The following is a 72,089-nucleotide window of genomic DNA, read 5'->3' as shown; positions in this document are numbered from 1 at the left end:
AGAGAAGGAGGGGTCGGGTTTCTGATCATTCAACAAGATGGCAGAGAATTCTGTTGTTTTCAATGTTGATCTATCACTCTTGTGCCTAGTGATTGCAATGTGGCAGTAGTTAGAAATTAACATTTTTCAAACTGAGAATTTTTTAGGCCTTTGATCCAGTGTCAGCCCCTTCAAGAGAAAAAGGGCTCCAGTTTCTCCGTTTTTCCTACCGGTATTTATGTTGTTTGTTCCCTTACAGTTTGGAGGAGAGGCAACGTGCTGAAAAGAAAACTAGAGAGGCCAAAGGGCATAAATTCACACCAAGATGGTTTGATTTAACCGAAGAAGTGACATCGACTCCTTGGGGTGATTTGGAGATCTACCAATACAATGATAAATTCACTGAACATCGGGCTGCTGTTGACAACTCGGACAACATTGATGATGTTGATATTAAATCAACTGAATTCAATCCATGGCAGTATGGTAACTTGTCCACAGAATGAGTAGTTTCAATTTTTTGTTTTTGGACGTGCAGTTAGTTCATGCAACCTTTTTTTTAGTTGATACGTAGAAGAAATTTGTTTGCTGGTTGTTGGCTTGTGGAGATTGTATCTGCAGCTCATTATTATGCCTTATTGATCATTTTTTTGGGGGTATAATTGATCTTAGTATTTCAAATGTGATATATATGTTTTGCATGGGTGGTTGTATATATCAGTTGTTGTTGAACAAGTGAAACATTTTAGCACGTTTTATTTAATCAGAAAATTTTGTCAAGAGTAACATGCAAAAAATGTTGTAGGATTCTAAATATTTTACGTGTAATACATTTGCCCTACCATTCCTTCCATGGTTAGTTTCAAGAGTGCTATATGCACACGCCTCTGGAAAGAATACATTAATGTTATAGAAAGCATATCCCAATCGAAGATCATGCTTGCCGTGTACTGTATGAAACCTTGGTATGCATTATAAACATACGCAAGAACCAGTTCGTTATTATCTCTAACTTAGTTTGCTATTTTACGTGGAAAAAGAAAAAGTTGAGAATGGGAGATAGATGTTTTGTTATTTCAATTCAACCCCTATTATCGAATGACCACAACTTAAAACGAGGGAAGCAAAATGAGAGTCATCCTGTAACTTTTCAAAACCCTTCGTTATTAATTTTTGGGTTTAGTACGTGTTATTTAAAAGAATACAAGTTGTATTATTTTAGTGATTTACACAAAGTATGACATATTTTATGTAAATCTGAAAAGTTGCTTTTTTTTCACTTTACATGTCAGAGATGTGATTGGGAAGAGAGAAAAAAAAAAAATTCAGATTTACACAAAATATGACCGGTCATACTTTGTGTAAATCACCTAAAAGGACACAAGCTTGTAATGATACTTCTTTTTCCCTTAATTTTTATAAGCATTTTGAAGTTTCTTTAATTCAAAAGAGTTTGTGAACATCTAAACAAAAGGGGGGACTTACTAATTTTTCCTTCTCTTCCCACCACCGCTTCTTCATTTTCTGTTTCTAAATCACAAACATATCCTAGAAGTGTTGAATTTGGCAACTTGATTGCTTTTCATTTCTTTTTAATGGCTGTCAGAGTATCAATTAAGTGTTGAATTTGGCAACTTGATTGCTTTTCATTTCTTTTTAATGGCTGTCAGAGTATCAATTAGCTGGTTACGTATTCTATTACTGCCGCAAGTGGTAGATTAATTTCATTGGTAACATGGACAGCCTTTAAGAATGAGTAGTCATGTTAATGGGAAACATATCATTTGCCCTGGTCTTTATAGGCTCGTTTGGTTAACAAGATATGATATGATATGATATGATATGGGGCTGATAAGCCTATATCATGTCTTGTGTTTGATGAGCACCTGATTAGCAATCTGATAAAATTATGTAGAAGGAGAAAAGAGAAAGAAAAAACAAAATATAATGCAATAAATACAAATATATTGGGTAGCTTAGGGATATATTGGGTAGCGTGGGGATATATTGGGTATCCAATATTGGTATCCTATCCTATTGAATCCTAACTCAGCTCATCTAATAGGATAAGAAATCATGTATTGGATAGGATAAAATGAGACAATAGGATAAGCTAATCATATCCTATTGATCCACCAAACAAGAGATAAAAATAGGATATGATAAGTTATCCTATCATATCTTCTTTATCAGGTGCTCCAAACAGGCCCTAAATACTTTATGTTAGAGAGAGCCAGTCACCTTTACTTTTCATATGTTTATTTAAGGCATATACCAACCAGTCATATGCACATTTCTCTATCACATTGATGAATGATGATGGATCCACGTAATCAAAATAGGGGTTTACATTTGTCATTTAACATGACACAACAAACTTTCCTATACACACAACATTTTGTGAGGCCCACACTTTTTGAAAAAAAAAAAATTATGGCACGCAAATAAAAAATCTATAAGACATTACACAATCATTTTTCCTACAACATAACTCTTATAAAACCCATCAAAATATTAAAGAAAAGAATCCAAATCGGATGGCTATAAATAAATAAATAAATAAAACTCCACGCAGTTTCCAGGTAAGTCAAGTGCCTTTTCTTGTTCTTCTTCTTCTAATCCTTTCATTTTTTCAAGCACCCAACTAATGTTGTTAAAATCGAGATTTTAAGTAAAATCGGAAGGGGACTAAAAAATCGTAAAACGTAAAATCGTAATGCAAAAAAATCGTAAAAAATCATAAAAACGTTTGGAATATTGGTAATATCGTTTTGATGAAAAAAAATCGTAAAATCGTAGTGATAAATCGAGATTTTAACAACTATGCACCCAACCGCTACCGTATATACACAATCACGTAGGGTGAAGAATCTTTACCTTCATCAATCATTGAATATTGTCTTAGCAAAATATATATATATATATATATATATAGATAAAGTCATTTCTGCAGCCGCTTTACGTACAACAACGACAGATGTATGGTTATGATTTCTCACATTTAATGCTTTCATCTTTTGTATGGTTATGATTCTCTGTATTTAATGCTTTCACATATATATATACACATATATATTATAGGGTCAGGATCATTTTACACCAGTGTAAGTTACACTCTCAATCTTGTCCGTTGATCCCACTTATATCTAAGGGCTCAAATTTTTTAGTAACGTGACCCATTGGATACAAGTGGATCAATAGTCAAGATTGAGTGTAAGACTTGTAACTCTTATACCGGTGTAAGAATATCCTGCGCCATATATATATATTCATATGTATGGTGAAATTATTTCTACAACCGCTTTACGTATAACAGTGACAGGTGTATAGTTATGATTCCCCACATTTAATGCTTTCATCCTTTGTATGGTTATGATTCCCTGCATTTAATGTTTCCAAGTATATATATGGCAAGTATTTGATTGCTCCACGTACAGTAGCTACAGAAATGTAAATCCTTATATATATATATATATATATATATATATATATGTATATATATATATATAGGGTTAGGATTATTTTACACCAATGTAGGTTACACTCTTAATCTTGTCCGCTGATCCACTTATATCTAATGATTCAAATTTTTTAGTAATGTGAGCCATTGGATACAAGTGGATCAATGATCAAGATTTAATGTAAGACTTCTAACTCTTACACCGATGTAAGAATATCCTGCCCCATATATATATACATATGTATGGTGAAATTATTTCTACAACCGCTTTACGTATAACAGTGACAGGTGTATAGTTATGATTCCCAACATTTAATGCTTTTCTCTTTTGTATGGTTGTAAACTTATAATTCCCCACATTTAATGCTTTCACGTATAACACAATCTAAAAATGCTTATATATATATGGCAAAGAAGAATAAATATATATATATATATATATATATATATATATATATATATATATGGCAAGTATTTGATTGTTGTACGTACAACAGCTGCAGAAATGTGAACCCCATATATATATAGAGGAAAGTACTTCTTATGTGACTGCAGAAGAGAAAAAGTGCAGCAACACAGGATACGCGTCCGAATCCTGTTTTTTTTTTTTAATAGAATCCGCACGTGTATCCTAGGATCCGCACGTGTATCCTAGTGTTAAAAATTTGCTGCAACTTTTCTCATCAGCAGTCACATGAGAAGCGACGGACCCATATATATATATGGGGCAGGATCCTTTGATACCGATGTCAAACTTTAAAATTTGACACCAAATCCTAACTGTTGATTTCTGTCAATCAACGATTATCATTTATTGGGAATTACACTTATTAATTACGGAAATCAACGGTTAAGTCTTACACCAAATCTTAATCATTGATTTTCGTGCATCTAACGGTTAAGATTTATTGGGTCACACTCATTAATTAATTGTTAAATTTCAACCGTTAGATACATGAAAATCAATGATTAAAATTTGGTGTAAGACTTATTATTTTTACACCGGTGTAAGCTGATTTTATCTTTTATATATATTTATATATATATTTATATTTATTCTTCCCTCCCACATGAACTATTAAGAGCGTAAATTTGTTAGCTAAATGAATTTATTAATATCTCTGATTTAAACGGGTTTTTTTTTTCCCTCATGAAATTGTAGGGTTGGTAAACTTGGTCGTACGGAACAGAACTTGCTAACTCCCCTCCTTGAGGGCTTGTAGGGATTGTTGGAACTGAGACCTGAAGGTTGGCGTTTACGTCAAGTAAACTCTATTCAAGTTACGTGACCTTCAATCTCCCTCCAACTTCATTCACACTTTATGCCTTCCAATTCTGAATTCCATTTGCGCCTTCATATATTACTGTGATATAACTATATTTTCACCCTATGTTTCTTGTTTGGATGGAGAACAAGAAAATAGAGAGGAAAGAAAACTTTTAAATTTGAAATTTCTCTTGTTTGGTTTAAGAAAAAAAATTAAGAGAAGAAGTTTGAAGGAAAAAAAGAAAAAAACTAAAGAAATCAAATTTTCTCTTCAACTCAGATTTAAATTTTTTTTCTCCTCCCTCATTTTTTTTCATCCAAATAAAAGGTTGTTATTATTTTGTAAACATAGATAATTAAAGCTAAATTTTATAAAAATTTAGAACAGCCTTGGATCATGTGTGTTGTATGCAGCTGCTCTGTAAGTATATATACGTTGGTTTCTTTTCTTTTTTTTCATCTGATTTTACTCGAGCTTAATTTCAAGTCACGTATCACAATTTATATGATGGCGGTGCTTGCACTCACACCAGTGTGTATTTAACTATATTGTTGTCCTTTTAAAATATGATCATTTTAATTAAAATTAATATTTTTGTTTATCGAAAAAATTAGTTATTTTTTAAGGGAAGGTTATAGTTATTACATCTTTTTTTTACTACTTCTTACTACTGAATATTAATCGTTGATTTTCGTTAATCAAACAGTTATAATTTATTAGGTCATGTTTATTAATTAATTATTAATTTCCAATAAATTATAATCGTTAGATTGACGAAAATCAACGGTTAAGATTTAGTAGTAAGAAAAATAGGTAGTAAGTATAACCTCTGCGTTACTACCTATTTTTCTTACTACTTGTTACTACCAAATCTTAACCGTTGATTTTCGTCAATCTAGCGGTTGTAATTTATGAGGTCATATTTATTAATTAATAATTAATTTACAATAAATTATAACCGTTAGATTGGCAAAAATCAATGGTTAAGATTTGATACTAAGAGGTAAGAGATAGTAAGAAAAATAGGTTACTACTTGTTAGAATATTTTCTATTTTGTACAACAACATTTATTTATTTTTACAAAATTAAATTGGCATTGTTATTCATTCATTTTTTACAACTTACTCTATTAGTGGAGAAAAAAATTAATTTATTGTAATTTAAATAAATAATTATAAATATATAGTTGTTTCGAAACTATGTATGAATTTATTGCAGTTATTCACACCTAATTCAGGCGTGACTCATTCGGTGATGATACGTGGCATACAAAAATTAACAGTTTAACCATAAAACTTCAGAAGACAATAATTTTGGCATCAGGTACCCAAATCAGGTGTTTTTTTTTATTTCACGTAAAATTTTGAGATCTACGCAATGACACCTCATTTGGCATAATTTATCTCTCACAAACTCAAAAGCTTTCGAGTTCTTTCCGAACCAACACTATAAGATGCAGCATTGATAAGAGAAAACCACTGTCATGATTAGAAACATTCCTAGCAAACATCTCTATAATTATGGTACATTGTTGCAAATTCAAACTATATTTATGAGAGACGAAACTCCAACTTAAATAACATCTTTCACACTCACAAATATAAAATATACCAAATGCTCTCATCTCGAAAAAAAAAATGATTCGGGCAATTGAGACCAAAGTTATAGTCTTTCGAAGTTTTATGATAAAATATCTCAAATTTCGGAAGTTTTTTACCAAAATTCCCTTCAATAATATCTCATTGCATAGATTTTGAAAAGTTATGTGAAATAAATAAAAAATCTAATTTGGATACTCGAGTCAAAAATTATGATCTTCCAAAATTTTACATTCAAACTATTGACTTTTTATGCCATGTGTCAGCATCAGAAGTGAGGGTCATGCCTAAAAGAGGCGTAAATGATCACGTCTTTTCTAAAAGTGAATGCCTCATGGACCACATCTAAATTAGACGTGAATGGTCTTACCCAATTTAGACGTGAGTAAGTAGAATAATTTCGAAATAGCTATATGTTATATTCATAATTATTTATTTAAATTACAATAAAATAATTTTTTTACCGTCGTTAGTTTTCATTTCAGTAAAAGTTCGAACTGGACAGGAACAGGGTATAGCAGCCCCCAAAACCCTAACCGGTAATTATTGGTACTGGGAAGTGGGAAACTAAAACACAGTGTGTGTTGTGTTGTGTTGTGTTGTGTTGCAGGAACTGAAACTGAAGCGTCTTTGCATTAATAATCTGATTCTGAGCTTCGGATATCTTCCCATTTTTACAATTTCGCTATTGCTCTGAGTTCAGGCGGAGCGACACCGTTCAACACTCCTCTTCTCAGCACAGGTTAGCTTTTCCCTTTTCTTCATTTTCTTCTTCCCTCTGTATCTCTCGTTGTGATTTTCTTCTCTGCACTCTTTCTCCCCCTTCCCCTTTTCTCAAGTGATGAATGCAACAACAAATTTTCATTTTTTTATTCAAATTTTATTTTCTGTTTTCTGTTTTCTGTTTCATTCTTAATGACCTTTCTTCCTTTATAGATTTGTTTCTGAATCAGTCATTTGTGTTGGGATTTGATCTCTCTTTTCGTTTAAGCACTTCATTTTATGTGTAGTTAGCATTTTTATTTTATTTTTTTTTAATTTTAGGATTTTGTAGGAATGAATATCATTGAATCAAGATGGCCCATGTTTTCTATGAGTGGAAATGGTTGATTTTTGGGGGTTGCAGCTGTTAATGGTCTTTAGTCGTTTAAAGGAAGGGTTTTTCAGTAACCATTCGGTGTTGGGGTTGAGCTAGTAAATAACGAGTCCCATGTTTTGCGAATTATTTTCCAAATTAGAATTGCGACGTGGATATGGCACATTATAGGCATGTTTGTTATTTACACCTTCGTAAGAATTTTCATCCTTCTTGGTGTATGGAATTTACTTTGTTATTTCATTTGTCTTATGACTTCACATTGTATTTTTATGGACCACTTGATGATGCTATAACAAATTGTTTTAAAAAATATGGGACGGTTCGGTTGAATGAGTATGGTGTTGGTTCATTTATCTCGTCATGCCAGATTCTGATTTGTATTAAGTTCTAATTTTCTATAGCTTGAAGTTTTGACTTCGGATTCATGCTTGCTGCATTGAAATTAGTTTATCTTTTAAACGTGTGTTGTATATGTTTTGGGCTCATTATACAGAAAGCATGACTACATAAATGGTAGAAAATATTAAAAAACCAGTTATAGTACTAGTGCATGTTAGAGGTGCGAAAGTTTTTGGTAGTAGTCAGTAATATCAAACTATCATGAGGTCTATAGCATTGGGGTATATGTCAAACAATAATGAGTGAGAAATTAATGTCTATTGAGCCTTTAATCCTACATGTAAAGCATATTTCAAATTCAAACTACAGAAGAAACTAGTATATGTTATATCCATCAATATCATCACATCAGGTACCTCAATTTTATTTAAGCTTTGCCCTTTGCCTCTGGGTACGAGATAAGCCATAGTGGCTTAACTGTTTTATTGTTATAAGGCAAAGCTGAGCTGACCAGTTCATAGGTCAAGGTTTCTCAGCTTGCTAAGACTGAGACATTAGTCCTAGCCATTCTTACTTTGTATGGTTTTATGATATTGTCTGAGGATAAGACAATAAGTTACAAAACACGATTCCACAGCCTATAATGGAGGTCGTATCTTTGTCACTTTTGGTTGGCCTCATTCCTGCAACTTGGTAAGAAACAATATCATTCAATACTTGCTGTGCCACTTTATTATGCAGCGTGACATCAACTCGCAGATTGGAAATTCTGTAATTCTTTTGGTTTTAGAGGTAGTCAGTTCTCTGTTTTGATTATTGGCTACTACCACTATTCATTTTCTCATGGAAAGGTCAATGAGAGTATTTGAGCCTATGATTCAAATAGATTTCCCATCCTTATGCATTTTGCATATTTGCTAGGGAATATTAGTTACTAAGCTTACAAAGAAACTACCCCAATACTTTATTGCAAAATTTTGTGTTTATACTTTCTTTTGCTAGAATTATAGTGTTTTTACTGATTTACTTTATATTTTGTTCAACTTCCGATTGTGGACAGTACTTGCAGGTTTTATATATATATATACAGCATCTAGCAGGTTGTTAAAAATATGGCCAAGCATCATCCTGATTTGATTATGTGCCGGAAGCAGCCAGGAATTGCCATTGGACGACTTTGTGAGAAATGTGATGGCAAATGCGTGATATGTGACTCTTATGTGCGTCCTTGTACACTTGTCCGGGTTTGCGATGAATGCAACTATGGATCGTTTCAGGGTCGATGTGTCATATGTGGAGGAGTAGGAATATCAGATGCTTACTACTGCAAGGAATGCACACAGCAGGAGAAAGATAGGGATGGTTGCCCCAAAATAGTTAATTTAGGGAGTGCCAAAACTGACCTGTTCTATGAACGCAAGAAGTATGGTTTTAAGAAACGATGATGAGGGTGAATTACTGAAATATTTGTATTTCTCTAAAACATTTTCGCTTCATGTGTTTTCCTGAGATATCAGAACCATAGGATTTCAGACCTTATGCAGGTAAACTTTTATCCGATGCAATTGTTGATGATACAAGTATATGACTAGTTGAATACTGATCATAGGATTAGCCAGTGTGGAAATATCAACTTGAACTACGATGAGACCATTGTTGTTTGTTTATTTAGACACTACTTATTAAGCTACCCCCTTCTCATTTTTATTTTATTTTTTTAATTTCCTGTTATCTTTAGATTGAGGTTAACTGTGTTTTGTACTCGTATTTATTACATTTATTGCTTGCTTTGGATTATTAGAATAAATGGCCTGATGAAATGTTAATATTAAAAGCAGACATTCAAATACAGAGGTAGGATATGCTTTTAATTGCTATTTGTTGAAGCTGAGGTGATGATAGGGGAGATAATTTCGTTGTCTACAGCTTGAATGCTTTACATGATTTTTCTAAAGGTTAAAATGAATCCCAATTCATGATTTCTCAGTTTAGGGTCTGTTTATTTTTAGATTTTTTTTAGGAATTGATTGTAAAAGAATTAATTTTTTTTTTAAAACAGTTAATTTCTTAGAGGCACTTCTTTCAGCAATTCTTTTCTGCCGCAGAATTAGTAACTCCTCCTTTCTCTTTCTACTTTCTTCTTCCTATTGATGAAAGTGGACAATAAAGGTGAACAGATAAAAAATTAGTAAAAGAATGGGGGTACTCCAATAACCTGTGAAATTGCAACAAAGAGATATAGAATATATTAAGAAAAGTAAAAGTTCCATATGAATTTGGCGCAACTGAAAGTGTTGCTTCTTCGGAGCCATATAATCAAAGAACTTTCCATTAGTATTTTGCACAACTGATAGTGTTGTTTTTTCTGAGCCATATAACCAAAGAATTGCCAAAACACATGAAAAGATTAGCAGGAAACTACTACCTTAGGAAAATAGACAGACAGCAGTTTCAATTCAATCATATCTCAAAACCATTAAAAACTCACAGAACTGTTAGAATTAGTAAAATCACTTGCAGTTTGATTTATCAATATGTAGGGCATAAGTGAACTAACTTAAGGTGATAAATTCCAGAAAAATTTAGACTTAACACATTCTATCATACCTTAAAACCAAACTACCAAATTCAAGGATCATGTAGGGATAGATAATGTTTATGATATAATTAAATTTGAGCACCTCAATCTTATGCCCTAGATGCAACTTACATGTGGAAAAGTACTTGCACATCTTTAGGGACTGTTCTTGGACCAGAGAGATTTGGTGTCAGTTTGTCCACGACAGAGATCGTTTAGATTTCATTCAGGGGAATTTTATGGAATGGTTTTCAGCCAATATTAAAAAAATAATTTTTGGAGCCTATCATTTTGTGTTGAATTGTGTAATTTAAATTTCAAGTTACTATTATGAGTTGTTAGGCTGTTACAATTTATTAAGTTACTGATATGAGTTGTTAGGCTGTTACAATTTATTTGAATAGGAGATTTGATTAGATCAGATTTGTTGTATAGAATTAAGATGAGATCAGTTTGTTATTATTTGAAAGTTGTTGAACCACTTTTGTATATATAACAACCTCACATTGAGCCCTTCTCTTATGACCCGGTTTCTGCGTTTGGAGACTGCATCCGAAATTTGGGAGGCATGCAAACGAACGTATTATGACGCATCCGACGAGACATGCCTTTTCGAGTTAAATCAGAGATCTTTCTCCACCAAACAGCATGGACGTCCCTTAGCTACGTATTACAATGAGCTCCTTGCAATTTTTCAGGAGATCGATCATCACACGGAATCTCAGGCCTCTACAGTTGACGGGGTTGTTCATCTCCACTCTGCCATGACCCGTCTAAGGGTCCACATATTTCTCAGTGGATTGGACTCGGAGTTTGACCATCTTCGCGGTGAGATCCTCCGAAAGGAGCCCAAACTCGATCTTGAGGGCTCTTATGCGTTTGTTCGTCGCGAAATCACCCAACGGCAGACCATGCAAGCCTCTCGTCCTTCATCAGACAACGCAACATTGCTCACTCTTCCTTCTTCTGGATCTTCGAAACCGCGTAAGCCTCCACAGTCTGCAAAATCCCCTCAGTATTCTTGTACACATTGTGGGGCGACTGGTCACTCCAAACGAAGGTGTTTTGAAATAATTGGATACCCGGAATGGTGAGATTTCAACAAACAGCCTTGCTGCAAGATTCCTGTTGCTGCAATTGCTTCGGTCAAATCTAATATCACTGCCCTTCAACTGCCTTGGTTGCTCATCAGGGTAATTTTGGTAAGCCTTATGCATTCTCTACATTGTCCAGAAATCATACATGGGCAATTGATAGAGGTGCATTGGATCATATGATTAGAGATTCGTCTGAGTTACATAATTGTGGACCATGTACTCAAACCTTTATCTCCACAGCAAATGGTGATACCTCTCCGATTACTGGCCAGGGTTCTCTTTCTTTATCTCCTAAAATTTTCTTGGATTCAGTTTTGGTAGTTCCTTCTCTAGAATTTAATCTCTTCTCTGTTTCACGAATTACCACTTCTTTGAACTGTTGTGTTTCTTTTTGGCCTGACTTCTGCATTTTTCAGGACATCTCAACACAGAAGGAGATTGGTTATGGAGTTAGACGTGGGAAGTTGTACTTCTTGGATCTACATCAGAGTTTGTCTTCTCTTTCGGTTCAGTCTCTCCATACTACTATTGATAATAAAGCCTCTGCATCTGTTTGGTTATGGCATCATAGATTAGGGCATCCTTCCTTTATCTATTTAGAAAAATTATTTCCTATGTTATTTTCCTTTGTGAATAAGAATGATTTTAAATGTACCACTTGTGAATTGGCCAAGAGCCATCGAGTTTCTTATTCACCCAGTATCAATAAAAGTCATATTCCATTTCAAGTTATTCATTCAGACGTTTGGGGACCCTCAAGGGAACCCTTCCTATCTCAAGCACTTTACTTTGTGACTTTTATTGACGAATGTACTAGGATGACTTGGGTGAGTTTATTAAAAACAAAAATGAGGTCTTTCTTGCCTTTAAACGTTTTCACTCTCAAATCCAAACTCAATATCAGTCTCGAATTCAGATTTTACAAACGGATAATGGCACTGAATACACAAACCATATTTTTAAATCCTTTTTGACTGATAATGGTATTAAACATCAAACATCCTGCACCTATACACCACAACAGAATGGATTGGCTGAGAGGAAAAATAGGCACTTGTTAGAGGTTGTTAGAGCTTCTCTATTGGGCATGAATGTTCCCAAACGTTTTTGGGGAGAGGCAGTACTTTCAGCTGCCTATTTGACTAATAGAACCCCCTCCAGTGTTCTGAATTTTCAAACTCCTCAACAAAAAATTGAATCTCATTTTTCTATTCCCCATACTCCAAATCTGGAACCTCGAATATTTGGTTGTTGTGCCTATGTACATACTCCCAGAGTCCTGCAACATAAACTAGATCCGCGTGCTACTAAATGTATTTTCGTAGGTTACTCTGAATCTCAAAAAGGGCATCGTTGTTTTGATCCTGTCCTTCAGAAGCTACATATCACATTGGATATTTCCTTTCATGAACAGGAACCTTTCTTTTCAGGGGGAGCTCTCGGTTCTTTTCCTCGGGGGGAGAAATCTTCTGATCAATTTGGAGGAGAAGTACTTCTCAAAATTGTCCCTCATTCTATCTCTAATTCTTCTGATGATGGAGCTAATTCTCATACGGTTTCTGATAACATAGCCTCTGAAGACAGAACAATGGATGCACAAGCTGAAGACCCACAAATAACTCCAATAATTGAATCTTCTTCCAGAGATGATCCTGAACGACAGCAACCTGTTTCTAATACTGAGGTAATTTCTGAATCAAACACACCTCCTTCTTTGCACATGCAAAATGAAAACCCAAACAGGTATTCTCTAAGATTAACCAAAGGAATTCCTAGAAAACTATATGAACCAGATCTGCAGGCTAAAGCTAAGTACCCCATAAACAATTATGTATCAACTCATAGATTATCTAACTCATATGCTTTATCTGTAAATCAGTTATCTACTGTATGCATTCCTAACAATGTGCAGGAAGCGCTTGGAGACCAAAAGTGGAAAAATGCAATGAATGTGAAATGGAAGCTTTAGAAAAAAATTCAACTTGGGAGCTTGTTCATCTACCTGAAGGAAAAAGAACTATTGGATGCAAGTGGGTATATACCGTAAAACTGAGGGCCGATGGGAGCATAGACAAGTATAAGGCGCGACTAGTAGCTAAAGGATTCACCCAAAAATATGGTAGTGACTACCAAGACACCTTCGCACCTGTAGCCAAGTTGAATACTATCAGAATCCTCATTTCTCTTGCGGCAAATAGAGATTGGCCACTCAAACAGTTTGACGTCAAGAATGCATTTCTAAATGGGGATCTTAAGGAAGAAGTGTATATGGATATACCACCTGGAATCAGCATAGAACCCAATAATGAAACAAAGGTATGCAGACTGAAAAAGGCATTGTATGGCCTTAAACAATCTCCTAGAGCATGGTTTGGGAGATTTTCAACAGCCATGAAGATTTTTGGTTACAACCAAAGCAATGCTGACCACACTTTATTTATCAAGCGGAAAAAGGAAAGGATTACTGCTCTAATAGTATATGTAGATGACATGGTGCTCACCGGAGACGACTTAGAAGAAATGGAGAAATTAGAAACATACTTGAGCACTGAGTTTGAAATGAAAAGCTTAGGAGAACTCAAATACTTTCGGGGAATTGAAATTTCAAGATCAAAACAAGGAATATCCCTTTGTCAAAGAAAATACATTCTTGACCTGTTAACAGAGACAGGGATGCTGAATTGTAAACCAACAGGAACTCCTATGGAAATGAATCACATGCTAGACATTTATCCTGACCAAATAGCTACTGATATTGGAAGGTACCAAAGGTTAGTAGGGAGACTAATCTATCTATCTCACACTCGGCTAGACATTGCCTATGCGGTAAGTGTAGTAAGAAGATTTATGCATTCTCCTAGTGTTGATCATATGGATGCAGTGTTTCGGATCCTGAGGTATTTAAAGGGGACAGTTGGCAGAGGTTTGCTGTTTGCAAAAACCAACACAACCTCTATTGAAGGCTATTGTGACTCGGATTGGGCAGGGGATAAAACAACTAGGCAGTCAACCTCAGGATATTTTACATTTGTGGAAGGGAATTTAGTCACTTGGAAGAGTAAGAAACAAAAGGTGGTTGCTAGATCAAGTGCAGAAGCCGAGTATAGAGGAATGGCACAAGTAGTATGTGAGTTGCTCTGGATAAAAAGGGTCCTGCAATATTTGGGTCTATTTCAAAATCAAACTATGAGTCTATATTGTGACAACAAGGCTGCCATAGAGATTGCACATAATCCTATCCAACATGACAGAACAAAACATGTTGAAGTTGACAGGCATTTTATAAAGGAGAAACTGGACGAAGGTACAATCCATTTTCCATTCATTAATTCTCAGAATCAACTTGCAGATGTGCTGACAAAGGCTGGATCTATAAGAGTGTTTCAAGAAACAATAGACAAGTTGGGCATGATTGACATCTTTGCACCAACTTGAGGGGGAGTGTTGAATTGTGTAATTTAAATTTCAAGTTACTGTTATGAGTTGTTAGGCTGTTACAATTTATTAAGTTACTGTTATGAGTTGTTAGGCTGTTACAATTTATTTGAATAGGAGATTTGATTAGATCAGATTTGTTGTATAGAATTAAGATTAGATCAGTTTGTTATTATTTGAAAGTTGTTGAACCATTTTTGTATATATAAGAACCTCACATTGAGGGAAAAGCCATCGATGACAGTAATGGCATTCATCTGTATTTACTGGTGTTCATTTTTTAACATTTTGACTATAAACTGTTCTTTGGAGTGGTGTGCTGGTTTATTTGGAAGGAGAGGAATAATGTGGTGTTTAATGGTCAATCGGATAACCCCCTATAAAGTCAGTTTTGCTGCCTTTTAATTTGCTCTCAATGCTCAACAAGCAGCAAGCACTCTTGTCCAGTCAGGTGTAGTGGCGAGACCTAGAAGTGAAGCTTTCATCAAGTGAACCTTTCCGGAAGTTGGATGGGTGAAGGTTAACTCTAATGGTTCTTGAAGTGGAAATGGTAGAAGATCTGGCTGTAGTGGTGTCATTAGGTAGGGTTGGCAAATCGGGCCAACCCGGCTCGACCCGGCCCAACCCGCATTCAACCCGTAAAAATCGGGTCGGGTTAGGGTTGGCTCGAAAAAATAAACGAGCCAGAAAACCCAACTCAACCCAACCCGAGTCGGGTTAGGGTTGGCTCGAAAATCAACTCGCGGGTTGGCTCGAAAAAAAGCTCGTGGGTTGGCTTAAAAAAAAGCTCGCGGGTTAGCTCGAAATGATGCCAGTGGGTTGGCTCGCGAGTTGGCTCAAACAAATTGATTTTTGTGGAACTTTGTTCTCCAACTCTGCATAAAATTATCAACACTGCCAAAACTATTGATTGCCTAATGGATAATGGTGTAAAGACAGTAAGAAAATTAAACAACATGGTTCAATAGCTGAAAAAACAACATGCTACCAATAGCTGACAATATGGTTCAAATCAAACAAGTATCAATATGGTTCAAAAAAACTAGGTTCATATGGCCTTTTATTAAACATGTTAACACTACGAAAATTAACATAACAGTGGTATTCAATTTCATGAGTGAGTCTATTCATATTTATCGGTTTAGAAATTAAATAATGGACAAAAAGTTATACAAATAATAGAACTTAAATGAATGATTTTGTCAATTCATCGTGCGACCAAATGCTAATGGGAGAATCAAAGACAGAACAACATGATGATTTCCTGCTCATGTGCATTTAGAACTTGTCGTCGTCCATTTCTTATGAACAAATTTCATGCCTCTAAAATAGGTCAGATGCGCATTAACCATGAAATCATATAAAAAAAAGAATAAATATTCACTTATATATCATCAACAACAGTTAGGACCTCCGCTGAGCAATTTCATTAAAGGATAATTGAAATTCATGATGAATCAGGATTTCCTTCATCTTATTAAGGAACCATAATAATTTTAAATGTGAAAAGCTTAATCTAGCATATCACAAACAAGTTCAAGAAGGGAAATGGGATATTTATTATCAGTTCTAATCAAGGATATATCACAAGAAAAATTAAAAAAATTAAAAGAATCACATCCACTATTTACACTGACTTAGTACCAGTTCATTTGCACCTTCCATCAAACAGTGAGAATACATCAACTTATAACCATTTTGATATTATGCTAACAAAGGATTTAACCATTTGTTTGGAGATATTCAGCGTTTATAAAAATGACAGCTGACAATATGGTTCAAATCAAACAAGTATCAAAATTTAATATACTTTAAATTTTCATCCCCTCTATCAAAACAGAGAATCTCGGTCTTTTTAAGAGGGGCAGAGCCGGAGATGCTGTCAGTTTCAAGAACAATGTTCAAGAATATGTCAATGCCATAACTAACTAACTAACTAAGATCTTGATAATAATAATAATAATAATAATAATAATAATAATAATAATAAAGAATTGGTGGAAGAACCTGAACAAAGAAATTGAAGGAGGAGGTTTCATGTTGCAGAAAGGGAGAGCAGAGGGAAGAGAGTGAGAGGAGCCTTGTGGTGTTGAGAGGGAAGCCAAGGATGTTAGGTTCTCTCACAAGGTAGCAAAAGCAAAGCGAATCCACGCCGCCAGTGAACGCTTCGCAGCACTTGCCGGAAACACTTTCTGTCAGGTTGTTTGCCGGAAACACTTCCTTTGCAACACACGCCGCCAGTGATGGACTGATGGTGATGGTCGCAGGTTCTTCGAACAGCTCGCAGGGTTCGACCGTTCGGTGAATCAGTTGGGCAAAGGGGGCAGATTATGAGATAGCTAATTTAACTCGTTAGGGTTGGAAAAAAAAGAACGAGAAAGTGACGACACGAACGATATTATTAATTAAATTTAAATTAATAAAAAAAAAGCCAACCCGCGAGCTGACCCGTTTAACCCGCGAGTTGGCTCGTTTGAGTTAGGGTTGGATCGGGTCGGGTTGAATCGAGTTGGCAGCTCATTTAAGCCAGCCCAACCCGACTCATTTAGGTCGGGTTGCGAGCCAACCCGACGGGTTGGCTCTTTTTTGCCAACCTTATTATTAGGTATAATCTTGGGGGCTGGTTGGTTGGTTTTAACAAAAACACCGATTTTAGCAACTCTTTTATGGCCGAACTCTGGGGTATCTTGTTGGGATTGGAGTTAGTGTGGGGTAAAGACTTCAGACGTGTCTGGTTCGAGTCTGATTGTAGTGCTGCCATTGAAGTGATTACTTAACCAAATAGTGGTAGCTCAGTTGACGCATGAGAGCTAAGAAGGTGGAGGTGAGAGCATGTGTTCGAATTTTTTCAGTATCATTTTGGGAAGGAGTTTAAAGCTTTAATCCTGGACCCGCCTCGAATTGGATTAGTTACGAAGTAAAGAACTGATTGGAATATTTTCAAAAAAAGAAAAAAAAATGATTACTAAAAAGGCTACGATGATCATCATCCTTTTGCTAATCTTGCAGACTGCTGCTTGATAATGATAGAATGGGGTCCTTAGACTCGAGAATGCTCAATAGTTCGGTTGTTTTGTTGCTTTTAACTTTCCATCTTGTCTTAAAAAAAAAAAAAAAAAAAAACTCGATCGATTGGGTCGTGAAAGTTTTTTCTCTCGGTCAGCATTTCTTCTCCTCAGAAAGGCTCTCTACGAAATATATGACTTAATATTTTTTTAATTAATATTACTTATGCTTTTTGAGTGTTAGATCATTTCTTATTAAGCATAGGCTGTCTGTAAGTAATTTTTTATAGGCTTAAATCCCCTTCAATTGTTTAGTAAGAGCTCTAATTTGTTTATTATTTAAGTCAACTTCATGACTAGGAGAGTTGTTTGCAACGCTACGGCTAAGATTTAATTAATTATATAATATTTTAAATTTAATCCAAAAACGTGTTACGAAGATTCATGATGTTAACAATGCTCACAATGGTGAATTCTTTGCTAAAAGAAAATGTTTTCACTTTGCTCGGTAGTTAAGGGTGCGGAACATGGACATAGTAAAGCGATAAGAGTAGGGGTATAAATGAATTAGTAGGTCGCCTAGTTTGTATTAAATTAGTTTTGGCTTATTATAAATTGTCAAATATAATAGGTTTAAACTTTTAAAAAAATCTATTTAAAAAATAGGTCATAAACTTTTTTTATATATATCGGGCTTATAAACTTAAAGTTCGACCTATATCATATTACATATTTTAAATAAAATAAATAAAATTATTATTTTAGTGATTTTAAATAATAAAATATTATTATTTTAAGGAAAAAATGTTTATCATTTTAAATGACATAAAGTTATGTCATTCTAAGAGAGAGATAGACACAAGAAAATATTTTTTTATTTAAAATTTAAATTAAAAAATCACTCACTTTTTCTCCCATGATTTTCATTTCTTGTGTCTATCTCTCTCTTAAAATGAGATAACTTATTATGTCATTTAAAATGACAAACACCAAACTCTTATTTTAATTGTTTTTTAATTATGAAATGTTTATTAGGCTTAAACAGGCTATCAGGCCTATGCCAAGATTTTTTTTTTAAAATATAAGTCAGACCAGACTTGAATTTGGACCTACATAAGCTAACAAGTTAGGTTAGACTTAGGGTATGTTTGGTACACAGTATATGATAAGGCATGATAGTATAAGACATGATAGTATGAGATCTGATTGTATAAGACCTGATTAAATTTTAATATTATCCAGCGTTTGGTATGATATTGTATGAGATAATATAATTCAATATTTGGTAATGCATTGTATAATACTAGATAGGATAAAAATAAATATTTTTGACAAAAATACCTTTTAATAATGAATTTATATAATTCTTCCAAGTATACCAGATGATATTAATTTTTATAGAAATCTATTTATTAGTGTGCCCAAAAAATATATTAACTTTTACAAAAACAAAAATCTCCAAAATTTTAAAAAATTATATATTAAAAAATTATTTTATTTTAATATACTAATATTAAAATAATATATTAATTCTTGAGAATTGCATTAGTTAATACATCAATCTCTTATCAGGCCTAATCTACCCTCCCAGGCCTGATTAAGTTATACATCATTTTGATGTATAAAGGGATCCTACTGTCTATACTTATACTATACGATGGTCACACCAATGGGGACACACATTGTTGCCATTGTCTGCACTGGCACAAAAGTTTGAGAATTCTTTTTTTTTTTTTCAAAGGGGTGGGTGATTTAGGTCAAGTAAAAAAAATTTTAGGAAGATTGAAAAGAAAAAAGTAAACATAGGCCCAACTTAAAATCGGGATTTTACCTAAAATCGGAAGGAGGATAAAAAATCGTAAAACGTAAAATCCTAACGTAAAAAAAATCATAAAAAATCTTAAAATCATAAAAACGTTTGGAATTTTGATGAAATCGTTTTGATTAAAAAAATTTGTAAAATCACGAATTTTTTAACTAACATGGGCCCAACCCAAACAACCCTATGATTAAAAGCTTAAAGCTTAAACCCTACCCTGTTGCTTTGTCTCTTCTTCTTTTTTTGAAACATAAACCTTATTAGCTCCAAACTTTAATAGACATCAATGATTCCTGAAATTTAATCTTCATCAAGTGGAGGAGAATCGCACGGGATTTTTCATGTTTTTTTGTGAAGCGCAAAAGTGGTCAACTTTGGATCAAATAGACATTGATAGAGGTGAGTTTTTGATCAATTAATCTCTACAATTATACTATATTTTACAAATGTCTTTCTGTGGTGTTTATTTATTTTTTAATTATCATTATCGATTATTTCTTTAAAACTTTGGTTGTTTTGAAATTTTCTTTAAAAGTAATCTTTCGGGACGTTGCCCCTGAACCCCTGCCCTAAGTGTGCAGATATAAAAAAAAAAAAATTCTGGGTCACACCAAATAATTAAAAATATCATAACATATAGTATAAGCTTATACTATCAGGTCTTATATATCACATCAAATAGGCTCAAGATTTTAGGCCAAAATTTAGCCTAATTACACCCCCTCGATAATAGTGATTAAGGGTTAGTAGATTTTTCTTAAAACGGTAATTATTCGGAAACCTAATCTGACTGCGTTTTGGTTCTCTTGTATCAAATGTCCTGCGTATGGTGGCTAATTATTGAGCCCAACATGCTCAGGTGTTGTTCTCTTACTCTTAGCTGTTGTGTTGAGTATCCACCAAACTTCATTTTGTATTTGTAGAACGCTGATTTGAGTCTTGAATATAGTTCGTTTTGTGTTTGTTCTTTATCACGGGGTTGAAAAAATGTTCTTTCACAGTTCCTTAAATATATAAAAAATAATAATATTGCTCATATAATTGTAAATACATTATTTATATTTATAAAATTTTTATTATTTAATTATAATTAATTTAACTTTGACAAATTCACATTTTAATTTTATCACCTCTGTCAAATGTGTGGTGATATAATTTATAGAAAAGTGTATTAAGCACAGAAAGGTTATATTTACTAATATTTTAGTCTTATTATTTTTATTATTTGATTAGTTATCATTGAATCAAAGATAATTAATTTTTTCAATCATTAATTTCAAATTGATCCAACGATAACTAATCAAGTAATAAAAATAATAAATATAAAATAATAATAAGTATAGCTGCTCTCAAATAAAATAAAAGAGGATGAAAGTAACACAAAGTTTAAAAAATACAAAGTATCTTAGACTTACTTTCTAGGATTCCCACCCATCCTCCCCACTAAAATAAAAAGCGTATTATTGTGGGTGATGTAGTGAAGTGACAAAAAAATGCCCCTAATTACAAATCAATGTCCTCCGAACTCTAATTAATTAGAGCAAAGTAAAAACTTATAAAAAATTAAAAAAAGGGAATAATATTATGAATATGCGAGTGAGTGAGCGAGCGTCTTTCACGATCGTGCGGACCAGAAGGAGCCACAGGATCCAAAGGGTAAACACGTGTCGACATCAGTGGCAATTGCGTGGAACCGGTCTTTACGTGCTACCATTAACCTACTATTTCCGGTGCCATTCCCTGCAAAACCCGATAGCTCCGGTGACACATGATGGATCAATGCTATAATATAAAAGCCTTGGGGTTTAAGCCACGCGTTCGTGGTTTTCACAGGGTTTTACTTTTAGCGATCCATAATTCAGAATGAGAGAACAACACAACACGATCACACACACAAACCAAACGAATTTGAAAATGGGTACCCACTAAAATCGAGTTTTCCTGCTAAAATGAGAGAAAATAATTTTGGGTTGGAATCTTTTCCACTTTGAATTCTCTGATAATTCGCCGATCTCACATTTGCCTGAAAATTCCATAAATTTGCTCAAATTTCCATTCTTTGTGAGTTAAAGATTTGATCTTTGAACGACAACCTGTGCCAACCAAGAGGTGATCATGTTGAACTTTGATGGGTTTTGTTTCACTAAAATACGCAAATTTTCCTCTCTCTCTCTCGGTTTTTAACTGACGGGTTTATCCTTGGGGTTTGGGATGACGTTGGTTCCGGAAGAAGTTGGAATTTTGACGTATGATGTTATTTGAGGACTGTTTTGTGGTTCTGACACATGAATTTTCAGTTCCCGACCAGAGTTTGCTCTCATATTTCACAATTCATGAGTTGTTTTGTTTCATTTATCCCTTTCTGCTTCTAAGTTTCGGACCTCCTTTGGTTTGATTGATCTTCATCTTCTTTAATTCGAGGTTGTGATGATTTGATCTCTGATTTCTCGGCTGCACGTGATGACTTATGCTTTGCTTTTGGTTGGTGAATTGGTTATTTTCTGAGATCGATCTTCTTCCGAGATTTTAGATCGCTTTTTATGATCTTGGTCTGAATTTTGTTTAGTTCTCTTCTCGTGGACGTGTCTGGAATCTGGCCTTGTTTTGGAATCCCTTTATGTTTTTGTTTAAACTTCTTTATGTCCCATAATTTTTTTTTTCTCCTTTTTCTTTTTTATTTCACGTTTGGAGTTTTCAGAAACTGTTCTTTATGGAATTTATTATTGCAAATTATATCTTACTCCCAGCTGAATTATGTTGCTCTTCATCTGAATCTGTTTTCATTGTTTACTCCTCTGTGCAAAGGTTTTATTTTTTTTAGTATTATGCACTTATTTTCCCGTTTGGTGAGAGGATTACATACATATACACATTTTCAATCAATGGCCTTTATCATTGAGGTGCTTGGATCCAGTGGAAGTAACTGAATTGGCTTCCTAATAGTACTAGTTGGGATTGTTTGAACGTCCAATTTGGTTTCATGAGACTGAGGGCCTTGGAATCTGAGCTAGGCTTGAACCTAAAGTTGGAGTTTTGTTGCTTAAACTGTGAAAGATTGTTTTCGTAAATGTAAAAATGCACTTGATTTTCTTCATAAATGTTGATATTTCCCGGCTTCCATTGGTTTGATATATTATACTAGTTCACTATAATGCATCTGAGCCATCACTAATGGGCGTTTACTGTCAGGCTTTCAAATTGAGACTGGTGGAGTCAAGCAACTCGCAGTTCATGTTTATCTGACAATGGGTATTGAATTGCTGATGTTTTGCGTTTGATCGATCCTTTTTTGGCATGGTTCCTGAGATATGGTGGTACAGAAGAGGCTAGACTATGGATTTAATGGCTATCAGGTGCCAACCAAGCGTCGAGCTACCCGATCAGCTAGGGTAAATAAGTTCTGCTTCTCATCTGTGGCTGATTACTACTATCTATTTACTTACTGATTATGAAAACAATCCATGTAATTTTGTTTTTTTGATGCTTCATAGAGGAGGGCTACATTTCAAAGAAGGGTGGAAGAAAGTCAAATGTATGCTTTTGACTTATTGGCCACCGTAGCTGACAATTTGTTGCAAGCGAAACAGAATCCAACCATGTCTACTGATAGATCATCAGAAAAGGATTGGCATGGATTTGTGAAAGAAGAGTGTCAGGATGCTAACAAACCATTCAAAGCTGAGCTTTCTGATGATGTAAGTTGTGACAGAAAATGTCAGCATGGATTTATCAAAGAAGGGAGCCCGGATGCAAATAAGCCTTTCAAACCTGAGCTTTCTGATGAAGGAGTTTGTGACAGAAAATGTTTTCCTAATCTTTCTTCACAAGTATACAATCAAAATTGCTGTTTGAAGGAACTCTCACATCCTGAAATTGATGGCCATTCATGCATTGCTTCTATAGTAACAAGTTCTAGTTGCTCGGAGAAGTTTAATGCTGAGATATTGGTGGGTGGAAAAAATCATAATGAAATGGAAAATTTTACTAGCAAAGTTGAATTAGGTTCCTCTGGGTGTCCAGAGAGTAGTGGTAGCAAGTTAGATGGTGATGTAAGTAAAGTAAAGGATGAGCTGCATAAGTTTGAGAAGGTGCCAATTGGTACTGGAACTGGGATGTGCTGTTTTGAGGATCCCTTGGATGAAAAACGTCCTACACTGATTAGTTCAGGTGGCAATGCCAAGTTGTCTGGGTATGATGACAGCATGCCTTGTAGCTCATTGTCCAAAGGTTGCGACAATGTACCAATAGTTAGTAGAGATGATGACGAAAACTTTTCTGGGTGTGCTCACCCTAGTACCAAAATAAAGCCCTTTAGGCCAATGACATGTATAGGTGATCAAAGAATAAGGAAAAAAGTGGCTTCTAAATATCGGAAAGTTGCTCTAGATTCAAAGCATGATACACTTTCTAACAGTGGTGAGTTCATGCTTATTGTATGAAATTGCTGGCTTTCTTGTTTCTTCACCCATCATGCTTCTTTGCTTGTTTACTAATCTGTTTTTCAATTGAAAACGTGTTAGTTTTGGATGGAAATTTGAAGCCAGTTTACAGCAGTAGGAAGAACTATTATAAACACCAAAGGTCTCAAATGAATATTCCTTTCAAAAAGAGGAAGCTTTTTCACTGTAGCTCTGTTTCAAATTCTGACGGATTTATCAGAAGTGGTGGGAATTATTATTCACCTGGGAACGACATAAATCAAGGTGTTTCTTGTTCATATTCTAGGATGTGCGAAGGTTTTACTCTAAATGTCTTCCTCCTATTCAATTGATTTTATTTGGCCACTGGATTAAATGGTCTCGGGAATCTTTTGCTAAATAAATTATAAATCTTTGATGCAGATCCTGGAATGTCATCCTTGGAAGCACATCAACATCCTTCATTACGATCTAGAGATTCTCATGGTATGGGAAGATTGAGGGAGTGATTCTTTATGTACACTTTGACTTGACTGATGTCTTCAAAGGGGTTCTTACATGAAGATGTCTTTATTTTTAATCAGTGAAGCTTAGGATCAAATCATTTAGAGTGCCAGAGCTTTTTATTGAGATTCCAGAAACTGCAACCATTGGGTCCTTGAAGGTATAGTAAAATTCTATTCTTCCATATACATAATCATCCTCCACTGTATTTAGATTAGATGTTAATGATGGATGGATCTGTTTCTGTGTCTAGTATTCTTGACATGCTTCTTCTATCATGTGGTATGGTCATTATTCCATGTTCCATTCAAATTGGGCTGCAACTCTTACAAAATTTTGGTCTGCAGAGGACAGCAATGGAGGCAGTGACTGCTGTACTGGGAGGTGGATTGCGTGTTGGTGTGATTCTCCATGGAAAGAAGGTTAGAGATGACAGTAAAACTCTACTTCAGACTGGAATTTCTCATGATAACCAGCTTGATGCTTTGGGCTTTACCCTGGAGCCTAATTCTTCACAAAACCTACAACCCGCATGTGCTACAGATTCTCTCAATGTTCCTATTGCGGACATGCCTCAGCCTTTAATACGGTAATGCATAACTTCCAATTGAATGCATTAATGTTTTCCATTACTTGAACTAGAATTCACTCCCTCTGCATTTTTCCTTCGAGATGTTTTCATGGAAATGTTACTTCCACATAATATTTCCCTCACATATGTCACATAACATCGATCAACAAAGTTCCTTTTGCTTTCTCTTTCTCTCCTTTTTCTTCATCAAAATCTATGGCCCACCTCACATTACGTGAATTATGTGTAACTAACACAATATACTGCATTAAATGTGTTTTTCTACTTTCTAGTATCATTTTATCTTGTTTTTCTATAATTGTTATTCCAGTTTTAATCTTAAAAAATGATAATTGATATTCAGGTGTTCTTCCAGTCCTGCGGTAGTTCATCAAAGGATTCAGGACTTTTCTGACAAGTTACCTGAGCATCGAGTAATTAATTTAGGTAACCTTGTTGAAAGTGATCATGATTCAGCAACTTCTCCTATCAACACATCAGTTGAAAAAAAACTGACAGATTCCAGAGAACTGATTACTATTCCTGAATTGGGTATGGAGGCACTAGCTATGTTACCTGTGCACCAGAAGTCAAAGCGAACTGAGATCGTGCAGCGCCGAATTCGTAGGCCTTTTTCTGTTGCAGAAGTGGAAGCACTGGTTCAAGCAGTTGAGAAACTCGGAACTGGAAGGTAAGTTTTACATTACTAAGTGAATAACAGTAGTATTTAGTACGTTGTGTGCATAACTCAACTACTTAGCAAGTGTGATTTTGTATTTCCTTTTGACAATCCCTTTATATAGATATTTTTATCTTTTTTGGAAAAAATCAGGTGGCGTGATGTTAAACTTCGTGCTTTTGATAATGCAAAGCATCGGACATACGTTGATTTGAAGGTAAAAAAAAAAAAAAAGAACTTTTGTGATCCTTGTGCATAGCAACGTTCTTATTTCTTATTGGATCTTATTCTTGCTCAAATGGATTGTGGAATAGAACGTGGCTGCCACACTTGAGGTTGTTGGGTGGCACGCTTTCTTCTTCCCCATCTATTTAAAAACAATATAGTAGTTGTGTTGAGGCAAGTAATTGCCTTTATATTTTGGTAAGCTATTTATTGCTTCATTAGTGGTTTCTTGCTTTGGTTGGTACCCTAAGGGTTCCTTCTAATATTAATCAGACACGACTTTTGCTATGCATGTTCATATGCCTAATGCTCTTTGTAGCTAATTTGAATTTTCATTTATCATATTGTCTCTCCTTTTTTTAAAAGAAAAATATTGTAAGATAGTGATGGGATCCTAAAGCAAAGTACAAGGTCATTTTCATTAGTATCTATTTTGGTTTCCTTATTTATCACGGATAAAAGTGTTGGCATGTGATTTGGGTGTGGGATAGTGCAGGATAAATGGAAAACCTTGGTGCACACGGCAAGAATATCCCCTCAGCAAAGAAGGGGAGAGCCTGTTCCTCAAGAACTTTTGGACAGGGTCCTAACTGCCCACGCATATTGGTCCCAGCAACAGACTAAGCAACAGATCAAGCAGCACCCAGAAACTTGTCTTCTCCTTTCATAATGGGGTTGACAGCACCATGTGGCTTTGTATATGGGGTTGGTGTTCAGGTTTCTTACCATTACCGTTACTTAGTAAAGTATCATTTTTTCTTTCCTTTCTCTATCAATAAAATATCTGTTTATCTCCTATCATGTAAAAAGACGATAAAAAGGAAGAAAGTGAAGCTCCCTGCCCGGCAAGGCTACTTCTTGTAAATGGTTGATGCAATAAAGAGTTTGCTAATAGAATTTCTTTTATGCCATGGTTCATTTTTTCTGCTGTCATGATTTTTTTTTGTAATACATACAAAAAAGTGGAACTCATTCGTTTAAGAAAAAAAAAAAGAGCCCAAGATCCATCGGTATATCCTGATTTTTTTATGTGTTGTCGTATAAGTTTTTTTACAGCAACAACGGTGCTATATATATATATATATATATATATATATATATATATATATATATATATATATGAGGTAGGATCTTTGACACCAGTGTCAAATTTGAAATTTGATACCTCATCTGATAGTCGTTAGATCAAAAAAATCAACGACTCTGATTTGTAAGCATTTGACACCATTGATTTTTTTTTATCTAACGACTATCAGATGAGGTGTCAAATTTCAAATTTAACACTGGTGTCAAAGGATCCTACCTATATATATATATATATATATATATATATATATATATAGAGAGAGAGAGAGAGAGAGATTCTTTGATACCAAATTTTATTTGTTGATTTTCATCAATCAACAGTTATCATTTATTGGAAATTAATATTAATTAACAAGTTTGATTTTTAATAAATGATAATCGTTGACGGAAATCAAAGGTAAGAATTTGGTATCAAATTTTAAAATTTGACATCGGTGTCAAAGAATCTTAGAATCCTATCCCTATATATATATATATATATATATATATATATATATATATATATATATATAGGGGCAGGATCATCTTACACCGGTGTAAGAATAATAAATCTTACACCAAATCTTAATAATTGATTTTATACATATAACGGTTAAAATTTATTAGGTCTCACTCATTAATTAATTTTTAATTCCCAATAAATCTCAACTATTGGATGCGCGAAAATCAACGGTTAAGATTTGGTGTAAGATTTATTATTCTTACACCGGTGTAAGTTGATCTTATCCCATATATATATATATATATATATATATATATATATATATATGGGTTTATCGTTTCTCAAGTTACTTGAAATAACTTTATCTCTGGCAATTAAATCAATAGTGATAAAGGAAGAGAGAGAAAAAGGTAATAATAATTATTTAAAGATGAATCAATTAATACAAGAAAATAAATAAACAAAACAATGTAATTTCGGGATAGCTTGAGATAAATTTATCTTAAGTAGCCGGAAAAATGTTTTTCTATATATATAGGAGTTTACATTTCTGCCGCTGCTGTACGTGCAACAATCAAATATTTATCATATATATATATATATATATATATATATATATATATATATATATTTAAAAGAATTAAATGCAGGAAATCATAACCATACAAAGGATGAAAGCATTAAATGTGAAGAATCATAATCATACATCTGTCGTTGTTGTACGTAAAACGACTGCAGAAATAATTTTACTATATTACTATATATATATATATATATATATATATATATATATATATATATATATATATATATTTACATAGATTGTTAGGCCCAAAGAAGACAACATGATTGTTCACTCCACAGCCAATGCTCGGTGTATAATTGAAGGGGCACGTGTTGAATAAGGAGAAGTGTATCTGCAAATTCCATTATATGTCAATCGGAGGAGCTAGAGCTATATTTATTGGCTAATCGCCGTATATATTTAATGATAATAATCAAATAAGTAATGATATGCATACCTTTAAAAATTATAATCATTCTTCACATAATTAATTTTACTTTTAAATTGAAATAGGACCATGCTATTACCTTTTTTATGTAAATTAAATAATTTATTAACTCTAGACTCAATAATGGAATCTTAGTTGCATGATCCAAAACCGTCATTACTGTCGGCTCTCCTTTAAAATATGTTTAATCAGAGTTTGGAATTGTCTATGAGCAGTGGAAACACGAAGAAGACAACGAATAAATACAATAAAAATCAAACTAACTGTATCAATTAAGTTTTTTTTTAATTCCGTTTCAGCGGCCAGTATCTTATCCACCTGTCTTTATCTTCTTGACAAAAAACTTTATTGCGTTTTTATTTAGAGAAATTGTTTTGTTATGTTACATAAGATAATAAAAATTTTCTACACTCACAGAGATGAGAGAGAATATAAGAGAGAAAAAATATATAAATGGGTCTCATTTCTTTATATGTGAGTGTAAAAAAGTACTTTTTATCTTATGTAGCATAAAAAAGCAATTTCCCATCCAATTCATTGTTTGAAAAATAAGTTTTTTTAAAGGTATGGATAAAGATAGATGGTCTCGTGGCCTGGGATGCTTTGTTTGTCAATTTCTTCCTTTATAATTATAATAATAAATTTTACTTGGAATAATTTTAGGAAGTGGATTATGGCTCGGGGCCTCACCGTTGCTAATAATGTAATATAAAAAAAGAAATAAATAAATGTTCCTTCAAAATATTTCGTTTGGGTTACATTTTAAAAATTTAATTTTGAATCATCTTAATTTGTAAACTTAAATTTATTCGGAAGTAACCATGTTAAAACCTATTAAAATTAAAGCAATTTCAATATAATAAATGTAATTTGAATAGTTATAATATAATCAAAATCTCTTTGAAATGTATGATAAGAAAAAAAAATTCCTTCATTCATATTGATTTCTTATTTTATGATTTTATTATTTTTGTGGTATACCTTAATAATTAACATAAATTATATTTTAATAATTTTATATTTTTGGAAAGATATTATTAATTTAGAAAAGATGTATAATATTAATGATGCATGAATTAAACATCAATAAAAACTTGTGCCGTATAAAAAGATAAAGAATTTCTATGCTCTACGCCATAACCAAGTTTAGGGTAAGAACCAAAAATGAATTTGAAAAAGTGGAGTGAAATGTAAAACCAAATAAGTTAGTGCTTGTTTGGATTGGCATTTGGGTGAATGAAATAGGGAGTTTACCCCTTCAAATCATATTTAAGTCATGAAACTTGATTCTGGCCTGTAATACCCTATATTTTCTTTTAATAAAATAATAATAATAATAAATATTTTTTGGATAATAATGATATTTAGTATTTTTGTAATTAATAATATTGGTATTTAATATCTTTAATTAATGAGTTAATAATAGTTAAAATAATAAGAGGTAAGATAATAATAGTAATATTATTTGATTTATGTGATAATATATATATATATATATATATATATATATATATATATATATATATATATATATATATTAGATGATAAATTATGATTAATTGATTGATGATTTATGTATTTATGTTTGATTAGTAATGATTGATTAGTAAATTGTTTAGATATGATGAGTCAACAAACATAAATTGTTTAGATATGATGAGTCAACAAACATATATTGTTTAGATATGATGAGTCAATAAACATAAATTGTTTAGATATAATGAGTCAACAAACATATATTGTTTAGATATGATGAGTCAGCATTGAGTCAGTAATGTATAAGCCCTAAACTTCAACTATAAATAGAGACCTAGCTTAACCAAACCAATTCACTCTCCTCTACTACTCTCTCTCTTCTCACTCCAAAAAGCTTATTTTAATTATTTTCAATCTTTATATTTTTTTTTATCAACCGGTTCTCTACCCCAAATTACTCTTTTCTTCTAGAAGTTAGCGCGGAGACCAGGTAATCCTAATCTCTAGGTGGTTGTAGATTCGTTGTGTATGAAATTTTTATTGTGTGTAATCCTAATCTTTAGGTAGTTATATGTTTGATATGTGTAATCCTAATCCTTAGGTTATAATTTTGTTTGAAGTTTATTAATAGTAATCCTTATCCCTAGAGAGTCATAGATTATATTGATATGAATTTCGGTATATGTAATCCTATTCGTAGGTTATTTCTTTTATATAAAACTTGGATGTAATCTGAATCCTTAGGTGTTTAGGTTATCTCTATTATATGAAATTTGGGCATAATCCTTATATGTAATCCGTAGATGTTCTTAATAGTTTGGTATGAACATTTCTATATATATAGGTATTTGTTTTTTTTTAAATTTAAATTACTACATATGATAATTAGAATATTTTTGGAAATTTTTTATTATTTCAGAAATTATGATTATGTGCAATATATGATATAAACTTTTAATTCATGTGCAATATATGGATCTTATTGAATAATTATGAAAATTATGGAATTATACTACTCTTTAAGAAAAACTTTCCAAATATGTGTTTTAATGATTGAATTTAAATATTTATATTATTAATAACTATGATAATTGATGTGATGGGATTATTTGAATGACGATGATTGGATTTAGATTTTTCTATGATGAATGTTGAAGATTTGAATTATTATATCCTTGAATAAATTGGAAAGTTATGATAATGATCAGATTTGGATTTTACTGTGATGACTGTTGAAGATTTGAATTATCATATCCTTGAATAAATTGGAAAGTTATGATAATGATCAGATTTGGATTTTACTGTGATGACTGTTGAAGATTTGAATTATCATATCCTTGAATAAATTGGAAAGTTATTATGATGATCAGATTTGGATTTTACTATGATAGATGCTGAAGATTTGAATTATTATATAAATTCGAGAATTTATGATAATAGTTGTTTGAATTATGATACTTTGGAAAATTATAATGCCGTTGAGTAACTCATTTAGAGATGATAATACTTAAAGAATAAATAATTATGATTGAATCTTTCCTGATTGTGTGTGTTTGTAATAAATTAATGGTGGGAAGATAGCTTTGGGATGGTACCTCCCAAGGTGATGAACACAACTTTTGGGCTTTATGCCTCCGATGTGAAACTGATGTGAAAAAGATTATATCCGTTCTTTCCAAAGTGGTGTCTGGCAGGGTTTCCCGGGATACTAGTAGCAACTTTGGGAAGAGGTGTGCACACTAGGAAGATGTGAATTGATTATGGCCAATATGATTTGTTTGTGACTGGCAGGGTTTCCCGGGTCACAGGGTAGACTGGCAGGGTTTCCCGGGTCTACCATGGTTCTCTTCCCACTAAATATAACGAACTTAAACATTATTAATAATGAAATTTGTTATTTGATTTGATTATGAAGAATGTCATTGAGTTGTGAATATTATCATATTATGACTAATGTTGTGCTAAATATATTAGTTGATAATTACCAAATACATTAAATGAACTTAATAAAGATAAATATTATATAATGGAATTTTGATTATTATATTGATATTTGATTTGATTAATGTGGAATTGATTTGAACACTATTTGACATTTGATTTAATTTGTTATTACTCATATTAATTGTATTTTGATTAGGATTACCAGCTTTGCTGACTTTTGTGTTTGTTTGACTGCAATGATCCTGCGGCTGCGGGGGAGCAGATTTTCAGTGAAGCATGTTGCAAAGGATGGGGCTAGCTGTGGACAGTGAGGATCACGACTCGAGTATTTCAAGCTAGTTTCTAAGTTTAGAAATTTATGAGATTTAAATAAATGCATAAGACATATTTCCTTTATTTAAACTTTAGTCTTTGGTTTTATTTTAATGTAATAAATTTAGCCTTGCACCTGTTCATTGTACAGGTGCGGCGGTAACATTCCCCAAATTAGATTTTGATTAGCTTCCGCAATATTTCTATTATTATAATTGTGAAAAAAAAAAAAATGAATTTTGACAATTTATTTATTATAAGATTGTTTCATAAATTGTTAGAAATTTGGGGTGTTACAAAATGGTATCAGAGCCCCTGGTTGCGGCTGGGGTTTGCTTTTGATATTGACTCGAGGGATCAAAGATCCCTGAGTTAAATAAAAAAAAAAAATTAGGAAATAAAATAATAGGACATAATGTAAATAAATAAATCGAGAGATGGGTAGTGAAGGGTTATTTTTCTTGTCCTTTAAATATGATTTATTTCTTTGAAATTTCGATGATTATATGTTTGGAATTATTTTGTGATTTAAAATTATTATTGATAATATTCTTTAACATTTTTTTTTATATACGCTATCTTTTGTAACTCGTTCTTATTTTAATAAAAGTAATTAGCTTTCTTTTAGAGTTGTTCTTGAAATAATTAAAGTTTTTCTAGCAAATGAAAGATAATATATGTAATAAAAATTTCTATTTGTTTAAACAAGATATTCAGTTTCGAAACTTTTTTTCTAGCTTTTTTTGGAGTTACCCAACCCTAATTATCTCTTTTTGAGACGAGTTGGCTCCCTCCGGTATCCCCACGAGCTTCGACTCTTTGAGCCGGCTATGGGACTAATCCGGAGTGCGGGGGAACAGTGATGACTAAAGGTTCAGCCCCCTCCCCAAGAATGCATTCAGCGGGAATCGAACACGTATCCAACCCCACTAACTCAGCGCCAAACTTTTTTTCTAGCTTGGTTAAAGTTAACAAGTCATTAATTTGCAGTGCTTTAAATTTATTGTATTCTATGTTGTCTTGTTTGCCGGGTTATGCATGACTCTTTGATGTTTGCTTACATTTTTTTTAAAGGGGTTTCAAAAAAAAATTAATTAATTAAGTTTCGAGGACAAAACTTCTTTTAAGGAAGGTAGAATGTAATACCCCCATATTTTTATTAACTTTAACCTTATGCCTTTAAGTTAATTTGAGGAGCTCAAACTTCTAAGTTTCGAGGACGAAACTTCTTTTAAGAAGGGTAGAATGTAATACCCTATATTTTCTTTTAATAAAATAATAATAATAATAAATATTTTTTGGATAATAATGATATTTAGTATTTTTGTAATTAATAATATTGGTATTTAATATCTTTAATTAATGAGTTAATAATAGTTAAAATAATAAGAGGTAAGATAATAATAGTAATATTATTTGATTTATGTGATAATATATATATATATATATATATATATATATATATATATATATATATATATTGATTATGATTAATTGATTGATGATTTATGTATTTATGTTTGATTAGTAATGATTGATTAGTAAATTGTTTAGATATGATGAGTCAACAAACATAAATTGTTTAGATATGATGTTTAGTCAACAAACATATATTGTTTAGATATGATGAGTCAATAAACATAAATTGTTTAGATATAATGAGTCAACAAACATATATTGTTTAGATATGATGAGTCAGCATTGAGTCAGTAATGTATAAGCCCTAAACTTCAACTATAAATAGAGACCTAGCTTAACCAAACCAATTCACTCTCCTCTACTACTCTCTCTCTTCAAAAAGCTTATTTTAATTATTTTCAATCTTTATATTTTTTTTATCAACCGGTTCTCTACCCCAAATTACTCTTTTCTTCTAGAAGTTAGCGCGGAGACCAGGTAATCCTAATCTCTAGGTGGTTGTAGATTCGTTGTGTATGAAATTTTTATTGTGTGTAATCCTAATCTTTAGGTAGTTATATGTTTGATATGTGTAATCCTAATCCTTAGGTTATAATTTTGTTTGAAGTTTATTAATAGTAATCCTTATCCCTAGAGAGTCATAGATTATATTGATATGAATTTCGGTATATGTAATCCTATTCGTAGGTTATTTCTTTTATATAAAACTTGGATGTAATCTGAATCCTTAGGTGTTTAGGTTATCTCTATTATATGAAATTTGGGCATAATCCTTATATGTAATCCGTAGATGTTCTTAATAGTTTGGTATGAACATTTCTATATATATAGGTATTTGTTTTTTTTTAAATTTAAATTACTACATATGATAATTAGAATATTTTTGGAAATTTTTTATTATTTCAGAAATTATGATTATGTGCAATATATGATATAAACTTTTAATTCATGTGCAATATATGGATCTTATTGAATAATTATGAAAATTATGGAATTATACTACTCTTTAAGAAAAACTTTCCAAATATGTGTTTTAATGATTGAATTTAAATATTTATATTATTAATAACTATGATAATTGATGTGATGGGATTATTTGAATGACGATGATTGGATTTAGATTTTTCTATGATGAATGTTGAAGATTTGAATTATTATATCCTTGAATAAATTGGAAAGTTATGATGATGATCAGATTTGGATTTTACTGTGATGACTGTTGAAGATTTGAATTATCATATCCTTGAATAAATTGGAAAGTTATGATAATGATCAGATTTGGATTTTACTGTGATGACTGTTGAAGATTTGAATTATCATATCCTTGAATAAATTGGAAAGTTATGATAATGATCAGATTTGGATTTTACTGTGATGACTGTTGAAGATTTGAATTATCATATCCTTGAATAAATTGGAAAGTTATTATGATGATCAGATTTGATTTTACTATGATAGATGTTGAAGATTTGAATTATTATATAAATTCGAGAATTTATGATAATAGTTGTTTGAATTATGATACTTTGGAAAATTATAATGCCGTTGAGTAACTCATTTAGAGATGATAATACTTAAAGAATAAATAATTATGATTGAATCTTTCCTGATTGTGTGTGTTTGTAATAAATTAATGGTGGGAAGATAGCTTTGGGATGGTACCTCCCAAGGTGATGAACACAACTTTTGGGCTTTATGCCTCCGATGTGAAACTGATGTGAAAAAGATTATATCCGTTCTTTCCAAAGTGGTGTCTGGCAGGGTTTCCCGGGATACTAGTAGCAACTTTGGGAAGATGTGTGCACACTAGGAAGATGTGAATTGATTATGGCCAATTTTGATTATACGTGGCTGGTAACAGTGGTTTTTTCCCGGGTCACGGGGTAGACTGGCAGGGTTTCCCGGGTCTACCATGGTTCTCTTCCCACTAAATATAATGAACTTAAACATTATTAATAATGAAATTTGTTATTTGATTTGATTATGAAGAATGTCATTGAGTTGTGAATATTATCATATTATGACTAATGTTGTGCTAAATATATTAGTTGATAATTACCAAATACATTAAATGAACTTAATAAAGATAAATATTATATAATGGAATTTTGATTATTATATTGATATTTGATTTGATTAATGTGGAATTGATTTGAACACTATTTGACATTTGATTTAATTTGTTATTACTCATATTAATTGTATTTTGATTAGGATTACCAGCTTTGCTGACTTTTGTGTTTGTTTGACTGCAATGATCCTGCGGCTGCGGGGGAGCAGATTTTCAGTGAAGCATGTTGCAAAGGATGGGGCTAGCTGTGGACAGTGAGGATCACGACTCGAGTATTTCAAGCTAGTTTCTAAGTTTAGAAATTTATGAGATTTAAATAAATGCATAAGACATATTTCCTTTATTTAAACTTTAGTCTTTGGTTTTATTTTAATGTAATAAATTTAGCCTTGCACCTGTTCATTGTACAGGTGCGGCGGTAACATTCCCCAAATTAGATTTTGATTAGCTTCCGCAATATTTCTATTATTATAATTGTGAAAAAAAAAATGAATTTTGACAATTTATTTATTATAAGATTGTTTCATAAATTGTTAGAAATTTGGGGTGTTACAAAAATCATATTGGGTCGTTGTTTTGTGTTGAAAATTGCTAAAAAATCACCTATTTTTGAGCCTTGACAAAGCTCCCGTGGTGGAACCCGGTTTCGAGCTGGTCGACCTGCTAAAGGAAGAAGAAGACACTGCAATAAAGAAATCTCAAAAAATCAAGGGGTTATGTTGAGATTATGAGATGAGAATCTTATTTATATTTCTCACTAAAAAGTCTCACGAAATTCACACTAATCGAAAATTCATTAAAATTGTCAGATTTTTATTTTTGAATATCATAAGATTATTTTTTCCTTTGTTTAAAATCTGGATTGAATACTAACGGATTTGTACGAATTATAAAATATTTTTTTGAAATCCTAATTGAATACCAATTAATATTTTTGTCCAAAAACAATCCATTAAAAATCATTTGAAATCCCAATCCAATACACCCTATAAATATAAAAATAAATGACATAAGACAAATTGTAATTAAATAATATATTTATTAATATGTGTGTGGATAAAATTATTTGTTCTCAAATATTATCACGTGTTTGCCAAAAAATAATAAGGAAAATTTCATTTTCACCCCTTATGATTTAATAGTATATCATTTAATCCCTTGTGATTTCAAACTTATCATTCATAGTCATTGTGATTAAATAAATTTATTATTTAACTCGTGTGATTTCAAACATTCACTTACTCCCATCGTGGTAACAAAAATAAATCAATTAAACCCTAATGATCTTATGAATATAAAATTCTTCATTTTTTCTAAATTTTGTTAGTAGAATATAATTGTGATATTATCAAATAAACTTTAATAATATTAATTAATAATGATTTAAATTGAAAAAATATTTTAAATTATTTTAAAAATCATCTTAAATTTTTTTAATTATGTAAAAGAATATATTTAAAATTAAGAATATTATTCAAGATAAATTAAAGATGTATTAGTTAAATAAATTATTTATTTAAATTTTTTAAAATATGATAATAATATTAAATAAAATAAAATAATATTTAACTTAAATTTATTTTTTTGATAACAATATAAGTCCACGAGATTTAAATTTGTATATTTAATGAATTTAAATCAAATAAAATATTTATTTTTATCATGAATCAAACATGTATATGTTACGTTTAAATAAATATTATATATATATATATATATACGTGTGTGCGCGCACGTGCATACATACATGTGTATGTAAAAGACAGTAAGAGATTTAAATAATACGTGATATTTTGAATCCGCGATAGGTCAAATGAATTTTTGTAATCACAACTGACAAATTTAAAAACACAGGAAGGTCAAGTGATAAATCATGTAACAACATCGGATGAAAATAAAGTTATCCCAAAATAATAATAATAGAAAAAATAAAATAGTGTGGTGTTAAGAAGAAAAAAGAAGAAGAAATGAATGAATTTGTTATAAAACATGGTTAAACTAGAAATTTGTTATGATAGTTCAATTAACATATGAAAATTGAGTAAACGAGAGCATGAGTTTAATTCTCAGTAGTATCTTCTTGCAAGAATTAATCTTGAACCCGCTTCAAATTTCTAATTAGTTTATACGAAGCTTATGAAATTATCTGAGATAATAAAAAAAAAAGTTTCAAACACTAATCCCTTATTTTTTATTGAGAAATGGTTATGGCGGGTTCATAGCTAGAAAGAATGTCGCATAAAATTGACCAGCCATCATTTAATGTTTATTTTTAAAATATTGAATAAGAATAAAATTGTAAAATTTAAAATGACACACTTTCTCTCGTTCTCTCTCGACTAATCCCTAGCTCTTGACGGAGACTCCTCCTCTATCGACTCAGACACTCTGCCGCCTCGTTATCGCCGGCGATTTTCTCAGCTCCGGTGCTGAACTTGGCCGACCATCAGTTTCAACCAGAATCATAGGCTCGTTTCTCATTCTTTATCGTTCTTTCCGTCTGTCTTAAATTTCTTGATATTCTTGTTCCCTGCACCGCATGATCTACTTTTGATTGCCGTCTGCATTTTGGTAGCGAGTCAGAAAAGGACGTTGTCCATTGTTCTTCTCACAATTGATACATCAATTATTCGAATTCCACATTCACGCTTCTTGAATTCTTTAGCTTTATTATTTCATGGTATGAAAATAATTGAGCTTTAATAGCGAATAGAAACTCACGATTTGTTTGCTTTTTTATTTTTATTTTTATTTTTCTTATTTGTTGCATGTTTTCCTTGTCATGCAACTTTTTCGCAATCCATTTTACTCGCACTGGATTGCTGAACTTACTGCTGTCGAATATAATGTCCGTTTAGTCAAGATCACTGCATAATTTGTTAATTTTCGCGGTTGATGAATAGAGCATAAAGATCGAGGATTCCTAATTATTCTGGGTGGAACAAGTTGGGCATTCGCTCATGTCTTATTATGTCACTATTGTTATTGTTACTTTATTAGCAAATGAAGAGACAAAGTAAATCTTGGGAGGGTAAGATATCGTACTGTAATTAAAAAATTAAAAGAAAATAGCAAGCCAAAGAAGCTAAAAGATGTACCAAAGGCAATCTAAACTATTATACATCATTCATGAGATTTTCCCCAAAAATGACCACGACCATAGAACCAAAGATAAGCCATTAATGTGATCGTATCACATTACAAATTAAGGGGCCGAGATACACTCTTGAAAATATAGGCATTTCTTTCCAACCAAATACGCCAGAAAACTGCGGAAACTGCATGTCATGACAAATCTCGGCATCCATTTCGGTGCTGAAAGTCAAAACCTTAAAAATGCATTATGGGACACTGCTTTAAATTAAAAGGAAATCGCTATATTAATTATAGGCTTGGCACAGGTGACATGACCTGAAAAGCCCGCAGTACAACCTGAAGCTATGGACATACATAAATATGTATTGTAAAATATGTAGTCAGTTATAAAGTGTACTAAGTGTCAGTAACAATGAGGATTTGGCTGTGTTGACATTAGGATTTGGGCATTAGGTGGCCACTCCATATCATCTTCATTGATCATAGTATATTTTCTCTTTGTTTTGCTTGTGGATGTAGGCCCATATTGCTATAGGATTAACCATATCAAGTTCTGTGTCTATTTTTCTTCTCCCTAGTTGGCTACAACAGAGACACTCAGGCCTGTTTGGAGCACCTGATAAAGAAGATAAGATAGGATATGATAACTTATCATATCCTACTTTTATCTCTTGTTTGGTGGGTCAATAGGATATGATTAGCTTATCCTATTGTCTCATTTTATCCTATCCAATATATGATTTCTTATCCTGTGGGGGGAGCTGGGTTAGGATTCAACAGGATAGGATATCAATATTGAATACCCAATATATTCCCACGCTACCCAATATATTTGTATTTATTGCATTATATATATATTTTTTTCTTCTTTCTCCTTCTACATAATCTTATCAGATTGCTAATCAGGTGCTCATCAAACACAGTATATGATATAGGCTTATCAGCCCCATATCATATCCTACCCTTATCAGCCTCATATTATATCCTATCCTTATCATATCCTGTCCACCAAACGGGCCCTCAATGTTTACCAATATCCATACATATGTTGTTCTGTAAGGAAGTTACTGATGTACATTACAAAATGCCAAGAAGAAGTGAGCAGCAGTTCCTAATCTAGCTTTGCACATAATATACGCATTAGAAGAAAGAGCTGTGTGAATCATGCATATTTCCAACATGTCTCTTGTATTATTCCTATTAATTATCAATGCCAAGTTGGAGTCTCTATTTATTAGGAGAATAGTGAATAAGTGATTGGCATTTCCACGACTTATTGTCTTAAGCATGTGTGGGAGTCATTGCAAAGTATCTGGCTTGAAGCTACTAAGTAATTTAAATGTCTTGATAAAACATATTTAATGGTAACTTTTACGTTGATACAGATTAGTGAAACGTATAAAGGAACATTGATGCTCTTTCAACATCAACATTTTCTTTATCCCAAACTAGTTGGGGCCGGTGGTTGATGAATTCAAGGTTGACATGCTGTATTAGTTGCAAAAAACAATTATGAATGTATTTGTTGGATAGCATATTTACTGTTTGGTACTGTAGATTATAGGCAAAGGGAGCAATAAATTATTTGGAATGATTTGTTATGGCCCAGCAGTCATCTAGGCTTCAGCGCTTGCTTACTCTCTTGGACAGTATCCTCCATATTTTCCTTATCTTTACATTTACTTAAATTATTTAATTTTTCTTGAATTTTCTTTAACCAAACCTTTAAAGCTGGGTCAACTCAAACGACAAGGTTGACTGCTGCTCGTCAGATAGGGGACATTGCAAAATCACACCCACAAGACTTGACCAATCTTCTTAAGAAGGTATTGATTTTTCTAATGTTCTATTTTCCCTGCTTTTGTTATAATATGTTCAGTTTATATTGTATTTTTGCACTCTCTTCATTGTATGTTAATTATGCTAAATAGTGTGGTGTGAAAAACAAAATTGGTCACGAACTCTTTCTCTCTCTTTGTTTATAAACTTTTTGTTGGTGGATGGTTTTATAGTTAAGATAAAAACCAAATGTGTTGAGATAAAAACCATTTCCCAGCCTGCTCCTAGTAGTTCAAGTTTTTGGAATAGTTGGTTCTTGACATGGTAATATAGCCTCTTCAATAAAGTAATCAAGAACACTTGCTTGCTGCCCTTATTCTTTTTATACTGTTCTTGAAACAAGGGTATTTTGTAGTTGAGCCGCATCTAATAGTTTAAGCTTTTGGTATAATTTGTTTTTGACAAAATGCTTTGAAAGTTTATACAACATAAACATAAAAGTAATAATTGTTTTATTTTTCTTCTTTTTGTGTGTTGATAATGTGTGTCATTTGTCAAATTGATTTTAACACCCCGTTGTCATGTGATACTTAGGTTTCTCAATATCTGCGCAGCAAAAATTGGGACACAAGAGTTGCTGCTGCTCATGCAATTGGGTCTATTGCTGAGAATGTTAAGCACATAAGTTTGAATGAACTTATTGCTTCTGTTGTATCAAAAATTTCTGAGGATGGGATATCTTGTAGTGTTGAGGATCTATGTGCATGGCTTTCTTTACAATCGAAAATTACAGGAAGCTCATTTAGAAGGTAACACTATCAATCATCTATGATTGTTTGACATTTTTTTTTTGGCATAAAAAAAGACATTTCTATTAGAGAGAAAAGAAGTAAGGTACAGTTAGGGTTACTTTATGATATCCTGTAAAACAGAAAAAAGAAGAAGAGAGATCCAGGAACATGAAAAAATCGGGAGTGCTGCACCAGGTTCCTAACCCTTTGCATATAAAAATTTGAAATCTCTTGAAAAAGCAGTCGGCAGAACACCAAGAGAAACAAAAACAAAATCATATGTCACAGCAAGTTCAAGGGCGAAGACACCTTTAAAAGATGCCAGCATTACACTCCAACCAGATGTACCAAAGAATTGCATAAACTGAAGACTGCCACAAAGTTTTAGCCCTTGTTTTTACCCAAACCTTTATACTGAACCATGAAAAACCGCTCCAAAGTAAAATGCATCCAGCGTTCACCATGAGCTGAAAAATTATTGCTTCATATTGTTTGAGAATAGTTTTACCCCCATTTTATTACATTGAACCTATCTTTTGATAGATATTTACTTAATCGTTTTCCCCCTTGATAGCTTTGATATGAACAAGGTGCTTGAATTCGGAGCTTTATTAGCATCAGGAGGACAGGTATAATAATCTCGTTATAAACACCTTATATTTTGTTTTTGGGTCAAAATACACTATACACACACATTACCACTTGTTGATGATATGTTGAGATAGTAATATTGCATTTGCTCAAAAAAAAAAAAAAACCATATTAATTGTTTTCCATGATCTGTGGTGAAGAGTCATCCTTGTTTAAAAGGGGATGAGGTGCTGTCTGGGAAGTGAACAACTAAACTTTTTTGACAAAATATGTATGATTCTTAGGAAATTACGAAGTCGCAAAGAAGCTAAATAACATCTTTATTCTAAATATCATATTGAAAGATTGGATGAACAAAGGGACAAAAAAAAAATCAAATTACACTTTGAAGAAATATGAACAGTTTAGGAGTTAGGACTAGACCGGGAATGTGAAGTACTATTCTTCACCTTTTAAAACTTTTGTAAATTTGAAAATTGTTTCTTTCTGCTAACTGTTGATCTGGACTTGGCTGTGATCTAGACTGATTCTTCAGAAAATGATTGGGCACCAAATGACAGCATAAGTTGCACAACATGAATGAGTCTTCCTTGCTTTTTGCCCCCTAATGATTTCCTTTTAATTTTTGTAGTGATTATTTTAACGTGATTATCATAGAATTAGCTGTTATAGGATACTATATGGATTGGGAAGTTTTTAGCAATAATTGTTTAATTTGAAAAAAAAAATATTTTTTAAAATTGTTTATTTGCCAATCAAGTTCTAATAAGCCTATAAAACGGCCTTCTATGTGTAGAACAAACAAATGTTCTTCCAAGGATTTTCCTTATGTCTTGGTAAATTTAGAATTTCTATATATATTAAATCCAAGTTGCTAGGACAGTACCTAGCCCCCTTTCTTAAGCCATTAAAATTTCCAACTTGCATCATTAGAGCTGAATTGGGTCCATACTTAAAATGGCATATTGTTATTAGCTCTGAATTTGGTCAGTGGAACTTGTTTTTGCGTTGCAATTGTTTGTCCGTAACTACTTTTTATGTTTCATACTTCATACACTCAATGAAAGAGCCTTGGATTCCTTTTGAAGTTTTCTTTTGCCTTGATTGCATGTGCATTTGCTGCATACACATTTTATGTCTTGTTCCATTTCAGGAATATGATATTGTAAGTGATAATATAAAGAGCCCAAAGGAGCGATTGGTTCGCCAGAAGCAAAATCTTCGACGCCGTTTAGGTTAGTAAGAATGCCTGAAGCTATAATATCTCTTTGCCAATAAGTGAGAGTGAAATTATGACTTTAACTGTTTGAGAATAATATAAACCATTAAAAAGGCCCTCACCAAAAACCATAAGGTTTTGGATTGAATTGGTTCTTTACATGGTATCAGATCAGAACCTCCGTGTCACGGATTCGATCCTCTCCGCCCCCCATTTTCTGTTGTGGAATTTTCTTAGCACAGGTAGGTGGCTTGTGCATTGTCCACTCTTCAAACCCAATGAGCTTTCGTGTGAGGGGGCGTGTTAGAGAAAAATATAAATCATTAAAAAGGCCCTCACCCAACACCTTAAGGTTTTGAGTTGAATTGGTTCTTTACACTAACTAAATTGGTGATTGCTAAACATTGATGGCATACTCAGTAAATGCTCTTGATGTAAATGGGCACTTGTTGAGCCTCTAAACAAGGTGTTGTGGTGGCAATAAAGCTGCTTTATGAGAAAGTCAAGGGGCACTGTACTATGGGAAAAAAAGAAGAGAATTGGCTGTGGTGGCCTAATGCTTTGGTGTTCCTTCTATTTTCCTCATCTGAAGCAGTTGAAACAAGGCTTTGAATTGCTTCCGGTTCATATTCACATGCCCTTAACTATGCCTTTTGCTCTTTATCTTTGTAAACATTTTACCGTGTTTGTACATTGTTATTATGACATGTGCATCTTCTTAATAATGTCTGGTGTCTAAGTTATTATATGCTTCTGATTCCAGAAATTCTTTTTCTCAATGCAGGCTTGGATGTCTGTGAACAATTTATGGATATCAGTGATGTAATAAGAGATGAAGATCTTATGGCACACAAATCAGACAATCATCTCAATGGAGTAGATCATAGAGTTTTTACATCTTGTTCTGTACATAATATTCAGAAAATGGTTGCAAATATGGTTCCTAGTGTCAAATCAAAGTGGCCAAGTGCAAGAGAACTGAATCTTTTAAAGCGCAAAGCAAAGGTAAACTCAAAGGACCAGACAAAAGGTTGGTGTGAAGAGGGAAGCACCGAGGCATCAGGTGCTCAAAATTTGACTTCAAAAGGCACGAGTCCTGATTCAGTAAATTACAGCAAGGTAATATGCCGTTTTACTTCATTAATTCTATGGTAATTTTAGCCCTCTTTGGGCATGCCTTGACACAATAATTCATTGCACTCCTCTAGTCGAAGTTAGTCATTGCTGGTAGCAATTTATCTATAAGTGTTGATTGTAATTATTAATCATTGTTATTTTATTATTATTATTGTTGTTTTTGTTACTATTATATTATTATTATTTATGTACTCGGTTCATCCTTGCAAGCGATAAAACAAGTTTCATTCTGTTGTATGTCTTTGAAAATACTATCTTGACCTTCAAATTGTTGCAATGCAAATTTATTCAATTTTCAGCTTCAATCACAAGTCATAATTTAGTATTATTTTATTGGCATTTTACATAGGCATTCATGGATGCTAATCAGGAGGAAGATGGCTTTGAGCATGATGGGGATGGACAATGGCCTTTCTACACTTCTGTTGAGCAACTTATTATTGATATGTTTGATCCTGGTAAATATTTTACCCCTGTTGTCACTTTTTAGTACAATTTGAAGAAGAATATAGAATATAGATTTTGCTGATGGACTTTTACATTCATTTCACTAATGTTCTTTGAATGATAAAATATCAAATGCTGTTGCTAGTTTGGGAGGTACGACATGGTAGCGTGATGGCATTGAGAGAGATTTTAACGCATCAAGGCGCTTCTGCTGGAGTGTTTAAACGTGACTCACGCTTTGGTGGTGCCTTGTTTGTTGAATTAGAAGACAAAAGTATATCAAATATGTTGAAGAGAGAGAGGGAAATTGATTTAAATATCCAAGTTTCAGCTGATGAGTTTGAGTCAAACTTGAAGAAGCCAAAACTTGAGGATGTTTCATATTCGACCCCTATGGATAGCGTGATGACTTGCAGCAATCAGTGTGATATTGAAATCAGCATTAGTTCTGAAACCCAGGGATGCAATTTACCTTTGGATTATGGAAATGGGCAATTTAATGGTAATTCTGTTGACATGGATCTGGAATCTTTCTCTGACGGTGTACATGATGCATGCAAGGAACCTGCTAATGTGGCAGAGCAGAAGGGTTATTCTGAAGACACTAAGATTCCCTCTGGAAATCTTAATGTGCTGAGAAATCTTCCGCAGAATTGTGAGCTGATGAACATGGTTAAAGTAGCTAGAAGTTCCTGGCTTCGAAACTTTGAATTTCTTCAAGATTGTGTGATACGTTTTTTGTGTGTGTTGTCACTTGACCGGTATGATATTTTTGAACTAGATCCTGCTGAACTTTGGTTTATGTAACTGATTGTGAAATGCTGTGCTTGTCTTTTCTTACTATTGGCTGTTATTGTTAATGTGATACTTCAGGGCTGTCTCTTTATCTGCAAGTTTTTTTATTGATCGTTTTTGGTTATTTCATTTCAGCTTTGGAGATTACGTGTCTGATCAGGTTGTTGCTCCAGTACGTGAAACCTGTGCACAGGCATTAGGTGCTGCATTTAAGTATATGCATCCAGCACTAGTAAATGAAACATTGAACATATTGTTGAAAATGCAGGTAAACATCAATTAGTGGCACAATTTGTTTTGCTTTTGATAGATGTAATTTAACTTAATATGCATTCAACTTTTCTGATTTTCTCTCTTTGTCCTTTTCCTTTGTAATGCAGCAAAGTGTGTTGGTTTATGAGTTCTTTGACTCAGATTAGTTTTTAATCTTTATGCTTCGGTTATTGCCTTTTGTTCAGTGTAGGCCAGAATGGGAGATTCGTCATGGCAGTCTTCTGGGTATAAAATATTTGGTTGCTGTGCGGCAGGTGCATATTTATTTTCCCCCGTTTTTTTTCTAGGTTTTACTCTATATGTATGATAGTTGAGGCACGTACCTCACTTGTTAGTTATGCATATACTCGTTTTGGCCATTGTTCTGCATAAGATATTTTTAGTCATATGTATTGAGACATTGACTGCAAAAACAATTTGGTACCATCCAAAGTGTTTGTTTGTATTTTATGTCTGCAGTAGTTATTTATAGGAAATTCTGTGTTGTACCACATTGGCCAAATTTATTATGAGCAATGGACATGCCCCTTTCCTTCAGAGTATATCTATTATTTTTGTTTCTTGTGCTTTTGAAGAAGGAAGTAGTGCAAGGCCATCTGGACACTTCCTGCTCCTAGTTGCCATTCTATAGAACAATATAGAGTTTTATATCCATCCTTGACCCATTGAAACCTAATTTGCATCTTATTGGTGTCAGTGAATGATTCTTTTTTTTTTATAAATATCAATAAAATTAAAATGGCCTGTCCCAAGCCAGGATAAAGTAGGAGGGTTGGCGTCAGGTGTTGCGAACCGGCCGTAAAAAACAGCTATATTTTTATGTGATGAACCTTGTATCTTTCATGTGGGTTCATCTACCACCGACCCCAATTAATTTGGGATAAATGTGTTGTTGATGTTGATGTTGATGATCAATAAAATTAAAATTAATGGCGTTCAATCTATTCTAGCCCAGTAAATTCTCTCTCTCTGTGATTACTCCTAATTTTTCATTGCACAAGATATGTGCTTCCAGTGTGGAATGGGATTGGTTCATGTTGGATTGGAATTTGGAAAATGATTATCATGTTTAGTATTGTTTGGTGTGGTGGGATTAAGAACTACTTGCAAGCTGCATCAGCTATGCCTGAGTGTTATCTGGTCCTATGACCTTGACTGAGTATCATTGTTTTACCAAAAATGAACTCTATGATGTAGCAGTTTAACGAAATTCACAAATCTATCCAAGGACTGAATTTAATGGTTGTTACTCTAGTGGTGATGTCTGCTGTTGATATACTTAAATTAAATGAAGTCTCTGAAGGATATAAATATAATAGCACTTAGGAAATGAACAGTAGGGAAAAGACCCCCCTCCCAGTTCATTGGTGGTTAGTCCTAGACAGCCTACTACATTTCAAAAACATCCTAAAATCTACAAAAGAAATTCTAAAGTACAGGATTGGTAGAAGGCTACAAGCTAATTAAGAAGATTATATCATGGTCATTTTCAATTCAATAGGGGTTATGATATGAAACTCTGCACAAAAGTTCCCCTAATCGGATCTTCCAAGTCAAGTTCAGGATAAATAAAGTGCAAAACCCCTTAAACCTCAGCTTTCGACGAGACAAGAACCCTCGGTGATTATCACAACGAATCTTGCTCGCAAGATGAGCAAGAATCAATGTCCTAAGCTATGTAGCCACAACCAAGCTCACAGCTTGATCCATAAGACCTCAGCTTACAGGTAGTTAGCCAACGCAAACCTAGTTCAACTAAGAACACAAAGAAGGAAATAAACCTCTCCAAATTTTGTGAATAAAAGCCTAATCTCATTTTCTCGTTGATGTATGCCTTTTTAAAAGAGCAATCACAAGCCATAAGAATTAAAAATTCTAGATAATAAGGATAAACCAACCAATATTTTAAAATCCTAATAATCTATGGCCTAGATCTACTTTGAGATCAAGATGCAATCTGGTCCATTGAATCAGGTCATTCAGCCACAACAGAAATTTGAATGATGCTTGAGCCATGTGTTGGATCTCCCTGCTCTGCCAGGGCTTCTAAGTCTTGAACGAAGTTGTTCAAGCCTTCTTTGAATTGCTTGGCCCTGTTTCGAGTGACTGGTTGACTAGAAAGTTTTAACACATCTCTTGGGCGGCCTCCTCTCTAAGTTTTGGACTAGATGTCCTCATCATTCCCTCTCCCGTATGAAAGATTTGTCCTCAAATTGTGATGTGCATGGAAAGGAGGCAACTCAGCAACCTTAAAAGAAGTAGTAACATTATATTCACCGGGAAGATCGAGTTTGTAGACATTATCCTTGATTCGTTTGTGAACTTGAAATGGTCCATCCCCTTGTATAATTGAACTTCGATGCTCTGGAAAACGCTTCTTGTGCAAGTGAATCCAAACCTAGTTGTCTGTTCAAACACAACCTTCTTGCGACCCTTGTTGGCCTATCTTGATTTTGTGCAGTCCTCCTCTAAATGTTTTGACGTGCCTTCTCATGGATGCTCCACACAAATTCAGCATTCTTCTGTCCATCTAAACTGACTTTTCATTCACATGTAAAGGAGTTAAGTTCAAGGGTGTGAACGATTTAAAACCATAAACAATCTCAATAGTGATTATTTTGAAGCAGAGTGCATGCTTCTATTGTATGAAAATTCTGCATGTTGCAAGCACTCTTCCCAAGTACGAATATTCTTTTGAATGATAGAACACAAAAGTGTAGAAACTGTACTGTTATTTCTTGTCCTATTAAGTATATAGGAAATGAACTGAACACTCCACAACAAGAAACCACGCTTCAGACCAGATCTCATTTGTTTACTATTTTGGTGTTCCTCTAATAGTGACAAAGGTTGACTAGTTTGTAGTTCCTGTTAGAGAATAACAGGCTACATTAATGGTTTTATATATCTCTAACAGTTCCATATATGAAAACTTAGTCTTTTCTTGATTGATGTGTTATTTCTCTCTTCTTCTTTTTCTTTTTAATATATTTTAAGTTGTTAAGAGATACTTTTGTACTGTTCTGTTCTGGCTTCTTATATGTCTTATACTGACTATAGGAGATGCTCTCTGATTTGCTTGGACGTGTTCTTCCTGCATGTAAATCTGGGTTGGAGGATCCAGATGATGATGTCAGGGCAGTAGCTGCTGATGCTTTAATACCAGCTGCAGCTGCAATTGTTGCTTTGCCAGGTCAAACATTGCACTCAATTGTGATGCTGTTGTGGGATATATTGCTTGATTTGGATGATTTAAGTCCATCCACAAGCAGGTATTTGACTGGCTAAAATTTTGGTAGTTGACTTTACAGCCTTTAATTACATTATGTTGTCTTTCATGTTGACATAACAAAACGATCAAGAATATCTTTATCTGCTTAGTTTTCCATGTCCCATCAATTATAGAGTCTATATGTTGATGGGCCTTTGCTTGCATACCTTATCATTTATTATATGATATTGATCAATTGCAGCCAATTTGTTTATGATAGCTTTTTGGTCATAGTTTAATGAATTATACAAAATGATAGCATTGTACCTGTGCACTCAATTTGCTATCCAACTGTCTAATATCCTAAAAAAATTATAGGATTTCAACTTTTATTATGTTATTCTTTATGATTCAACTAAAACCAGCATTTTTTAAAAATGAAATAGATTGTCCAGTTTCCCTAGCCATTATTTAGCAAGTAATGCCATTGACACCAGGGTTGTTAATAGTGTGTTATAGCGATGCAAGGCGCCCTCTGGCCGCTATGAGACTCATTTAGTGTTGCATTTGGTTTTCATGGGTGTCGCAGCTGCTATCCCTGAGATATTCTATCTTTAACCCATCCTTTTTGTGCATTGCTGAACCCACTTTTTGGGTATTTTTGTGACTTCCCCTCGTTTTTCATCAGAAACAACACATAGGGTTTCTGATTTGAGTCAAAACACTCGGATTGTTACCACTGTTTCGAGACAAAAAAAATGCAGCGGCTGACCTGTGTTTTGTTTACAGCCACTGGCCTTTCAACCCTCTTTTCATGCATCACAGCACAGCTTGATTGGCATCGTTTTCCCCTCTTTGGTCTCTGTTCTGCTTACTGCATGCATGATAATTCATTGAGGTCTCTGTTCTTTATTCTTTTCTTGTGCTGTGTTCTTTCTTGTCACTTCAAAGTTCACATTCTCCTAATTTATCTCTTATTATTATTTTTTCCAACTCCTTTGTCTCTGTTCACATATCTGACTGTTCAATTTTTTTCTATTAATTCAAATTTCTTGAAATTATTGAATTGTTAATAGTGCTTTAGATTGATGGTGATTTTTGTGTTTAGACTATGAATTTTGATTAGTAATTATGAATGTGTATCCGATTTTGGGTAATTTTTTATTTATGAGCATTTATATGTGTATACTGTATAGCGTAAATTATTTTTCTTGCATCTAAAACTTTGGAATAGTGGCTATCCTGCTATTTGCTATACCACTGTAGTGTATTTGGCATAGGCAGTTCCGCTCTATGATCCTGGATTAATAACTATGATTGACGCACAGCCAGTTGTGTCACCCACACATACATACATCAAAAAATAAAACCTGCAGAGAGTCAACAGTGTATAAAAGTAATTGAAGTTTGTGGGCTTTATTTGGAAGTGTTTCCCTTAAAATTTGATATACTTAACATTCCAGCCGATGGCGCCTGTAATGGGTATTGCCCCCTTAAGGTTGATGCAGTTCTAAGAAACTTTAAGGAAACAAATTTTCACCTTTATCATCAGTTATAGCTTCTGGCCTAGTGGTAAGCACTTGATTCTATAAAATTAACACTGGAAAGGTTACAATGCAACTCTTCTACTCTGCATCTTGCTTTAGCTCCTTGAAATTTGTTTCTCTGCTTTATGTTTTAGGTCTTTGTTCTCTTTAAAAATGGGTGAGGTTCTTTTATCAGATCTTGGGAGTATCTATTTATAGGCAATATTCCATATTGTGGAGGCCATATCCCTCTCTTCTCCTCATCAATCCCCCATCCAAAATTTTCATTTACAAGGATTACAATATTTTTTTTTTATTTCTTTCATTTTTTAGTTAAACTTAAATGGTAGAGAACTTCTTTATTACAATCCTACTTTCCTACTTGCTTATGCTAGATTGTTTTTGAATATCTTCCTTTAAACTAATCACTTAGCTTTGTTTTAATTGATTCTTATGCTTTATTTTATAGTAGTAATTCAACCTTGCAAACTTTTTGTAATATGTACTTTGATGTAGTTGAATAGTCTAAGTACTAGTGTCAACATGCATTTATACTTTATTGTAATTCGTAGAATATTCAAGAAATAGAGGATTTTATAATTTCAAACATCTTCCAACTAATCCTGGGTTTTGGGGTGTATTTTGTATCTTATAGAGACCAAAAGCACCAAAGCAGAGCTTGGCAATATTATGTTAGTATTAATTAATATGTTAGTTATCTGTTTGCAGCGTAATGAATCTGCTGGCAGAAATCTATTCTCAAGAAGAGATGGTACCGAAGATGTATAAAGTTTTTAAATTGGGAGACACGGAAATGGAAAATGGAGTTGGTGGTGGTGGTGATTATGGAGAAGAAAATCCTTTTGTGCTTTCTACATTGGCTCCACGTTTGTGGCCCTTTATGAGGCATAGTATCACATCTGTCCGTTATTCAGCAATAAGGACTCTGGTATTTATCTTTATTCCTCGAAGTTTGGTGAAAAAGTTTGAATTTCATATAACACTCCTTGTAACATATTCGTTTCTTTTTTGACGAACGGTGGTACTAGTAGTGATAGCTTACTCAAAATTTTCCATTTTCAGGAGAGGCTACTTGAAGCTGTATATAAGAGAAGCTTGTCTGAGCTGTGTAGTGCTTCTTTTTGGCCCTCTTTTATATTTGGAGATACCCTTAGAATTGTCTTCCAGAATCTGCTATTGGAAACAAATGAGGATATTTTGCAATGTTCTGAGAGAGTTTGGAGTCTCCTTGTTCAGGTATATCATCTGATAAGACAGAGTTACTTGGAAATGTTTTTGACTAGATGTTCCTGTATCTCATCTCAGTTAAAGCATGATGTACACGAATCCTATATTTTGTCATATTCCAATCAAGATTATGGCTTAAAAAAGCAACCAAATCTTTGGGACTAGATTTGACTTTGTACAGAGGCCTAAAGAAGATTCATGTCTCACTGTTTCGCATGCTGTCATCTCATGTAAGCAGGGATCAATATATTGTGAGGACTGTGTATATGTTGAGCGAAATTAATTTTAAAAGATTCCCTACCAAAACCATCCACAGTATTCTATGTTAAAATATAATCTCAGATTATATGCATGAGCATTATTGCAAATTCAAAATTTTGATAGTTATCAAGATGGCATCAGGATAATACTTTTCCTCTCTTAAAAAAGTGGTAATTGTTAACAGAAAACTATTATCAGATTGGTTTGTAGATGGTTATACGATGTCCAATTGGCATTTACATTGGTTTTCTGTTGTGCAATAACTTAGTGTTATTATTGTCATGAAGCAACTATACCAAAAGTTTAAGCTGTAAGGTGAAGACCCATGATGATTTTATATTATAATCTTTTTAACAAGTCCCCTCATGAATAAGTTCTTTGACATGAAGTGTGGACAATGCACAAGTCCACTTACTTTGTGCTGAAATTCAACTTTACATTAAAATAATGGGGTGCGTAGGATTAAACTCTAAACCACCTAGTCATAAAGGCTTTGATATCATGTCATGAACCTATTATTCCAAAAGTTTAAACTATTAGGTGAAGATACAAAATGGTTTTATCATACTTCTCTAACTACTGTATTGGACTTTAGCCTTTTGGGGTATTGCTAATATTTTGTAGTAAAATCAAATGGTGTGTGGTTCTTGTTTGAGATATATAAAACTATTAATGTAACCTTACCCAACGCTTTAAGATTTTGGGTTAAATTAGTTCTTTACATGGTATTAGAGCATCATGTCCCGGGTTCGATCCTCACCGCCCTCGCTTTCTCTTGTGGAATTTCTTAACACAGGTAGGTGATCCTGTGCATTGTCCTCCCTTCAAGCCCAATGAGCTCTCGTGTGAGGGGACGTGTTAGAGATATATAAAACCATTAATGTAACCTCACCCAACGCCTTAAGGTTTTGGGTTGAATTGGTTCTTTACAGTTCTATATGTAAAATAGCTAGAGAGAAAATCTTGAGTGATAATGCATACGTGTTACCTTATGTCTCTTATTTATATGAAGAGAAGAGACTGTATGCACAGCCCTGTAGTACAACTGTTCAGAACAAAGCACAGCTATGTACAGTAAATACTGATAGATACAAAAATAGGACAGCTATTATTTAGTTATTTGGACAACAGTGCCTCTCAAGCTGAAACATATAAGTCATATGCACCATGCACGTTAAAACTGTGGCTAATCCAGGACCTTTCTTGAAGAGACTTTGTAATTGCTTGCTAGCTGGTCATTGAAAAGCTAGTAGAAATGCACCCTGACATGATCTTCTCTTGGATCAAATGACAATCCACCTCTACTTGTTTGGTCCTGCTGATACATAGGCTTTGTTTGTTGTTTATTTTGCATAATGTTTGCATCAAAATGATTTTTATTTGAGTCGAGGTTTGATCTTTTGTTTATATTACATCTTCCCATTGCTTTTTATTATATCTCTAACCAATCATCGTTTTTATTATGCCGTTATAAATGTCAATGAGGATTTCTTTTTTCTGAAGAATCTTCCTCTCCCCTCTTCCCGAGGCTTTTACAAAGTGGTTGTTTTGATCTTTCTCCTTTTATTTTGGTTGTATAACTTATATTTCTCTATTTTCTCATCTATCAAGTTGTATCTCTAATTGATGGCAGTGTCCTGTGGAGGACTTGGAGACAGCTGCAAGGTCTTATATGACTTCTTGGATAGAACTTGCATCTACACCATTTGGTTCAGCATTAGATGCCTCAAAGATGTATTTGCCTGTTGCCTTTCCACGAAAAAGTCAATTTAGAGCAGCAGCTAAGATGAGAGCCGTGAAGATTGAAAATGAATATGGTGGGGATCTTGGTCTTGATTCTACAAAGGGAATTATTCCTCAAGATAAAAATGGAGATATTCCTATAAATTCGGTTAAAATAGTTGTTGGTGCTGATGTAGACTCGTCTGTAACTCATACTCGGGTGGTCACAGCAACTGCATTGGGAATTTTTGCTTCTAAGCTGCCAGAGGGTTCTTTGAAATTTGTGATTAATCCGCTTTGGAGATCTCTAACCTCTTCGTCTGGTGTCCAGCGCCAGGTATGAATTTCCGATTCACATACAATGAACCTACACCCCAACAATGTTATGCCTTCTTTTTCCCTCCTTTAATATTTTCTCTTGGATTTAGGTTGCATCTATGGTACTTATTTCTTGGTTTAAGGAGATTAAGCATTGTAATTCATCCAAAAACCTTGATGGCATTCCTATTGCCCTCAAAGATTGGTTGCTGGACTTATTAGCATGTTCTGACCCAGCTTTCCCAACAAAAGATTCACTTATTCCATATACTGAGCTTTCAAGAACTTATTCAAAGATGCGTAGTGAGGCTGGTCAATTGTTAAATGCTGTCAAGTCTTCTGGTATATTTAATGAGTTGTTGAGAACTACCAAAATTGAGTTGGATAGCTTGAGTGTGGATGATGCCATTGGTTTTGCATCAAAAATTCCAGCATTATGTAATGATAGTTCTGCAAATGAATCCTTGGGAAAGAACACAATGGATGATATTGAATCCTCAAAACAGAGGCTCTTGACTACTTCTGGCTATTTGAAATGTGTTCAGGTATGCTTCAAACATTTTTTTAACACTTCATTGTAGTGATTGGTATTTCTTGGTTTCTACATCGTTTGTGTGTTTTAAGTTAATCTTAAATAGATTTTTGACATGCTTATTCTTGGTTCATGGGATGATTTGCAGAGTAATTTGCATATTACGGTCTCATCTTCAGTTGCAGCTGCAGTTGTCTGGATGTCTGAATTTCCTACACGTCTCACCCCAATCATTTTGCCTTTGATGGCTTCGATCAAACGAGAACAGGTGCTAGTTTAATTTTGTTTCTCTAATGCACATATACATGTTTAATTTGATGATAACTTATCTGTCTTATCTTTCAGGAGGAAATCCTGCAAATGATGTCAGCTGAGGCCCTTGCTGAGCTAATGTATCACTGTGTTACACGTAGGCCTTGCCCTAATGATAAATTAATTAAGAATATATGTAGTTTGACTTGCACGGATCCCTCTGAGACCCCTCAAGCTAAATTAATCTGCTCCATGGAGAGTATTGATGACCAAGGTCTCCTGTCTTTTAGAACTCCTGTGAGCAAACAGAAGTCAAAGGTCCATGTGCTGGCTGGTGAAGATCGATCAAAGGTTGAGGGATTTATAAGTAGACGTGGATCTGAGCTATCATTGAGGCTTCTGTGCGAGAAATTTGGTGCTTTGTTATTTGATAAACTTCCTAAGCTGTGGGATTGCCTGACTGAGGTGCTAAAGCCAAGCTCATCTGAATCTCTTCTTGTCACTAATGAAAAGCAAGTTACTGTGGCTATTGAGTCTGTCAGTGATCCTCAGATCTTGATTAACAACATCCAGGTTGGTGTCATCAATTTCTACCTGCGAACTTGGCTCATTACATATAAAACTTTTGCATCATTAGATTTGAATTTTTATGGAGTTGAATTGCTGTATGATATGATGGCATGAAATTGTCAAAGAGATACCTCTTTATGGGGGACTGGAGATTGTTTTAATTTTTTTCTTTTATGTGGGAAAGAACACTGGAAAATAACATACAGCTCCTGTGGATATTCCTGAATTTTCACAAGCCTCCCCTATCTGTAAACTTTCAATATAGATGAAAGGTTTATGAAATCAGTTGTATTTTTTTCTTTTAAAATTACACTGCAGACCACTAGTTTTGTGAAGGTTCAAAATATGTGCACCGTTTAATTATCTATCTTGGCCTGATCAGATATTTTTATATTGGTTTTTTTTAGTAGTTCAATAAATTCTTCAAATTTAGCTACATTCATTTGGACCTGTTTTTAGTGATATCTTATAGTATTCTGCGTAATATGCATCATGGTTTTCTTATAGGTGGTACGATCTGTTGCTCCCCTGTTAAATGAGGAGTTGAAGCCAAAACTGTTGACACTTCTCCCATGCATTTTCGAATGTGTTCAACATTCTCATGTTGCAGTTAGATTAGCTGCTTCACGCTGCATCACTTCCATGGCCCGGTCAATGACTGTGAAAGTTATGGGGGCTGTGGTTGAAAATGCTATCCCTATGTTGGAAGATGCTTCATCAGTTCATGCTCGACAAGGAGCAGGCATGTTGATTAGTTTTCTTGTTCAGGGTCTGGGTGTTGAGTTGGTCCCTTATGCTCCTCTGTTGGTGGTTCCACTTCTAAGGTGCATGAGTGATTGTGATCAGTCTGTCAGAAAGAGTGTGACCCATAGTTTTGCTGCCCTTGTACCTTTACTTCCTTTAGCTCGAGGCCTTCCTCAACCGATTGGATTAGGAGAAGGTATATCCAGAAATGCAGAAGATTTGCATTTTTTGGAGCAACTACTTGACAACTCTCATATTGAAGATTACAAGTTGGGCACTGAATTAAAAGTAACACTGAGAAGGTAAATTGGACTTTTTTTTGGGCGCTGTCATCCATTGGACTAAACTTATTACATGTGTAAAGAACCAATTCAACCCAAAAGCTTAGACTGTTGGGTAAGGCTCTTTTTTAATGGTTTATATTATTCTCTAATACATCCTCTCACACAAGAGTCCTTTGGGCTTGAATTGTGGATATTGCACAGATCCAATTTTTTGGTTTATCTTGTGCTTATTTAATTCCATTAGAAAGTGGGGGTGATGAGGATCGAACTTGTGACCGTGTGGTCACTGAAGCTCTAATACCAAGTAAAGAACCAATTCAACCCAAAAGTTTAAGCTATTGGGTAAGGGCCTTTTTTAATAGTTTATATTATTTTCTAACAACAAGTATCACACTTCTGTTAAACTTCTTCTTGGTTTAATAAAATAAAGTGTGTTGCTTTTATTGAAATCACACGGGAATCATGGTTTAATATGAAATTGAGTTTTAAATCTTCACATAGTTCTTGCTGTTGTTTCAATAAATGAATCCTGTGTTGAAGTCTTCACAATGAAGATGATATGTCTAAATTTTTTGAATCATCTGGCATGTAAAGAACTATTTCAACCCAAAACCTTAAGGTGTTGGGTGAAGGCCTTTTTAATGGTTTATATTATTCTCTAACACCCCCCCTCATGCAAGAGCCCTTTGGGCTTGAAGCGTAGATATTGCACATGCCCAATTTTTGGTTTACTTTGTACTTATTTAATTCCACTAGAAAGTGGAGGGAGGTAAAGATCGAATTCGTGACCTTGAAGTCATTGAAGCTCTGATATCATGTAAAGAACCATTTCAACCCAAAACCTTAAGATATTGGGTGAAGGTCTTTTTAATGGTTTGTATTATTCTCTAACATGGCACAATCTTCATTCTTTGACCCTATTTTGATCTCATTCAAGACAATCCTTCTCCTCTCTCTCTCTCTTACAAATACTTGATTCATGACTTGTTATGTCAACTCTTGTAGATTTTTATTTATATTCGTAAATTTCTGATCTATTAGTTTAATCTATTATTATTATATTATTCTTTTTATGCTTCCAGGTATCAACAGGAAGGCATAAATTGGTTAGCTTTTTTGAAACGTTTCAAGCTTCATGGAATTTTATGTGATGACATGGGGCTTGGTAAGACACTTCAAGCATCAGCAATTGTGGCCTCTGATATAGCTGAGCATCGAGCTTCAATTGGGAACGAGGATCTTCTGCCATCTTTAATTATTTGCCCATCAACACTAGTTGGACACTGGGCCTTTGAGATAGAAAAATATATTGATGTTTCAGTTATATCTAGTCTTCAATATGTGGGTTCTGCTCAGGAGCGAATGTTTCTTCGAGATCATTTTTGCAAGCATAATGTCATCATAACATCATATGATGTTGTCCGTAAAGATATTGATTATTTGGGACAGCTGCTGTTGAATTACTGCATTTTGGATGAAGGACATATAATCAAGAATGCCAAGTCTAAAGTTACGCTTGCTGTAAAGCAGTTGAAAGCCCAACACCGCTTAATATTGAGTGGGACACCAATACAGGTTGGTGAAGAGTTTATCTTCTCATTATTAAAGGTAAAACGTATCACCACTCATCTGATAAATGTTTTACCTTTTATTGCAGAATAACATAATGGACTTGTGGTCCCTCTTTGATTTTTTGATGCCTGGATTTCTTGGAACAGAGAGACAGGTATCAGTATCTTTTCGCTGCCTATCATTATAATTGATGTTGTTACAAAAAAGTAACTGCAACCCGTGCTGGTGTTTGTTATGATTTGTAAAAGTGATACATTTGGGATGTTAGGTTCTTAAAATGCTGGGACAGAATTATGATGTTTAGTTTTTGTACAAGAAGTTGTTGCAATAGTTGACCGAATAAATTGTTCCCCTTGATCCTATTTGAATGCATGTTTGGATTAGCTTAATTTTTGCTTGAAAAAGGTTTTTCAGCTAAAAGTTCTCTCTCAATCTCTCATATTTGGGATGAAAAAAATTCTTTTGAGATAGCATTTTGGTTCCAATGTTTTTTCCCCACTAACTGCCATGTTATATAATGGATGTGTCATAAGTCCTCAAAGCTTGCTCTAGTTCTCTGACTGCCCTTGATGAGATTGAATGGGTGCATCAGTTAGTTAACTAATTCGACATGTCTCAACTCAAGCCTGTTGGAAACGTGGTTGATTTAAAATGTCCATTCACGCGTGCAACAAATCTAGGCTAGGAAATTTGTTTTTGATTTAAGTCTATTTCATACAGTACCAAGATGAATTAATGCAAGATAAATTAAATTGAGTAGTAGTACTACACAGCTGGAAAATAATTGACAGAATTCAGCCAGCATTATCTGAGATTTAAGGGTGGTTGTTGGGTAAGTCAAAATGGTGGGGACTACTCATTTATCCAAGACTCAGTAATAATACCATCTCATTTTGAAAAACAATTTGGCAAAAGAATTCTGACTGTCTAGTATTTTCCTAATTTCATATGTTTCCCCTCCCAAAGCTAAATTACTGTCATTACTTGCTGAAGTGCATAACCAACCACCATTTTCTGTTGAATGAAATATATCAGTAGTTGAACCACCTCAATTCCTGTAAACCTTTTCCTATGAAATTGAACATGGTATGGCCATGATTAGATTTATCATAACAGTGTCTCAATATGCTTTTGGGCTGTTAGGGATATAAATCTAAACCCAGGTCCCCACCCAACAGCTTAAGTTTTTAGTGTCTCAATATACTTGCCTTCATTTTTTATAATTAAATTAAATTAAGCTAAAGGTAAAAGTGGGCCTGTTCATTGTCAATACTTTAAGCCCGAAGGGTGCTAGAGATATAAAACCATTATTGAGCCTCTACTTAACAGTTTAATCTCTTCGGTTGATTTGGTTCTTGGGCATCGGCTTTGTCCTTGTGTTTTTCTGCTCAATTATCAGTTTGTCACACAGTAACACTCCATCCACACCTGCAAAACACAGTTATGCATTCATTCAAATATGTGAAATATCTTATATGAAGCAACTCTCCCAAAAGCTCAAACTGATAGATGAAGACAAAAGAATGGTTTTATATTATACCTCTAATATGTCCCCTTACGCAAAAGCCACATACATAACTTGTGCTAAAATTCAACTTTGTATTAGAAGAATGGGGGCAAATAATGATCGAATTGTAGACCAATTGGTCATATAGGCTAATTGGTCATATAGGCTCTGATCACTTATCATGCATCAACTCTCCCAATAGCTTAAGCTGTTAGGTTAAGGTGCATGAATGGTTTTATATTATCCTATAACATCTTACAAAACTGTGTTCATTTAACTTGACTTCAACAGTAGATTGTGAAGGTGCATGAATGGTCATATAGGCTATTGTGTGCTTTTATGGTTAGTTTGAGAGTTTCTTCAAGACATATCTTAGCAATCTAGCTAGTATTTTGTTAATAGTAATGCTTATCTGGCAAGTTGCAATCCATTTTTAGTATTCTTTTTTAATTGTTGTTACAACTGGCATTCATTTAATGTGGCTTTAACAGTTCCAAGCCACATACGGAAAACCGCTATTAGCTTCAAGAGATCCAAAGTGCTCTGCTAAGGATGCTGAAGCAGGAGCACTTGCTATGGAGGCATTGCATAAGCAGGTGATTTTCATTTTCTTATTGTTGCACTGCATAATTTTGTAATTTGTCTGCTAACTTGATGTACTTTCGTCCAATAGGTCATGCCTTTCCTCCTTCGTAGGACAAAGGATGAAGTTTTGTCTGATCTTCCAGAGAAAATAATTCAAGACAGATACTGTGATTTGAGCCCTGTACAACTTAAACTTTATGAACAGTTTTCTGGTTCTCCTGTAAAAAAAGAAATGTCATCTATGGTAACAACAAATGAGTCAGTTGCAGCAGAAGGAAGTAGCAGTTCTACTAAAGCGTCTTCACATGTTTTTCAGGCAATAGTCCTTCTTTAATTATCACTTAGGTTTTGCTACATCCGTTATTTTTTTTGACACCCAAAATTCCATTCCATGCTTCAGGCACTTCAATACTTGCTAAAACTCTGTAGTCATCCCTTGCTTGTCATTGGTGAGAAGATTCCAGATTCACTCTCTACCGCCCTCTCAGGACTGTTGCCTGTTGACTCTGACATCATTTCTGAACTTCACAAACTCCATCACTCCCCAAAGTTAGTTGCTCTTCATGAGATTCTTGAAGAGTGTGGAATTGGAGTTGATGCTTTGGGTTCTGAGGGTGCTGTAAGCATTGGGCAACACAGGGTCTTGATATTTGCTCAACATAAGGTAATGATTACCCTTTTCTTTGGGGCATATTTCTTTCTGAAGAATAAGACATGGTTTACTGATTTGTCATTTAACAAATGGCTTGTTTGCAGGCTTTCCTGGATATAATCGAAAGAGATTTATTTCAGACCCACATGAAAAAGTAAGTTCCTGGACCTAGGCATTCAGTTAATCTTGACAAATTGGCTGTTTAGATTTTCATGTTTGTTTCATCACATTTAAAGCTTTTTTTATTTGGTAGATACGTCTAAAGCTTTTAGTTGAAAGCTCCTTTTGTTCCTTAACAATTGCCTCATGTTTTTGCATGGAACTATGATTTTCCAAATCAATTGATTCTGATTCTGATTTGCAATGAAAACTTTCATTTAGTTTTTTACTTTTTGCGTTACAGTGTCACGTATTTGCGGCTGGATGGATCAGTTGAGCCAGAAAAGCGTTTTGATATTGTCAAAGCTTTCAATTCTGACCCTACCATTGATGTCTTACTGCTTACAACGCATGGTAAAATGTTTTCACCTTGTCTTTATTGATCTACCTATTTATTTCTCTTGTAAATGTAACTTAAATTTTTTGAAATTATATAAAATTATCCATATGCAGTGGGTGGGCTTGGTTTGAACCTGACATCTGCAGATACCCTTGTCTTTGTGGAGCATGATTGGAATCCTATGCGAGATCATCAGGTATTAAGAACCATTCAGTGGTTTCTTTGGGTTTTCTTTTTCAGTTCAAGACCAAGCTAATTTTGGCAGCTAGGAATTCAAAATTAGCTGGGATTAAGTTTTTATCCAACAAATCTTTAATCAGGTTTTTCAGATTAAACTCTAGTTGTAATTATTGTAGTTAGTTTCCGGCCTAGCTTAATGGTGAATGGTTATGCTGTTTTTTTGCATGCTCTCTTTCCATCTTTAATACCCAACAGAATGGAGCTTTTCTGATAAGAGCAGAATTTCAAAGAACAAATGAGAACAATATTATTTAATCAATATCTGTAAATTCTCTTACAACCGTATCTTATACCCACCCCTTACGTGCAAAACATCCGTAACATTTCTCATCTTGCAATTGAGGGAATGAACTGTCTAATATACATATATTTTTTTTTGTAATGACATTGTTTCTTATATTGATAACGTGCAGGCTATGGATAGAGCACACAGGTTAGGTCAGAAAAAAGTAGTTAATGTCCACCGTCTAATAATGCGTGGTACTTTGGAAGAGAAAGTTATGAGCCTACAAAGGTTCAAAGTGTCAGTGGCTAATGCTGTCATTAATTCGGAAAATGCTAGTATGAAAACAATGAATACAGATCAGTTGCTTGATTTATTTGCTTCAGCAGAAATCTCCAAGAAGGTATGAATGCGTGTTTATGTCTATAATTGCTTTATATGCAGACTTTTATAACTTGAGTAGTACTGGGTCAGTAGTTTCATCAGTGAAGATTGAGCATTATGAGCTTGTGTTTGTATATGCTATTTGTATGTCTATTCTGTAAATCTTAAAGTTGCAAAAGGATTAGTGTGTGCCACCATATTTTATGCATGGGGCTTTTGTCATGGGCTGGGGTTTTATTTTTGTATGCCATCACATTCAACTGAGGGCTTGACCCATTGTAACATGCTAACACGCATGTATGCATAGGAAATCTTGCAATGAAGATTATAACAAGCTTGATTTTCTGTTATTTCGGTGAATATCAATCACCATGGTTTGTTTCTTTTCTAACGTTTTGGGCATGATCATTTGTGTAGGGGTCTTCTGTTGTGAAGAGTTCAGAGAACAACTCTGATGGAGACACTAAATTAGTAGGCAGTGGGAAGGGATTGAAAGCAATACTTGGGGGATTGGAGGAGCTATGGGACCAATCACAGTATACAGAGGAGTACAATCTGAGTCAATTCTTGGCAAAGCTTAATGGCTAATATTCCTGATTCATTTCAGAGTCGTGTACATATCCAAGACTGCAAATTTTGACTTCGTAACATCTCATTTTTTTTCCCCATGCCTTCGCTCATTTTTTGTCGTTACTTTTTTGGACACAGCAATGCCTGGCATCTGCTTATGTGTGCGCAGGTAAATCAGTGTCTGTTTTTTTACGGGGGCATTAGGAGAGTGAGGTTTGACTGATTGGGGGAAGCCCTGGCCCTGCGTGGTGATATGATATGTAGAGAAATGAACTAGTAACGGCTTCGGGAGGGGGATGGAGTGATATTTTTTGGATTTTGTATATATATAATTAATTCTAATTATAGTTATAATCGTTGCTAACATGAATTTTCTTCGGAAAGCTACAAATACTAATATACGAAAGATCTAGAGACAATAAAAATAGCTTGAATATATATATATATATATATATATATATATATATATATATATGGAAAATACTACTCTCATTTTACATGAGATAATTATTTCGTTTTCTCTCACTTTGAAAATTGCATCCCTTCTTTTTTCTTTTTTGCTTTTTAATGGTGGGCGCCACTTAAACTCTCTACAACATGAGAGAACTACTCTCATGTAACATAAGATTAATATTTCCCTATATATATATATATATATATATAGAGAGAGAGAGAGAGAGAGAGCTATTCTATGGAAAGTTTTGCCACGTGTGATTCATATAATGATTTGGATTCTTTTGAAAAGTATAAACATTTTATCTTAAGTAAATTAAAAAAATAAATAAATTATATGACACACAAATTAATAAAATTAATTTGAATTCTAATTTTGAATTTAAATATAGTCAAGAAATTATATTTGATGACGATGAAGAAAATTAAGAAAATCAATTAATTAAATTGATTGGTTCAAATTAAGTAGATTAATTAATTAGATTGATTGACTAAAATAAGAGAAATCAATCAATTGGATAAAAAATTAGGGAAATCAATAATTGAATGGACTGGATAAGAAAAATTACCTAATATGATTGGGAAATGATGGGGCGTTAATCAAGAGGGGTTGATTAGTCATAATATTTATTTTCCCTTTTTTCTTATTTAAGTGAGATATTTTTCTTATTTTGCTCCATCCAAAGCTATAGCCAAAATTTACTTACTACCAATAATTACCTTGAGGCATACAAAACGTCTTCTCCATCGTCATGTGTCTTATCCGCTTATTCTCACTCTTCAATATGTCTCCCACACAATATCCCTTACATGTTCGTTTCTATCATTCGAATTGCACCTTCTTCCAAAATTAAAATGGCATCTTTGACTTTTGTCTCAAAACAAATAAGATTTGAAAAAGAGCTTAAGCTGTGTAGGAAACGACAATTGAGAAACTCACTCAACAATTTTACATCATTTGTTCTTTCTTTCATCGATACTCTACAATGAAAAATGATGAGAGATATTCTCACTACCAAAAATTTTCACTACCAACTTACTACCTATCTAATCACCATTGAATTAGCATTTTCTCTCTCTTCAAAAACTTTTTACCATTCTCTCTCTTTGATCCAATGGTGATTAGATAGGTAGTAAGTTAGTAGCAAAAAATTTTGGTAGTCAAAATATCCTCCCTCATGAAAAATCCATATCTCTATGTACTCATAAAACAATGTTTTTCTTGAAACATTTTACATATGTCTAATGCCCAATACCAATTTCAAATATAATAATAAATTAAAAAAGTTTATCATTTTTATGGTTGTTTCTATCAACTAAGTATTTGGAAGAATTTTATAGTTAAAATATTAATTTTTGTTTCCAAATTTTATAATTTCTAACCAATTTAAAATAACAATATCTTACATGTGTTAACTCATCAAAAGATTCTTGCAGTATGAATTAATAATGTACAATTTATGTTTAAATGCCTTTCATATGCATTACTAAACAATTGCTCATATTTGTTGGATACCATTGATAATATGAAAAGAAAATTAGAATTCAACTAAATGCAATGATTGTACTACTCCTTTGATGAAAAGAGCAAGATCAGACACATCATTTGTTCCTGCAGCTAATTTTCAAGGTTAAGATTATTAATTTTAACTTATTCAATTTAAATATTTTTTTTTATTATTTTATACATCAAACTTACTAGCAATTAAAAATAAATATATACTATTTTATTTTAAATTTGTAACAATATTTGTAGAGATACAGGAAAATCAACTTCAAAATCAGTGTGAGGTTCAACTCAACAGAGAAAACAACGAAGATTTATACAAACATTCAATCTTACACGTGCTATACAAAGTCTATTTGCGATACAAATTTATTCCTATTATTAAATTTTTATGTTCCATTACAGTCACAAATTCTCATTTGTGTAGAAACAAATCATGTGTCGACACCATTGACTAATTCAGCATCAAGCCGCTTGAGATATATTTATCTTCGTGCACTCTAAAACTACGTCATTTTGTTTATTTATTTTCTTATATTAATTAATTCACCTTTGAATAGTTATTATTATCTTTTTCTTTCTCTTCCTTTATCACCATTGATCCATTTTTGTACGGTTATGATTTAGTAGCCGGAGATAAAATTATCTCAAGCAGCATATATATATATATATATATATATATATATATATATTATTATTCTTATACTTTACAATAATAAAAAATCTTATATTCTTTTTTAGTCATTGATTCATGTAAAGAACCTTGAGGTCACCACCCCAAAAGCTAGCTCAAAGGGTGGGAGTGCCCAAGGCCTTATAAACTCCACATTAGTTGCTCATACAACCAATGTAAGACTATATATCTCAACAATTCATTTGTATATATTGACTTATATAACTAATAAATTAGAGCTATTAAATATGAGTAAAATTAACATTCGAGATTAAGAGTGTAACTTATATATGAAATCATCTTGTCTCATATTATATATTGCATAATTTGTATATTGACAATATAATAATTTCATATTATAAATTAGAAATTGACGAAATAACTTAATCATAAGTTTAAAAAAAATTAAAATCATAAATCTCAAAAAATGAACCAACTAGTTTGTACATGTATCATATAATTCAAAAGCATCCCTAATTCAAAGAAAATTAAAATTCAACTAAATACAATGATTGTACTACTCCTTTGACGAAAAAAGCAAGACCAGACACGTCATTTGTTCCTGTAGGTAATTTACAAGGTTAAGATTATTAATTTTAACTTATTCAATTTAAATATTTTTTTTTATTTTATACATCAAACTTATTAGCAATTAAAAATAAATATATACTATTTTATTTTAAATTTGTAACAATATTTGTAGAGATACAAAAAAATCAACTTCAAAATCAGTGTGAGGTTCAACTCAACAGAGAAAACAACGAAGATTGATACAAACATTCATCTTACACGTGCTATACAAAGTCTATTTGTGATACAAATTTATTCCTACTATTAAATTTTTATGTTCCATTACAGTCACAAATTCTCATTTGTGTAGAAACAAATCATGTGTCGACACCATTGACTAATTCAGCATCAAGCAGCTTGAGATATATTTATTTTCGTGCACTCTAAAACTACGTTATTTTGTTTATTTATTTTCTTATATTGATTAATTCACCTTTGAATAGTTATTATTTTCTTTTTCTTTCTCTTCCTTTATCACCATTGATTCATTTTTGTACGGTTATGATTTAGTAGCCGGAGATGAAATTATCTCAAGCAGCTTGAGAAACGCCATATATATATATATATATATATATATATATATATATATATATATATATATTATTCTTATACGTTACAATAATAAAAAATCTTATATTCTTTTTTAATCATTGATTCATTTGTATATATTGACTTATATAACTAATAAATTAGAGCCATTAAATATGAGTAAAATTAACATTCGAGATTAAGAGTGTAACTTATATATGAAATCATCTTGTCTCATATTATATATTGCATAATTTGTATATTGACAATATAATAATTTCATATTAGAAATTAGAAATTGATAAAATAACTTAATCATAAGTTTAAAAAAAAAAGTTAAAATCATAAATCTCAAAAAATGAACCAACTAGTTCTTCATGTATCATATAATTCAAAAGCATCCCTAATTCAAAGAAAATTAAAATTCAACTAAATGCAATGATTGTACTACTCCTTTGACGAAAAGAGCAAGACCAGACACATCATTTGTTCCTGCAGGTTATTTACAAGGTTAAGATTATTAATTTTAACTTATTCAATTTAAATATTATTTTTATTATTTTATACATCAAACTTATTAGCAATTAAATATAAATATATACTATTTTATTTTAAATTTGTAACAATATTTGTAGGAATACAGGAAAATCAACTTCAAAGTCAGTGTGAGGTTCAACTCAATAAAGAAAATGAGAAAGATTGATACAAACATTCAATCTCACACGGGTATACAAAGTCTATTTGTGATACAAATTTATTCCTATTATTAAACTTTTATGTTCCATTACAGTCACAAATTCTCATTTGTGTAGAAACGAATCATGTGTCGACACCATTGACTAATTCAGCATCATGTGTCGACACCATTGACTAATTCAGCAACAAAGTATATGAAAAAAATATTTCTCAAGCAGTTTGAGATATATTTATCTTCGTGCACCCCAAAACTACGTCGTTTTGTTTATTTATTTTTTTATATTAATTAATTCATTTTTGAATGGTTATTATTTTCTTTCTCTCTCTCTTCTTTTATCACCATTGATCCATTTTTGTACGGTTATGATTTAGTAGCCGGAGATAAAACTATCTCAAGCAGCTTGAAAAACGCCATATATATATATATAAAAATTATTCTTATATGTTGCAATAATAAAAAATCTTATATTCTTTTTAGTCATTGATTCATTTGTAGATATTGACTTATATAACTAATAAATTGGAGTCATTAAATATGAGTAAAATTAACATTTGAGATTAAGAGTGTAACTTACACACATGAAATCATCTTGTCTCATATTATATATTGCATAAAGTGTATATTGACAATATAATAATTTCATATTAGAAATTAGAAATTGAAAAAATAACTTAATCATAAGTTTAAAAAAAATTAAAATCATAAATCTCAAAAAATTAACCAACTAGTTCATACATGTATCATATAATTAGGGGTGAAACTGGGGCGGGCCGGCCTTCAGGGGCATACGGCTCGGCCTACATCAGGCCAGACCTGACCTAGTATATTTTATATAATAGGTCGGGCTTGGGCCTTAAAAAAGCCTGTTTAATAAAAAGGCCGTGGGCCTACTTTCAAAAGGCCGGGCCTATAAGCCTATAGGCTGACCTATATTATACTATTTATTTTAAATAAAATAAAATAGAGTAAGTATGTGTAATACCCCATATTTTCTTTTAATAAAATAATAATAATAATAATAATAATATAATAATAAATATTTTTGGATAATAATGATATTTAGTATTTTTGTAATTAATAATATTGATATTTAATATTTTTAATTAATGAGTTAATAATAGTTAAAATAATAAGAGGTAAGATAATAATAGTAATATTATTTTATTTATGTGATAATATATAATTATATATATATATATATATATATATATATATATAATAGATGATAAATTGTAATTAATTGGATTATTAATTGATTGATGATTTAAGCATTTATGATTGATTGGTAATGATTGATTGGTAATATTTGATTGATAATGATTGATTGGTAATGTTGATTGGTAATTTGATTAGATATGATGAGTTAGCATTGAGTCAGTAATGTATGAAGTCAATATCTGAGTCAAATACATCAATAAAGAAAAAAGAAATAAATGCACGAAACCCATATCCGAGCCCAAAACTTCAACTATAAATAGAGGCCTAGCCTAAACAAACTAATTCACTCTCCAACATTTCTCCTCTACTACTCTCTCTCCTAACTTCAAAAGTTTATTTGTTTTATTTTCTATATTCTTTTGGTTACCAACCGGTTCTCTGTCCCAATTTATTCTCTTCTAGAAGTTAGCAAAAACGGAGACTAGATAATTCTAATCCTTAGGTATTTTTAGATTATATTTATTTTATGTGAAATTTGGTATGTGTAATCCTAATCCTTAGGTTATAATTTTGTTTGAAGTTTATTAATAGTAATCCTAATCCCTAGATGTTTGTAGGTTATCTGTATTATATGAAATTTGGGCATGATCCTTATATGTAATCCGTATATGTTCTTAATAGTTTGGTATGAACATTTCTATATATATAGGTATTTGTTCTTTTTAAATTTAAATTACTACATATGATAATTAGAATATGGATACAAGTTATTCCTTAGAATGAAAGAGAATTCCGAATAAGCTTTTTTTGAAGTACATGGGAATCGAACTGCAACACACACACCCACTAAACACTACACACCCCACCACCACTAGGCTAGCCCTAGTGGGTTGAATTCCGAATAAGCTTGCAATATATGATATAAACTTTTATTTTAGAAATTATGATTATGTGCAATATATGATATAAAATGTTATTATTTTAGAAATTATAATTATGTGCAATGTATGGTATAAAATTTAATTCATGTGCAATATATGGATCTTATTGAATAATTATGAAAATTATGGAATTATAATACTCTTTAAGAAAAACTTTCCAAATATGTGTTTTAATGATTGAATTTAAATATTTATAACTATGATAATTGATGTGATGAGATTATTTGAATGACGATGATTGGATTTGAATTTTACTGTGATAAATGTTGAAGATTTGAATTATCATATCCTTGAATAAATTGGAAAGTTATGATGATGATAGGATTTGGATTTTACTATGATAAATGTTGAAGATTTGAATTGTTATATCCTTGAATAAATATGGAAGTTATGATGACATTGAGTAATGGATATATTGAAAGAAGAAATTTTCGAATGTGATATGATGATTGAGTGTGATTGTAAATAATTAAATAGTGGGAGGATAGCTTTGGGATGGTACCTCCCAAGGTGATGAACACAACTTTTGGGCTTTATGCTTCCGATGTGAAACTGATGTGAAAAAGATTATATCCGTTCTTCCCAAAGTGGTATCTGGTAACAGTGGTTTTTTTCCCGGGATACTAGTAGCAACTTTGGGAAGAGGTGTGCACACTAGGAAGATGTGAATTGATTATGTCCAATGTGATTTGTTTGTGACTGACAGGGTTTCCCGGGTCACAGGGTAGACTGACAGGGTTTCCCGGGTCTACCATGGTTCTCTTCCCACTAAATATAATGAACTTAAACATTATTAATGAAATTTGTTATTTGATTTGATTATGAAGAATGTCATTGAGTTGTGAATATTATCATATTATGATTAATGTTGTGCTAAATATGTTAGTTGATAATTACCAAATACATTAAATGAACTTAATAAAGATAAATATTATATAATGAAATTTTGAATATTATATTGATATTTGATTTGATTAATGTGGAATTGATTTGAACATTATTTGATATTTGATTTAATTTGTTATTAATTACATTAATTGTATTTTGATTGGGATTACCAGCTTTGCTGACTTTTGTGTTTGTTTAACTGCAATGATCCTGCGGCTGCGGGGGAGCAGATTTTCAGTGAAGCATGTTGCAAAGGATGGGGCTAGCTGTGGGCAGTGAGGATCACGACTCGGATATTTCTAGCTGTCATAAATATTATGTATAAAAAAAAAACTGTAGTCTTAGATTTTTATTTGAACGTAATAGAGTTAGCCTTGCACTTGTCCCTGTACAGGTGCGGCGGTAACACTTCCCAAATTCGATTATTTTGAACTTCCGCTGTTATTTATAAAATTATTGAATTTATTTATGCTATTATAAATTGTTAGAAATTTGGGGTGTTACAGTATGCCTTGAAGGAAAAATAAAAGATATAAATTTAATCAATTACAATTATTTATAACTTAATTATATTTTAATAGAAATTTTATTTTATTTCTTATATAGGAGGAACCAACATCTCAACATGTTAGATTGTGTATATGAATATATTAAAAGATTTTTGGGAAAGGTTATACTTACTACAAGCATCATGATGTGTTTGTTGTATTCATGTAGTTATTTTAATTTACATAGTATGGATTTGTTTGTTGGATCTGATGCAATATATGTTATTTAGTTTGAGCATTTTGCTTTTGAAAATGACTTAAATGCATATTGTATGAGTTTTGTTATGATTCATGATTCTGTTTGGACGTTGAAATTATGATTTTTGGTGTAGCAACAGAATTCGAGTACTTCGTAAAGTTGATTCATGGTTATGCTTGGAACTTAGAAATTAACAGGCTAACGGGTCAAGCCAGGTCATTTGTTTTTTTATAAACGGGCAAAGTCAGGCTAACAGTTAGACTCATACTAAGCTTGGGTCAGGCCAAATTAAAATTTTTTGACTTAGGCTTGAGCTTTTCGGGGCAAAGCTTGGCCCAACCGAGTCCACTTTCACCCCTACATATAATTCAAAAGCATCCCTAATTCATTACATATACAAATCGCTGGCTTGGCCAATCATATTAAATTAAAATTCGAATCCCGAATTGTGCGATTTCTGCAAATATATTGTAGATTCAAATTCTATCCAAGAAGTCATAAAAGAACTTGCACTTACGAGTGTGTAAAAGAATCAAAAATTTGAACTATGAACTGAATTGAATTGCACTTAAAATAACGGATTTTTGAAAATAGTTCATGAACGGAACTGATTTTTAAAGAACCAGTTCAAGAACCGAACTCGTTTTTAAAAACTAATTTAAGAATCGAACTGAACTATTTTATTACTTTATTTCTTTAATTTTCGTTCTTTTCTTTTTAGAATAGGTTCGACCCGAATCAGTTTCGAACCAAACTGAACCGAACCGAAGTGTTTTTAAACTAAATTGAATCGGTTTCCAACCGAATGAAACCGCTTTCAAACCGAGGCAAACTATTTAAACTAATTTGATTCAATTCTTCGAAAAAATACAGTTTAATTCGACCATGCACATTTTTTTCAAGGCAAACAAATTGATACATGAGACGTGTTACATAACTTATTGGATAGTACTTGCATTTGCAGCATTTGATTCATCATTATACGCCTCAAAGATATATTGGAATGTTACCTTTTCACGAAAAAAAAAAATAAGGGCATGTTTGATTTCTATTTTTAAAAG

At 32.9% G+C, this 72,089-nt stretch overlaps 4 protein-coding genes across 8 annotated transcripts in view; all 4 read left to right on the top strand.

Moving 5' to 3' along the window:
- The window catches only part of LOC133303489 (oxysterol-binding protein-related protein 3C), a 19,445-nt gene extending 18,816 nt beyond the window's left edge, over positions 1 to 629 (top strand). Inside the window, exon 10 of the mRNA XM_061503406.1 lies at positions 239 to 629. Coding sequence (XP_061359390.1) covers positions 239 to 485 — 247 coding nt within the window. The 3' untranslated portion in view covers positions 486 to 629. The remainder of the gene's footprint in view (positions 1 to 238) is intronic.
- Positions 630 to 6,838: 6,209 nt separating this feature from the next.
- Positions 6,839 to 9,459, top strand: LOC133303502 (PHD finger-like domain-containing protein 5A). The gene is made up of 2 exons (XM_061503419.1): positions 6,839 to 7,048; positions 8,805 to 9,459. The coding sequence occupies exon 2, from the start codon at positions 8,857 to 8,859 to the stop codon at positions 9,187 to 9,189; it is 333 nt and encodes a 110-aa protein (XP_061359403.1). The 5' UTR covers positions 6,839 to 7,048; positions 8,805 to 8,856; the 3' UTR covers positions 9,190 to 9,459.
- A 12,090-nt stretch (positions 9,460 to 21,549) lies between these two features.
- Positions 21,550 to 26,938, top strand: LOC133303487 (telomere repeat-binding protein 5-like). Of its 4 annotated transcripts, none has more exons than XM_061503404.1 (10): positions 21,550 to 21,787; positions 22,868 to 23,067; positions 23,170 to 24,094; positions 24,199 to 24,381; positions 24,520 to 24,582; positions 24,681 to 24,760; positions 24,948 to 25,189; positions 25,536 to 25,862; positions 26,004 to 26,067; positions 26,572 to 26,938. In XM_061503404.1, exons 2-10 carry the CDS (start codon positions 22,987 to 22,989, stop codon positions 26,743 to 26,745), a joined length of 2,139 nt encoding a protein of 712 aa, XP_061359388.1. In that variant the 5' UTR covers positions 21,550 to 21,787; positions 22,868 to 22,986; the 3' UTR covers positions 26,746 to 26,938. The 4 variants fall into 4 exon arrangements, with proteins under 4 accessions (XP_061359388.1, XP_061359385.1, XP_061359387.1 ...); XM_061503401.1 differs by having other exon boundaries at positions 24,199 to 24,414; XM_061503403.1 differs by lacking the exon at positions 21,550 to 21,787 and adding an exon at positions 22,138 to 22,159 and having other exon boundaries at positions 24,199 to 24,414.
- Positions 26,939 to 40,317: 13,379 nt separating this feature from the next.
- On the top strand, positions 40,318 to 63,221 carry LOC133303485 (TATA-binding protein-associated factor BTAF1). 2 transcript variants are annotated; one of them, XM_061503400.1, is made up of 29 exons: positions 40,318 to 40,413; positions 40,492 to 40,583; positions 40,666 to 40,760; positions 41,308 to 41,522; positions 42,079 to 42,133; positions 43,249 to 43,330; positions 44,099 to 44,433; positions 44,822 to 44,909; positions 45,044 to 45,659; positions 45,829 to 45,961; positions 46,152 to 46,220; positions 49,027 to 49,238; positions 51,433 to 51,652; positions 51,787 to 51,960; positions 53,846 to 54,271; positions 54,363 to 54,797; positions 54,933 to 55,052; positions 55,130 to 55,609; positions 56,114 to 56,652; positions 57,717 to 58,209; positions 58,292 to 58,360; positions 60,205 to 60,309; positions 60,387 to 60,614; positions 60,699 to 60,962; positions 61,055 to 61,104; positions 61,354 to 61,463; positions 61,563 to 61,645; positions 62,103 to 62,315; positions 62,714 to 63,221. In XM_061503400.1, exons 2-29 carry the CDS (start codon positions 40,535 to 40,537, stop codon positions 62,882 to 62,884), a joined length of 6,129 nt encoding a protein of 2,042 aa, XP_061359384.1. In that variant the 5' UTR covers positions 40,318 to 40,413; positions 40,492 to 40,534; the 3' UTR covers positions 62,885 to 63,221. The 2 variants fall into 2 exon arrangements, with proteins under 2 accessions (XP_061359384.1, XP_061359383.1); XM_061503399.1 differs by having other exon boundaries at positions 44,801 to 44,909.
- The last annotated feature ends 8,868 nt before the right edge of the window (positions 63,222 to 72,089 follow it).

The sequence above is a fragment of the Gastrolobium bilobum genome, unplaced genomic scaffold, assembly GCF_033153095.1.
Source record: "Gastrolobium bilobum isolate Gb01-03AN ecotype WA unplaced genomic scaffold, APGP_CSIRO_Gbil_v1 utg4957, whole genome shotgun sequence".
Classification (NCBI taxonomy): Eukaryota; Viridiplantae; Streptophyta; class Magnoliopsida; order Fabales; family Fabaceae; genus Gastrolobium; species Gastrolobium bilobum.
Note: the sequence above shows the minus strand (reverse complement) of the source record. Positions and strands in the feature narration are given on the sequence as shown.

What these genes read in the sequence shown, in the direction of transcription:
- LOC133303485 (XM_061503399.1), top strand. Translation starts at nt 40,535, where the DNA reads ATGGCCCAGCAGTCATCTAGGCTTCAGCGCTTGCTTACTCTCTTGGAC. An exon ending in TGACCAATCTTCTTAAGAAG is followed by an intron (nt 40,761 to 41,307) that starts GTATTGATTTTT and finishes TGTGATACTTAG; the next exon opens with GTTTCTCAATATCTGCGCAG. An exon ending in ATCCTATGCGAGATCATCAG is followed by an intron (nt 61,646 to 62,102) that starts GTATTAAGAACC and finishes GATAACGTGCAG; the next exon opens with GCTATGGATAGAGCACACAG.
- LOC133303487 (XM_061503401.1), top strand. Translation starts at nt 22,987, where the DNA reads ATGGTGGTACAGAAGAGGCTAGACTATGGATTTAATGGCTATCAGGTG. An exon ending in CAACCATTGGGTCCTTGAAG is followed by an intron (nt 24,761 to 24,947) that starts GTATAGTAAAAT and finishes TTTGGTCTGCAG; the next exon opens with AGGACAGCAATGGAGGCAGT. An exon ending in GGACATACGTTGATTTGAAG is followed by an intron (nt 26,068 to 26,571) that starts GTAAAAAAAAAA and finishes GGGATAGTGCAG; the next exon opens with GATAAATGGAAAACCTTGGT.
- LOC133303502 (XM_061503419.1), top strand. Translation starts at nt 8,857, where the DNA reads ATGGCCAAGCATCATCCTGATTTGATTATGTGCCGGAAGCAGCCAGGA.